The 72,089-nt window shown below is 37.4% G+C and overlaps 1 protein-coding gene across 1 annotated transcript; it reads right to left on the bottom strand.

The window, feature by feature from the left end:
* Positions 1-14,788: 14,788 nt before the first annotated feature.
* DCN (decorin) lies at positions 14,789-52,474 on the bottom strand. The gene is made up of 8 exons (XM_063154914.1): positions 52,281-52,474; positions 48,009-48,244; positions 32,933-33,045; positions 22,824-23,037; positions 22,523-22,636; positions 21,309-21,402; positions 17,403-17,541; positions 14,789-15,572 (listed from the first exon to the last, which is right to left on the bottom strand). The coding sequence occupies exons 2-8, from the start codon at positions 48,214-48,216 to the stop codon at positions 15,378-15,380; spliced, it is 1,077 nt and encodes a 358-aa protein (XP_063010984.1). The 5' UTR covers positions 48,217-48,244; positions 52,281-52,474; the 3' UTR covers positions 14,789-15,377.
* Positions 52,475-72,089: the final 19,615 nt, after the last annotated feature.

The following is a 72,089-nucleotide window of genomic DNA, read 5'->3' as shown; positions in this document are numbered from 1 at the left end:
ACAAATCTTATTGATCAAACTGATGGTATTTTGAAATTAACATATGGTAAAAGCTTGGGTCACATAAAGTTCAGCTGAGACTAGTTCATTCATATAGTTCCTGTCTTGCTGACTGCTTTAAATTAGCTATGGAAATTGCACAGTCAAGATGAAGAATCACATGCCTTCTGAGGTTAAGATAAAAAACCAATAGATTTTCCTCTCTTTTTAATAAGATTTTTACTGTCTCTCCAATCTGTTATTTAATACTGCCCTTTGGCATAATTTTGATGCTTTTCCTATCTTACGGTTGTAACTCATGAAGCTATCACCTCATAAACCTGTTTGGGGAAGCAGGTAGGTGCTACAACCCAGCAGATGAAGGTATGGCTTCTTCTGCAACAGAGGGTGGGATTGTGGCTGGGTGATTTCTTGGTTTCTGGTCCTATTTTGTGTTCTGTGCAGGGGTTATTTTAGTAGGTCTCAGAAGTCATCAAACAGCATTTAATTCCCTAATTTCTAAGGAATACACAAAGTAATATGTAAATTCACCTATGTCATCTAAGTTGTAAAGTGGTTATAAATATGCTTCACATTGATGATGTCAGGACATATTAGTATTTCATTTTTACAACTACTGTGCTCCAGTTTTTCTTCAAAATTTATTTTCTTTTGTACCTTAGTTATTCATCTTTCTTTGATGGGAAATATGATCAAAACCTATTATAATCTAACTTTCTTTGTCTTGTGATATATGAATAGAAATATTTTTTTAATGTGATACAAAGCTCCTTTTTAGGCTTTTTAAAATTCATATTTTCATAACTGGTAATGGCCAAGTCTAATGGGTTGTAATGAAAGAATCTGAAAGCAGAGCTCACTGCAAGTCAATTTGCACTGGCTGAGATCTAGCCACCAAATCTTGTTGAGTTACAGTGTCACATTCTGTTTCTACACTCATCAGTGGTATCCTCTCTGCTTTTAGTCTCTTGTAAAACTGCCCTCTTTATAGCTTCTGCATAAATGGAAGTGCCTCCCAATCTATTAGCATTTAATATCCTTTTCCCCAAAAGACTCAGGTGACCAAAACTTAATAGCTGCTATCTAAACCAACTGCTGCTTTGTTTTCATCTCAAACCTGTGCCTACACCTGGTGCACAGAACCAAGAGAATTGTGTGCCCAGTATCAGGAGTAGGGTGGTTTTGCCATGGGGACATATATAGCTCCAGAAAAATTCATCATGGAACTTTTCACACTGCCACATGAAGTGAACAATGAGGCTCCTCCTCTGGTCACTCAGAATTTAAACTAAATATTACTCTCAAGATGAAATGAAGGTTAGCTTATTTTATTTGGCTACCTGCAGCAGGGGTTAAGAAACCTCCATCAAAGGCAAAGGCTTCAATGGACACCATGCAGCAAGACAATTATAAAGAGGCAACATAGTGTCTCTACATGATGTTTTCTATGTCTCTAAACAGTGAATATACAGCCTGTTAGCCTATATATAGTGAATAAACAAAAATATGATATTGGCACAAATCTCCAGGAACAATTAGTTAAGTATTTCTGTAAAGTTCTGCAGCATTTTGACAATATTACTGAAGGCTGACTCATATTTAATGAGTTCCACTACAAACAATTCAGTTCCAGGTTCTGGAGGCTGTAGGTGCTTATTTTTTCATCTGAAAACTTCCATTCCTCCTAATTGAAATTTTATTTTTTCAATCTCTACACTGGACTTACATGTTAAATGGAAAGTGTTAGACCACATACTATAAGCATTACAAAATTTGTGGTGATCCAAATCCTTCTTTTCCTTTCTCCTAAAAAGGAAATGCCAGCTATGGAAACTTACAAAAATGGTAACAGTGTTACAACCTATTAGCAGACCGCAACAGATATTTTAGTTGAGCACAAATTTTTGTTTTTGTCCTTCTGAAAGTCTGCTCACTGTTTTTCTTCAAACTTGACAGTGTCTGTATTCTTGTACTGTTATCCTCCTCTCTGTTGCTTTTCAGACTGTTTTTGATTTGATTCAAATGGTCAACAGAAAAGTTTCTTTGAGTTGATCCAAAGTTTGATCAAAGCTTTTTTTTGGATGAGGACTAAACATGAAGGCCAGAGTCTGTTTTTAAACCAGACTCCTTAAATATCCTGTATATTTTGTCATAGCACTTAAAATCTGCTGATACATGTATAAAAGAAAATTAGGTGGCCTTGGAGCATGAGACAACTCAAATTCTTCCCAATGTCAAGAATCCAAGAGTATCTCAAGGAGCTGTTATATTTGTGAGTAAATTGTGGTTACAGGTAAAAATTATAGCAGAATCTCTGTATTTCTGTTTTGGGAACAGTACAGATAAGTTATGGAAAAGGAAGAGTTGGACTTGGCCAACTTGGTTAGTTCACCACCTATTATTTGTATATGCTAATGTTGTACCAACATAGACCTGCTTTGAAAATCATTCACCTCCCAGAATCTAAGCATTATCAATGTCTGTTTGCATTCAGATCACTACAGATTAAGGTCTGAAGGGATGTTAATTCATCTGGATTCTGCTGAACAATGAGAATATATCATTTGGCCTTCTGCTAGTTTATGTGACCCTGGACTTAAACAGATGCACTGTCATAAATCATCTTTGCCATGATGGTGGGACAGTTTTGGGAGGCACTTAACATGCAGCTTTTAAAAATACTGCCCATTGTCATTTCTAAAATGAAGCACCTTGGACAAATCTACTGCAACTACAGAAGCTGCTTTTACCAAAATTAAAACCTCATCAGCAAGTAAAGTTTGATAGATATCTATTATATCATTGGCTACCTATTAGTATCTGTTTTGACATTAGCTGTCACTTAGTTCATTATCCCCTGAATGCTGTATGAGATTTTTGCATTATTTTCCCTAGGACTGGTGGCAGATTAATAGCCTTGAGGTAGAGACACCTTATACCTATTTAAAATCCATGAACAGTAACACCCCATCAGTGTTCTGGTATTCCCAGGTTCATGAAAATGGAGTGTAAATGAAACAAATGAACCAAACAACTCTTACAACTCTTCCTGAGATGTTTAAGTACAAACTAACTTGTGACAACCAAATCTAAAAGTATTTCTCACTATCAAACATTTTTGTTGTTTTTCTTTCCTTTAGAAAGAAAATGATATAGTAAAAGTGCATCAGTCTGAAAAAGCAGATCTACTCCTTTCCAAATGCAGCAAACAATAATTATTTTTATTCATATTCCATTGTTAATCATTGGCTTGTGTCTCTTTAGTTGTAGTAAAGATAGATATGTATACTATATATATGTATAGTAGGAGTATAATATGTACTACTATAGATAACATTACTAGAATTTCTTTTCCTCATCAAAACCTCCATCTTCTTCCAACTATCTTCTGCCATGCTATCTGTGGATCTGTCACTGACATATTCAGTGCAACTGCTTTATTTTTTCCTTATTAATAATACGTACAGGGGCACATTTAATCTTAACCATTCTTTTTTTTCTTCACGTCTCATAATTTTTTCCCTTCTTCTAACATTTTACTTATCAAGTGAAATAAAGCAAGTTATGGTTAAAACTGGCCTTTTTGGGGTGTTATATCAAGAAACAAGAGATATATGAAGAAGTATTTTTAATTTTCTTACAATTTTTTCCTTCCAGAGTAATTTTTTCATCCTTTTCCTGTTTGGACATTGAGCTCCTCTGAAAGAGCTGGCTGGAAACATGGTCAGCTTTGGCAAACACAGATTCCAATCCAGTGATTTAATTGTCTTTATTTTTATCAGGAGATCCAGAGTGGATTAACCTCATGCTGTATGAAATGCCTTTTGTCTTAGGAATTGTGCAGTGTTGAGAAACTCTACAAAAGCTTTACTACACGGCCACATGACACTGCTAAAAGCATCTCGCAAAATCAAATTTCCCATTGAAAAAACTACTTTTTTTTTTTAAAGTTACTCCACGTTATATCTCACTAAGATTGCCTCCACTTCTCTGCAAGATGCAATCTATCTATTATTATAAACAGTGTCAGAAATGTGACGAATCTGACATTTTGGTCCTGAGAGACAGCAAACACAGGTGTCTGTCTGCATGTGTGATAAGAGTGCAGGCACTGCTCAGGATCAGTGGGGATGTAATAAACAGTTGTGGAGCCTGCAGGGTGAGTCAATTGTCAACACAGGCACTATAACATATTCACTTACCTAAAGGTAGGCATCCAGCATTATTTGAGAGGCTCTCGGGTGTCCAACTCACCTGTGTAGATGATGGAAGAGGACTTTAACACTTGTGCCCTTTTCAAATGGTTGCTGATGGCAAAGCAAAGAAATGGTGAAACAGCAGTGGTTAAATAGCAAGACATATGCATTTAGGCAGTTGCCTGTGGTTTCAGTCAAGCAGTGCAAGGACATGTAACTGCTCTCTGACACGGCCTGGGCTGCACACACAGCACAACTGAGGGATTTAGGAGATCTACACAGCTAAGGAATTCTGAGATCTCGCCTGTCCTGAGGTAGCAGCAGGATGCCAGGCACATATAAGCAATCCAGAATGATATTAGACCCTTATCTTTTGGAAGCTAAATTGTGCCCTTGGAGCTCCAGTCCAGGAAATAATCAGTCTCCTAAGTAATAGCTTCACTTTGTGTAAACTGTCTGAAGAGTACTCTCCAACAATTCTCCCCACAGTCTTCTCTTAGCTGTGTATTCAGCAGAATATCTGCAATGAAATGTCACAAAAATAGAGCCAAGCAAAATGGGATGTACAAGACTGCAAGAAGCCATGACCCACAGGTATTTTCCATTTTCTTACCACCTCTAAAAATCGCAATAGTAAAAAAAGCTAAAATAAGCAATTCTCTGAAAGGTCAAATAAAAACTTAGAAGACAGTTCTCTGATTCCATTAGACCATCCCCTGCAGCCTCACTGATCAGTTTTCTTTTTTACACTCAAGAAAAGCTTTTCATATATAACTGTATATGTTGTATACATTGGAAAGGAGAGAAACTATTAAAGACATTTTGTGTCACAGGTGTTCATGAACTTATTTTGACTGGACACAAATGTGCCATTCAAGTGTGTCTAAGCTGATCTCATCCAACTCAAGCATAGCCCAGCTGCACTTTTTCCCTCATCCTGCAATGTTTTAAGGAGAATACAGCATTTGCCAATTAAACTTGTTCACCTCCCATAGATTTCAGACGTCTACGTAGACTAACTTTTTTCTTCATCTTGTGTTTTGTCAGACTTCAGCAAGCACCTAGTTATGGTATTAGGATAATTCAATATCTGTATATTTTTTTAAGCGTGTGTCTGTTTGTTAAATGGTAAACTGAATTGGACCAAAACTGGAATCAACATCTGGCCCTTTAGCTTCCCAGTAGACCTTTTATTGCTTCCATAATATTTTAATTTTTATACATATATATATTATATATAAATACATAAATACATTATGCTACAAAACAGAACAGCATTTTGAAAGATACTGCATCTTTTGGAATAGTGATAGAAAGTTAACTCAGAGGGAATGCCTTCCTTTCTCTCTTCTCAATTGGTTTGGAATGGTTTCTGGATTGTGGGTATGGAAAGTAAAGTACTACAATCTGTAACTCTTCCCAAGTCTCAGTCAGATCACAATGCCATATTTTCAGTTGTTCAAAGACATAAGAACCCAGAGATAAAATTTACCATGAAGGATTGCAGAAAGCATTACAACTGACTAAGAAAAAGTAAGGAAAGCATTCAGATAACAGGCAGATTAAAAGCATTTTCAATATTTGAGTAGATAAATGAAAAATCTTAATGTTAGAAAAAAAATTATTGTATAAAAGGAAATTGTTGACTTCTCTCTTCTTTAGGCTTTACTTAGACTAGTAAATCACATAATGTCCCTGAAACTGCCAAGTTATTCTTTGCAATATTTGTATACCAGAATGGGGTTTTGCATGATTCTAGCCTGAACTAAACAATTCCTAGCCAGGATTTGGGAGCTATCACTCTCAGCAGAGAGCTTAAATTAAGCCACTGAGCTTCATGAGGCAAGAAAGCCTTACAAGAGAGATGGGACTAAGTCATGTTACAGGCTTTGAAAATGGCAGGATTTCACTTAATAACAGAAATGTAGCTTTAGACTCTAGAATATAACCTAAGCCATCAATAAGAAAGTAGACATTCAGGTCCTAAGATTTGTGGACATACCCTGAAATAATTTTATCAAATTATAATTTCATGATTTCCACCATTTTCTTAAAATTTATGAGTGTGTGTTTTGTGCATGTGTGTGCTGGTACTTATATACACTTTTGCCTTACACTGAGGTTTTGAAGAAGATACTATGGACTATTTTTAATTTTCAAAGGAGAAACAAATATGCTTGAGAAACAAGATCTGATTCCAAGATTTAGCAGAGGAATAATATTTAAGTGGAAAAGCTGCTTTCACATAGAAGTGCTGACACAAACTTAGCCACAGCAGTACTGGTGAGGAACGCTATAATTTAGATTTTCTTACCTCATAGGTAGCTTCTAGATAGATACAGATAATAGAACTACTCAGTTGTGGTATAGCAAACCCATTGCTCCTATTCAATTTCATGAAAATAGAGAGATCTAGGATCACATATTTGTAATAACTTCACTCATAAAGGGAAGGGTTTTACACTGTGTTTTAGCAGTTAAATCTTTGCCATTATTATGGACCTTTTTATACAACCATAATTGAATAACCCTGAGACCATCAGATATGTGTTGTCTCAGAATGGTTACTCTTCCAGGGAGCCCACATGAGGGCTGCTCTTTCAAGCAAGCAGGGAATAGATGTGCAGGTGATGGCCCACAATATTTTGATTCAAAGCTTGGTGAAGGGAAGAAGGTGTTTGCTTTACCAATTAGCAGGAAATCCTTCTTCTGAAAGTCACCACTAATGACTTGTCACATACATCAAAACATTTTTAGAAAAGGCTTTGGAGGCTTCAAGGCTTTGGAGAACAGGATTTGAGCTCCTAATTAACTCAGATGATGCAGATTTTATTCCAGTCTCATCACTCATCATTCTCCAACCACACTGCCGACACCTCTTGTCCAGCAGCTGCATTCCGGCTGAATCCCAGTCCTAGCTCTGCTCTGGGAATGCTGTTCCTAGTTTTGTACCTGGCATTATATCATTGACTGGCAACCTGAGCTCGACCTTGAGCCTGCCCTCTCAGGGGACATCTGTTACAGCCACCCAAACAACTTTGCTGTGCTTCGTGGGGTGCTGTGGCACTGCTACCTCAGTCCTGAGGCTGCTCTCTGCCTTGTGTGAGCGCTGGCTCCCAGCTTGCCTTCTCCTCCTGCTGAAACCCAGCTGTAAGCTCAGGGAAAAGACAAGGAATTGAGCTTAAATGCAGCTCTTGGACAATGAGTGGTGGAAGTCTAGGTGGACAGAGGCTGCAGAAGAGATGGTCATGGCAGCAAGAGCCCACTGGTGTACTCAGGGCCCTGATACTGCATTTGGAATCACAGAATGGTTTGGTTTAGAAGGGACCTTTAGAGATCATGTAGTCCAACCTCCCTGTAATAATCAACACCTTCCATGAGGCCAGCTTGCCCAAAATCCAATCCCACCTGGCCTTGAACGGTGCCAATGACGAGACAGCCACAGCTTCTCTGAGCAACCTGTTCCAGTGTCTCACCAGCCTTAATTTAAGGAAAATCTTCCCCATGTCCAACCTAATTCTACCATCTTTCAACTTAAAACCATTGCAACTTATATTCTCTCACTACAGGCTGTGGTAAAAAGCCTCTTTCTTATAAGCTTTCTTTATTTAGTGAAAGGCTGCAATAATGTCTCTCCTTAGTCTTTTCTTCCCCCAGAACAGTTCCAGCTCTCTCAGAGTTCCTTTGCAGGAGAGGTGCCCAACCCTCTGACCCTTCTTGTGGCTCTTCTCTAGTCCCACTGCATCAGCTCTTTCCTGTGCTGAGGACCCCAGCACTTTATGCATAACTGCAGGTGGGTTCCTCAGGAACGTGGAGAAGAGGAGCAGGATCAGCTCCCTGGATTCCCTGATGGCCATGCTGCTTTTGGTGCAGCCCAGGTTGTTTTGCTTTCTGGGCCACAAGTGCACACTGCTGGTTCATACCAAATTATTCATCCACCAGTACCCCAAAATCCTTCTCTGCAGGATGGTCTCAGACCATTCATCACCCAGTCTGTACCAATGCTGGGATTGCTTTGGTGCTCATGAGGTCCACGTGTGTTCAGGTACCACCTGCTCTCAGACCAGCCCAGAAGCTGTCCATGAGGTCACCAAGGGGTAGAAAGCTCTTTTTTCTCAACTGACTCACTTGAAAGGCGAGAGAGGGTGGACCTGGGCTGGAGGCATCCTCAGCTTCCTTCTCTGTAGGACAGAGCTTTGGTAAATGTCTTCTTCAATTCATATTAAGGCTATTTCTTTCCCAGTTCTGCAGAATAATCTAATATCCTTGTGCATTTTTTTTTCATAGTGTGAAGCCATTCTAACTGTCTGAGATGTAGGAAATGTGACAATCCTGTGTGTCAGAATTCTAACAAGGCAGTTCAAAGGGAATATTGCCACTTCATTGTAATTTAGTCCTTTGACAGCAGTAAAGAGCTAATATATTTAAGTTTTTCCATAACAATCCAATTATTTCTAACTGTTAAAGGGAAATTCACACAGTCTTCTCTATCTGTCTGTAATCTACACATGCAGAGGCTCCCCTGTATATAAAAGATTGGCATGTCTTTAAAGAATTTGGTGTTGAAAATTAGCAATAAAGGATAGAAATCTTAAATATAGCCAAAAGGCTAATCTTTTTGCTTCGTTTTCTTGATGGCATGATGGAATATGAAGTCACTCAAGGTTTGGGATCTCTCAATCTCTCTCTGTTAGCCAACACTTCAAAGTCAGTGCTTTGTTTCAAGAATTCATTGTAATGTATCCATGTTTTTCTTCCATGTTAGAATGATGTGTATGGGCAAACCTCTGAAGGTTTATTCTCAGAAGGGAATATGAAATGCTTTTGAAGCATTTCAATTGTCTAGAGTTTCTAGCATAGGCAAGAAGTAGTTAAAATTTTTCTTTCATGTTGAGATTATTTTATGCATCTTGAAATTTCTTTTTTTTCTGCACTCTGGAATTTAGTTTATTCTTTACAAGCTTTGATTCCTGCAAAGATTCAATACCTTGAAATTAAAAGATTAAAGGATCCAGCATCAGAATCCTACATGATTAGCTTTAATTGGTTCTGAGTTTTTCCTGCTAAAAGGACTTTCTAACATGTGCTTAGTAGCAGACACATGGTCCCTATTTTCCATGACTTTAGGGATTTGAACACTTTCAAAAATTACTCTGTAGAGCAGGACTAGCCTAATTAATCTCAATTAAAATCTTCATCTGGAAGCAATAATGTAACGTGCATAAACTTGTAATTTCAAAAATAGCAACAAAATTCTTAAAACTTTTTTATTCAAATATAATATATGCTTTAATACACTAGTTAAAAATGAATAAAAGGTGTAAGTTAGATTTACTACAAAATATATATTGTAATGCTGGTTAGACAATAACATAAAGAGTGTGAAAAATTTTGCTCGATTTCATGTTAAATATGAATATGGAAAGCTTTGTAAATTGTAATAATTTGTACAGAATCACAATTGGAAGGGACCTTGAGAGTTGCCAGGGCAACTTAGAACGGGTTGAACAGGAACTTGTCTAGGTAGGTTGTGAATGTGTCTAGAGAGGGAGACCCCACAACCTCACTGGGCACCAGTTCCAGTGCTTTGCCACCCTCAGTGTAAACAAGTTTTTCCTAATGTTGAGATGAAGCTTCTGGTCATTTAATTTATTGTCACTGTTCCTCTCCCTGTCACTGGGCACCACTGAAAATAGTCTAGCGCCATTCCCCTGGCACCCACCTTTGAGATATTTACAGGTGTTGGTGAGATCCCCTCCCAGTCTCTCCTCTCCAGACTAAACAGGCCCAGCACTCCCAGTTTCTCCTTATAAGAGGGATTCTCCAGTCCCTCAATCACCTTTGCAGACCCTCTCCAGTAGCTCCCTTTCTCTCTTGTCCTGAGGAGCCCAGAGCTGGACACAGCACCAGGAGTGGCCTCACCAGGGCTGAGCAGAGGGGCAGGATCATCCCCCTCGGCCTGCTGGCCACGCTCTTGCCAGCGCACCCCAGGGCATCCCTGACCCTCCTGGCTGCAAGGGCACTGCCGGCTCGTGGTCACCTTGTCACCCACCAGGAGGCCAGGCCCGTCCTTGCAGAGCTGTTCTCCAGCAGGTCAGCCCCAGCCTGTGCTGGCACTTGGAGCTGTTCCTCTCCATGTCCAGGACCCTCAATTTGCCCTTGTTGAGCCTCACTGGTTTCTCTCTGCCCATTCTCCAATCTATCAAGGTCCCACTGAGGCACAGCCTTCAGCAGATCAGCCAACAGCCCTCCCTTCCAGTTTTGTATCATCAGTGAAATTTCTGAGGGTAAATTCTATCTTTTCATCCAGGGAATATCCAGAATAAAGCAGTACATATTCCACTATCCATTCTGCAAAAAGCTAGGAACAACATCATCCCATCCATGAATTAATATTTGTGCATCTAAACAAAATATCATGCCATTTATGACTAGAAATCATAATAATTTTCAAGTATTCTCTCCTTCTGGGAGTGAGCCAAAGGAAGTACCTGGGACATTTCCTGGCATGCAAAATTTCTCATTTGAGGTGTTTTAGACAGTTCTGGATTTTTTTGTTTTTGTTTTAAAACAGCCTTTTATATTTAAAGAGATGACTTTTTTTTTCTGTTTACCTTCAAAATTGATGCCCATCTGTATTTTTTCACCTCCTCTGAGTGAAACTATTAGAGCTATTTGTGTGGCTAAGTGTTTGCAGATGCAAGGCCTACAATTAATGCTGCTTTTCAAAAGCTTCTTAACTGTGTTTCATGCTGCAGAAATACTTGTGGATATAGAAACACAACCATCCCTGCTTCTCATCACACTGTTATAATTTTGTTATTCGTTTTCTGCTGTAGTCTAAAAAGAGGTGTGAAATATGTAAATAAATATATAATTAGGACAATAAAATTTCTCATAGTTTTTTTTCCCCATTCTTTCTCCTGCAGATTTAAGTTCAATTCCAGCAGGCAGTAACAGAGCATTAACATTCTTCTGGTCTGCTGACTTAAGACACCCACATAGAGGTAATCTCCAAAGCTTTCAAGCAGCATAATGTACACACTGAGAAAGAGAACTGCCTGACAAAGCAGTTATGAAGAAACCACTTCTTTAAATCTCAGAAAGGAAAGAGTGGTGTTTAACAGGCAGGGTAAGCAGCCTTCAGTAGTGCCTGTGTGCAGACTGATCCTCTCATGGCACAGTAACAGCCCTGAACTTCCAGAGCAGGAAGCAGGGCAGGAGGCCAAAGGCTGGTTTGTGTCACTTAAAATGCAGCCATTGATGAGTCTAGCTGTTTGAGTGTTTGTGTTGAGTGTAATCCAAACAGCTCAACAGTTTTTGTGCCTCTTCAGGACATCCACAAAAACTTTGTTCTTTTGCAGATGGAGCTGCTGGAGCATTTTTAAGATAAAGTTTTATGCTAAAAATTATCAACTATTTTGAATTTCATAATTTCATTTTGAAGATGAGGCAATTAATATTGAACCTCTATCTCATTGCCCTTATTTCCCCTCAGTGCTCTGCAAATTGTCAGTAACATGACTCTTTAATTTATCTTCCTTTTTCTTGAATGAATTATTTTCAGCTAAATTAGGGCAACTCTTCAGAAAAAAAAAAAAAAAACAACAGAAAACACAGATGTAGGCGAGTCTCTGAAGCAAAACTGACTTCAGAGCAATGTGTGCATACAGAAAGAATGAGCAAAAACACATCGTTGTTCAAAGCAAGTGTATTTGTGGGTGTACAAAAAGACTATTGATTTCACAGCTCTGCATCTCTGACTTGATAAAAAGAGAAAACCAAAACAACAGAGTATGTGAATTTAAGTACCCTCTTCTCATAAAGCTTCATAAACCTTTTCCTTTTGGTTTTCTCTAGTTAACAGTACCTTTGTTACTGTCCCTCTGTGACACTAGATGGCACTTCAGAGTAGTGATGGAATCAGAAAGTTTGTAATATTTTTTAATTGTTTTGCATATGATATTAGAAATACATTAAGTTAATGCTTGCTTTGAACAAACACAATTTTTCAGCTTTTTCCTATTTTTTACACATGAGTGAGTGTGAGGTAGAAAATGTTCTCAGTTTTCAAAAACAGCTAACATAGGCAGAAATCGATTATAAGAGAGGTTCTCTAGCAGCTAAAAAAACCCCCAAAAAACAAAACAAAAAACCCCAGCCAATCTCCTCCCCACCCCCTGCCTCCTGCCTCAAAAAAAAGGCCCCCAAAACCAAATTATGGGCCAAAGATCTGTTACCAAACCTTGTGCTTAGATGATTTTAGAAACAGTTTGTGGAGGCAGTTGAAAAAATGTACAGTCTTGGAAATGAGAGCAACACACTGATGCCAAGGATTTAAGAGCTGGTCCTTTCCTGGAAACGAAATTAGATTTAATGCCATTTATACATCAGCAACTGAGTATATGACAACTGTCCATAACCTGGTGCACTGTAGGAGAAACAAGACTAAAAGATGGCCAGACCCTTGTTGGCAGTAAGGTTTGCTTTAGGCTGCACCAGGAAACAAAGTATTAGTTATTCTTTATGTGTTTGAGTCCAACAGTTGTGACCATTTACTGTATTCATATTTTACAAAGAAGTTGAGGATGCACTGCAAGGCCCAAAGTTTTTCTGCTTTAGTTCTCTTATTTCTTTCCACCCAATTGTTTATAGATTGTTTGTGTTTGTTCTTTTTCTTTTTTCTTTTTTTTTTTCTTTCCTTGTTTTGTTTTTAAGTGGAAGAACCATCTGTTCTTTATTTATATGAAGAGCGGTTTTGAAAGTATTGGGCTTCCCACTGCTTTGAAGTCTCTGCAGATGCTGTGCATGGATAGAATCCCATCAGTCAAATATTACTGGTGTGGCTGCACAACTTATGGAAAACCTACAGTGTGCTTACCTTTCAAATTTTTCATTATCTTGCTTAGGTCTCTTGTTACAGGATTTGCTTGTTTTGTTTTATTGAGAAAGACTGGAAATCAGGGAAGTCCTGCTATCTTTGCAGCCTTTGGTTGTTAGAAGGGAATGTATTTTATGGGAAATAACTTACGCTTTCACAGACAGCAGCAAGCTTGGTAGGGTATTACCGAGGAGGAGCAGACTCAGATATTTTCTTCTGGACTTGTTAAAGTTTGTTCTAATTTGAAAGAAAAGCCTTAGTATGTGAGATGTTAAAACTATGGATGGAGAAATGGAGAGTTTGTGCATATGTTGACATGATGCTTTATGTAATTGTTGTTATTTTTTGTGTGAATATCTTTCCGTAACCATGTACTTACAAACTCTGTGGAATTTTTCAGGCTAAGACAGTGCCTTTGTCCTCTCTTGAAATGCCAGTACTTAGTTTTCTTCATGAAGTCTCTGCACAATAGTCAACATCCAACCAAGAACCAAAAGGAAAAAAACCATAACTGATGATTTGCTGCAGTGTTTTCCCTCCTGTGACAGAAAGATATCATATACTGTTTGTTTTATTTAAAAATAACTCTCTAAAATGTGAAATCCAGAAGGAAAACAGATAGAAGCAGAGAAATCATTGGCTACTATATGAAGAAGATAGCTCAGATGAGTGCAAACATGCTTTTTGCTGTGTAGTGGTTATAGTGAGTCATATTGTTTCCAATCATTTACTACTGAATAAATGACAGCTATAAAAAGACTATATTTGTTTGCTCCTGAAAAAAATACCTATGAAAGTCAGGCATGAAAAAATTCCTTGAGGCAAAAGAATTTCACATAACTTATTCTTACTTTAGCTATCACTATGCCAAAGATGCTCAATTTTCAAGACTTATTTAAAGTTCTGACACACGTATGTTGTTCTATCGAAACAAAAGAAGAAAGACAAACACTTTGGAGTTTGCCTGTATTACATTATTCTTTAATATAAATGACATATAAGTTTTACAAATTAGAGAGATTGACTTTGGAGTATTAAGAGTCTGCAGAAGATTTTTTTCAGGTGATGTTTTTATTGAGTATATGTTTAGCTTTGAAGATTGACAGTAGATATGTACAGCCTACCTTTGATGTGCTTGTACAGCCTACCTTTGATGTGCTTGCTACCCGCTGGTATGGGTTGAAGAATCCCAATTTACAGAGGGCTCCAAATCACTCTAAATAGATGAATCTACAAATGATGTCTCAACAATGTCCACAATAGCAGTTATTTCACTTCATATATTCCTATACTTATGGTTTTGCTTCTATAGTTAAAATTCCACAAATTTGTTGGACAGAGAAGCCTGCATATCTCTACTTCACAATTAATTCCATTTTTTAAAAACCAAAACCAGTAAAGGATGTTGATAAATGTACAATGAAGAACAAGTGAAAAGTGAACTGCTATGGGGTTTTTTTAGATAAATACATGGACTGATAACAATTACTAAACCCTTATACCATACTCTGCAAGGCAGTACAGTCATAAAAACTGCTCTTGTGACTAAGGTAAGAAGGATTTGCTCTAGAGAAATTTAGTCATCGAGCTCCAGATATAGGTTACAAGTTTTTTACTGCAGACTACTCAATATTTTATTCATTAGGACGATGTTAGGCTAATTCTGAATAGCATTGCTCTAGAAGAATGGCAAACTTTAAAGAACTATGTGTAAAATACAAATTTATTTATTTTTTTCAAAAATAATGACATTAGCAACAACTTTATTTGCCTCTGCTAAATAGATACATTCAGAATTATCTTATAGTGGATATTTTTAAACCTCCAGGGCTTGAAATAAATTTAAAGGAGGTAACTCTTACCTTCTCAAGTCTCAAGATGATTTGAGAGTCTTTTTTCCCCTCTGCTATTTTTTCTCTGTGTGTGGCTATAAAAATAACCTCAATCACTGTCTTTTTTTTTTTTTTAATAAATCATAACTTGACAAATATTTACTCTGAATTTCATATACAGTGGAATCTGAAAACCTGCAGCATTCAGCAAACTGAAAAATGCCACAGAAAGCATGCTGGAAAAGAAGGCTGAAATAAGTCAGTTTAAAGCACAGTGGGCAATTCTGATTGGTGGTATGCTCGCTCTTGTACATCTGTTATGTCTCATTAATTCCACATCAATGGATTATCTCCACTTAAAAGTGAAGTTTCTGGCATTTGGCGTTAATTGTTAGCAACGGTTTTTTGAACAGGCCTATGAGGACAGACACTTTAGCTGGCACACAACCGACCCCCATCCCTAGAGATCTATTTGTAATTCCCAATCTGTACTGCGGAGCGCTCGTGGATACACCGGAAGGCAGAGGGCTGGATCTCCCAGTACTGCACGGGGTTGCTGAAGAGGCTCACGCCGGAGTAGCTGGCCTTCTTGGTGTTGTAGCCAAGGGGGCAGAAGTCGTTGATGCCAATGGAAGCAATTTTGTTGTTATGAAGGTAGACCACCTGAAAAGCATACAAGTGCTGAAGTGAGAAATTGAGCTATCACGGCAAATAAGAGAAAATATTTCATATTAAATGCTTCATATGCGTTTTGGCAACATTATGCAAATATGTCTTCTTTCCAAACAAATCCTTGACTCTGTTTACCTTTTGAAATACCTAGCATATACCAAATTGACATAATTTCTACAGAAAGTGCACAAACTGTGCAAGGAATCTAATAATGTGTCACAGACATGTTTTATGCAAAATCCTTTCTTTTGGATTTTTTCTCCTGAGAAGCTGCAAGGCCTCAGGAACAAAATGTAAACAATGATTATCTGCTGCTGTGGAATGCAACAGGTGGATCTTTGATTGGTCCATGTTGGTTGTTTCTAATTAATGGCCAATCAAAGTCTAGCTGTCCAGACAGTCTTGGTCAGTCACAAGCCTTTGTTATCATTCCTTTTCTATTCTTAGCTAGCCTTCTGTTTAAATTCTTTCTTCTCTTCTTTTAGTATAGTTTTAATATATTATATATCGTAAAATAATAAATCAAGCCTTCTGAAACATGGAGTCAACACTCTCGTCTCTTCCCTCATCCTGGGACCCCTGTGAGCACCATCACAATAATGTTGCTGTCAGCTGGTGGATCTGTAACCAAAAGAGGAGCCAAAGATGTGAAGTTACGAATACAGCACTGTGGCTCTGGAGCATGCGCTGTATACTGTAGGGAAGACATTCTGTGCTGTCCTTGTGAGCCAGCAAAGGCTTCCTGAAGATAAAGGAAAGCCCCATATCTCTCCTGAGAAAGACACCAAGGTTGTCACCATGGCGACGTGATGAAGGAGAGAAAGTTAAAAGACACGGACTCTATCTGGCTCACAGAATGACATGGCTCCTTGGTCACCCACTGAAAACTTTTTTTCTTTCCTATAACCAATGGGCAGTGAATGTGTATGTTAAGTGAATGTAAATATCTAGAAAATGTATAAAAGCAACATGTTGCTATAATAAATCTCTCTTGCACTCTTCTGTTGGAGTCGTGGTACTTTGTGTTGTGTCGTGCTCTATAACGACATCATACAGAGACCATATTTGATGCCAATTGGTTTCTCTCCAGCTCTAATATTTTCATTCTCATGAGTGCAACTATACAGGACTCAGAGCCAAAGTAACACTAATGACAATTTAAAGTAGCTGATGAATATTATTCAGCTCCAGATTCATCACTTCTGAAGCATTTTTCCAAGCAACAAGAAGGGGGTAATTTACATTTAGGAGTCTTCATTCTTTGAGAGCTTTCTTCCCTGTAAAATCTTAGTGTGGGTGAAGACAGATTTGAATTGCTTCCAAGAGGCAATATTTCTAGATATCTGGTCAAAACGACCTCAGAAATTCTGGTGATGTGAAATGCCTATTTTGTCTGTTTGTCCTCCTGATGGCACTGTTTTGTGAGATAACAAAGGAAAGGTTATTGGGAAAGGTTGCAAAACGTCACTCAGTAGAAATGAAAAAAAAAAAACAACAGAAGAAATTGTCTTAGAAATTATTTTTTGAGTAAAGAGGAAACCTAAGTTCAAAAATAATGCCATATTTTTTGTGGCCTTTCAGACATACAGACACAACGAATGTACACTTCCAGATCTATACACCTCCATAATCATTTTCACCAAAAAATTGCAATAAGAGTCTTTCTGTTGTATTCAACATTTCCTTCATAATTCAAGTGCCTATGAAACTAGCATCAAGTTAAAAATCCTGTGCACATTTCTGTTCAAGACTGAATAAACACACAAATACCATTAGGAATCTTTCATCTATTGCTCTCTGATACAGTATGATAAACTTTACCTGTATGTATTTGTGATCACCCAGTCCACTGGGTACTCTGACAAGTTCATTGTTGTTCAAGTGGAGCTCCCTCAGGTGAGGTACATTGTTAAGAGAGCCATTCTCAACTGAAGAAATACTGTTGAAACTGAGACCCAGTCTGAAAAAGTTTGAAAAAAAAATTTAATATTGAGAGGGAAAATGCTCTGAGACTTCTTAACAGCTTAATTGATAAGAGAATTTAATACAGGTAGTAAGAGACCTCATGTTAAAATAATTTGCTATGGGGGAGTACTTTTAAAGGAAGCCTTCTTCACAGTTATCTAATAGCCTGTAATTCTTGTAGCTAATAGCAGTTTCAGAAGTCAGGGCCTGAAACTAGAACAAAATCACAGGACTGAAAATTCTTGCTTGATCTTTATGGATGAGAAGTTTCCTAGTATTAATTAGTATTACATATAATGCAAATAGTCTTATCCCACTAATTTGGATATGGCAATGCTTTCAAACTATTAACTAACAATGGAGAGTTTAATGTGAGCTCCCACTTACATAACATGAATTTACTTCGCTCAGAAATCAATTCACAGTTCTCCTAGCTAGAATTTGATAATGAAGAATTTTCATTAAAAGTTATTAGAATGAACTTTCTTTTGAATAGGGTATACCAAGATTTAGCATAGCTTGGGGAATTGAATCCTACATAGCAATTCTCTCTGAAGTTCTACAGAATGCTTACAATGGACTTCACTGATGGGTACTCATAGTGAATGCCTTTGAAAAGATTGGAAAAAAATCCTCCATGTTTTTTTCAGAGGGCTATAAATTCTTGTTTGACACATATCTAAATATGTGCTCTCTACATACGCAGTTCGACAAGCAGATGTGTCAAACCTGGGAGACCAGTACCAAGAAAACCAGTTCTGACTTTCATATTAGTCTATTGAAGAAAAATAGTCCCTTTGCACAGTCTTTTAGGGAAAGAATGAAATTATGGGAGTCTGTAGTGAAGTGGACCTAAATCCCAGAAGGAATGAAATTATATGCAATTACATCTCCTCTAAATGTCTTACAAAAACTCTCAGTCACTTGGGGCTATGCTTGCAGATGAAGTAAGTCAATATTATTGTATAAAACAGAGGGTGATTTGGAAAGAATATGGTCTCCATTGCCCTTCCCATAGGAAAAGAAAGGAAGAATTTCACAAATCATTCTTGCTTCATACATTTGATATATTACTTCCTTTCTCATTAGTGAATAAGTAACATTTTCCCAGCGTTTCAGTAAATCTCATCCAAGTGTTCTAAATCATTGAAGAGCCTCATCATAAACATATCTCAAAATTGAAGAAACTCTCAAATAATTTTTCACCTTTTTTCTCCAACATCCCCGCTGAATCATTTCCGCTATGTTTTTGAAAGAAACTTCATGATGCTCAGCACTGTTATTATTGTTATGGGTTTAGAATCATAGAATCATTAGGGTTGGAAAAGACCTCTGAGACCAGCAAGTCCAAACGTTAATGCAGCCCACCACATTCACCACTAAGCCAGGTCCCCAGGAGCCACATCCGTGTGCCTTTTGAACACTTCCAGGGAAGCTGATTCTATCACTTCCCTGGGTAGCCTGTTGAAGTGCCTGACCTCCCTTTCAGTAAAGAAATTTTTCCTAATGTCTAATCAAAAACTCCCTTTGTTTGGTTCAATTTCCACTGTTTGAAGCTAGACCATTTCAGTAAGTTTCATTAGAATATAGATGTTGGTAATATCAACACATAATGTGTAAGGATGTGTAATGTGAATGTTTTCTTGGAACTCATTCCTGCATGTAATCAGCAAAGTCTTTTTTGCATTTACTTTCAGAAGATTATTGGTTTTTCACTGAATCGCTCAATGAAGGCTTTTGAAAGACTTAGGAATAATTTTACAAGTAAAAAAACCAAAAATGACAAATATTGTGCATCTACTAGAATGCAAGAAAACTCAAAAGAGAATGAACTGACATACACCAAGATCTTGTTTTACAGTTTAAAATTCCTTAACACAGCCAGAAAAATAACCTGTTTCTCAAAGTTTATTTGTGCTTTAGGGCAGCTATTAGACTGTCAAGCTTGAGTAGGCTTGAACAGGATTGTCTGACCTTGTTCTAATATCTCTGAAAACTTTGTCATATTAAAAAAAAGCTGGGGTTCTTTATGGTGGGCTAGAGCTCTTCCATAGCTCCCCCTTTTCCCCATCTGTCTTGTTCATGCTCTTCCTTACCTCTCACCTTTGCAAAAGAGCATCTCTGACTATGCTTAGGATGCCTGCTTAAGCACAGGGCAGAGAGTGCTTTAAAACCTGGAGCCTGCTCTGAGCAGCTCCACATTTCCACATCCTGGTCAGCAGAGTATCTTGTTGTGCCGTACAGTACAGCCGCAATAGGAGCAGCCCAAGCTTAGATATTTTTAGGACTCCACTGGCACCTGCTGTTTAAAACTTTATGCCTGAAGGCAGACTTCCAACAGTGTTGCCCATGTGATGCTGCCTGTGGTGTTTTCCAAGTGTGAATGAGAAAAACAGAAAAACTGTGTCATCTGCAGGACAGCTCACACGCCCCACAACCCCCACTTCCAGTAATGTAAATACTCTCTACCTGAGTAGTTATCATCTGGTTTTGGTTTTGGAAGTTTTCTTCATAATTTCTCTGAAGAATCTTATAATCTATTCTAAGCCTCTGTAACAAACTATAACTGTTCCATAGTCCTGTAGTCCATATTTATAATATTTTTATTTTTTCATTAAAATCTAGGACAGATTTCTTTTTGAGTCTGTGATGAAATATTAACATAAAAACATAAGATGAAATGTCTTAACTTATAAGATCTGGAAAGCAGTTCTAAACTTATATCTTGGAATTTTCAGATTCAAAATAAGTACTAGGCTACTATATACTTCATTGCATTGAACTACTGTTCAAGCAACTATAAATAGTTGTAAACTAAACACCCCTTACTCAGTAATCTCTCTCTGATTTCTATTTTTTACCCTCATTATGGCAAGCAGAATGATGAAAATCCACTAATGCAGTAATCTGGTTAGAAGTCTGATTATCAGTCTTTTTAAAAACCAGTTTCATAGTAATTTTTTTAATATTAAATTATAAAAATTACTTGTAGTAAAGGATCATTTTGCTCTGCTACATGTTTTTTGAATGAATTCACAAATCACTCTGTATAAGGGATTTTTGGGAATTTCCCTTTTTATTTTCCTACACTTAGAGAAACTTATTCATCAACATAACCACAGATTAGCAGAGTAAAGTCACTCTGACAGTAACAATTTTTCAATTAAATTTTATTATTTTTTTTCTTAATCATGTTCCTGGACTCATTGCAGACTTGCCCTTCTTGAGAAACAAAGGAACCACTGTTGAAAGAAGTTTTGGTTCCCATGTACTTTTTTCCTCATTTTCCAGGCAAACTGCATGAGCATTGCTGTGTTCCAAGAAAACTGCATAAACCAAAGATGGACATGAAATGAAAGAAGCGTGATATAATTTAAAAAGTCTAATTGTTCTTGTTTGTTTGGATTTTTTTGGGGTTTTTGTTTTGTTTTGTTCTGGGTTTTTGTTCAGCTTTTTTTTGTGTGTGTGCGTTTTGTTCTCTTTTCTTTTTGTTTTTTGTTTTTTTGTAAATCAAATAAACAGTTATCCTGGGCATATAGCACTCATAATTGAAAACAGATGAAAAGTTTTGTCAGGAAAATAAAAAAAAAGTGTTTCTTCTCTTCAATCACCACACAAATCCTTAGAAGCCTTTCCTGCTAAGTTATGATTATTTCAATGATTCTAGTATTCATGAAGGACAGATTTATGCTTTATAATTGTGTGTGTGGTCATTACAATTTCAACTAATATTTTAGGTGAAAAGAAGAAATTAATTCTTACTTTGCCAAGTTAGTGAGTCCAGAGAGACTTTCAGCATCAATTTTGCTGATTTTGTTGCCATCAAGGTGAAGCTCAGTAAGGGATGGAGGAAGGCCTGAAAGAGAGAACACCATCAAATTAATTTTGATTAAACTGGATTCTTATATTTAAAAAAAAAATGTACCATAACAAGGTTCTTTCACGGTTGACAAAATAATATTTCTAAACTTGGCAATGAACTGTTCACTAAATGAAATAAAGAGCTTTCACAACCCTAGTGTCATTAAACACTTAACTGTCATAAAACAGTTAACTCTTGCACAATTAAATTCTTCTCATTTATTAATTCTACCCTTCATGATTATGTAAATGGAACCTATAAAGATCTCTCATTTTAGCCAGACTATCCATATACATAAATGTGCAAACATGTGTCATCTAGATATTTAACAAGACACAGCAGTAGAAAATGCAGCTGTAAGTATGAGGTAAAATAATTTTAAGGTCATTTTAGTTAGGGTGCATACTAATTTACAAATTCTGCTTATCAGGGAAAACAAAAGAGGAAACACATTTTACCTAACTGAGGTCCCTCAAAAGAACATCCAGAATAGGAAATATGGGAAGAAAAAAAAAAATCTGTATTATCTCTCAAAAAGTTTTCAGCCATTTCCAAACAATCTGTTGACTGAAGTATGAATAAATTGAATATCATTTCATCTGTATTAGAATTATTCCTGTTTGTTTGTTTTGTTTTTAATAAATTACAATGAAATTGTTCTTATTTTCTAGGAATTTGCAATTAAGGACTTTGAAAAATAGCAAAGATTTCTGTTTTGTTATAGGGACATTATTTTTGGCTTCAAACCCACAGACTTGTGGAGGGCTGATTTTATGCTTGTACAAGTTCAGCTAATTCAACATGAGTTTACAGTTGTGTAATGTTAATCAGGCTCAATAACCAGGCTTGGAGGCTGAAAACATTCTTCCATTTTATATTTCAGCTATGAGACAACAAAAGCAAAATAACATAAAATGACGTTTCACAGTGCACCTCTCATGAAGCTTCTTGTAACCGAATGCCAAAATTTTCTAAACTAATAAAAGTAATCTGGTTTAAAACCACATACTTTAGGACAGACTTAAGAAGCTTTCATAATATTTTTTTCCCAACTGAGTAGAAGTTATCACGTTATACCTGTGCAATTTCCTGAAATACCAATGGAATTTCTTACCCTTTGGGATGCTTGTGATGTTGGTGTCTGCGATACGGATGTAGGAGAGCCTCTTCATGCCCTGGAAAGCTCCGTTCTCAATGCCTGAGCTCTTGATTGGATTGGTGCCGAGCTCTGCCAACAAAACATGGTTGTGAGCTGGGCTGCAGTGTAGGCACTTATATTCTTCAGGTAAAAGCTAATTTGGAGGCACAATTTATTGGGGCACTTGTTGCCTTTCTACTATAATCACTGATCAAACTACAAATAGCATCTTAAAAAACCACTCAGTTGTGTTTGTTAAAATTTCTCATGCTCATACCTAAGACAATCACTTGATTCAGTCCATTAAAGACGGCTTTCCTCAACTTGGAGATCTCATTCTCATGAGCCCGTATCTCCTGGAGAGACTTCGGCATGTTTTCTGGGAGTTCCTTCAGGTTGTTCTTGGACAGGTAAAGTCTTTCCAGTTTCTTCAGAGGAGCAAAAGCTAATGGGCTTATTTTGCTGATTTTGTTGTTGACAAGGATCAATGCCTGTGGAGTAATAATCAAGGAGATCTCAGATGACCACAAGGGAAGTTATTTTTGTAGTGAAACATTTTAAAATTATTATTATATTATTATTATTAGTATTACTATTATTATTATTCTCTATTGCCTTTTGAGGTCTTCTGATGGCAAATTTGGTGAGCTGAAGTAAATATAATGCAGTACTAAAAAAAAGATTATAAACTTCTGAAACAGTGAAACATAAGTCCTATAGAACAAATGCAAGTGTTACTTCATTGCTGGGACCGCAATGCAGCTTCTGTTAGCATCCATAATTTATGTTTAAGAATAAGTACAATCATTCCATTTGAAAGCTGGGAAGAATAGGACAGTCACAAAAAATACAATTTTTATTTGGGTATTTTTTTTCTGGTTTTGTTTATCCTAAGGATACCATTATACCTTATCCATCATCACACAACCCTTCTAACCTGTGTCTCCTGAACAGAAAATTCTATTACTCAATAGAGTGAAGGCACAGCCCAGCTTAATAAAAATACGCATAACTTCACCTCATTCCTCTTATTCTTATAAAACAGCACTTACTAGATTTTGGACAAATAACAACCTTTTTTTTTTTTTTTTCAGAGATATAAGCTATCTTTTTGGTATGAAGAATTTTGTATGGAAGGGGAGCAATCTGAAGCATCAAGCTCCAGGCCCTGCTGTTGGGAATCATGGACCATACTTTGTCTTACTTGTCAGTGCCTAATCCAGTTCTCACAACTGTGATATCTAGACTCAGGGTAACTCTAAGATTATCTCTCTATACAGTCAGCAGAGAAAGACCTTCATGAAAGCACTCTTATCTGTAACAGGTGTTCTCTGCATGCCTCTGAAATTTTACATTACTTCTAAATCTCATAGATTTAACCATGACACAAAAAGGGAGAGGGTCTCGTTACTGTCATGACATAACACAGTAATGGAGATTATTTCAGATATAATAGACACTTGAATGATTCTTATCATGCCATCTGTTTGCTATCTACTTATCAGATTTACAGCGCTGCATGTTTTTTGCAGTGGATTATGTAGAATGTGCCATTTAAGTATTGATATAATATCTACTTATATTCATTAATAGGGCATCTTTTTCACCACCTCCACTGTGCTAGTTTTAGAAACAGAAGACAAAAATTGTTGTAAATACTATAGTGAACTTCAGAGTGTTTTCATATTTTCAATATTTTCAGAATTACACTTTAGTCTGTTTCTTGGAGGAAAATGGAGTGTCTGACATTCCATGATCAGTTAAGTATTAAAACAGTGGCAAGACTATCAGCCTCTGTGAGAGCAGCTCTCCATCATGGAAACTGGAAAGAGGAGTGAAAGATGAAAATGGTGATGTGTTTTTCCCCTGATGGACTCCTCTTGCAGATCACCCTCGGCAAAGCCAGCAGTGTGTCCTGGACATGGTTTCACTGAGTGCACGTAAAGCTGAACAGAGCTGGTTTCAATTTGGTGTGCTAGCTAGAAATAACTCACATGCAAGAGGAGGGAGAAGAGGTTGCCCACAGTTCAGCAGAGCTTTTCCCTAACAGTAAGCCCATCCCAAAATAAATATGTTGGTCAGTGGAGGCCCTGGCACCAACTCCCTTTTATTTGGGCCTGTATGATAAAATCTGACATGAGAACACATGGATACACATTGGGAGTGGTTTTCTGATTCATGATTGCCAGAATTGTGATACAGATGTAGCTTCTGCCCATAGTGAAATTCAGCTACCTGTAGAGTATTAGGACATGGCAATCCAGTTATTTAAAGGTGGTACAGTTGGAATTATGCAGATTAGTGTATTTCATTGCTTTTATTTCAATAATCAAATGTGCTACGGATAATTACATTAGTCTTTTTTTTATTAATTTCACCATGTATTTTTTTCATAGATTTCTAAGTCAACACTCAATGAGTTTGGGCTCATGTTATGAATATTTGAAATTTTTATCCTGTATCTTGTTTTTTACTGATTAAACATTTGTTTCAGCTAAAAGACTGTCTTTTTTGCATTTCTTTTAACTATGTTATCTTTTAAATTAAAAAAAAAATAAATTGGGCAACAGGTATCACAGCTGATGACTTGGTGTCAAATATTTCTTGATGGACACCAAGTTGAATACATTCAGCTAGGCACTGTAAATATTCTCTGAGTAGCGGATTGTTATATCTCTTCAGAGTGGAACTGATACCCCTGACCAAACCCAGAAGTTATCTAGGTACCTAGAATTATGCTTTTCCAATGCTTTCTCATGAATATGTTAATGTTATCTTGGGGAAACAGATTTTTTTATTATTCAAACACTCAAGGAGTCTCTCACTTAGAAATGATGGTATTCTATCAAAGATATGTATAAAGCCACTAATTTCACAGTGGGAACATGTGTTTGGTGGCATAAGGTGGGAAAGTAACACAAGCCAGAATTTAGAACTTTTTCTGTACCAGAATAATATTTCCCACTTAGAGCCCTCTCTGCAAGTCCCTGCTGCCAGTATTTTAAACCTGCATTATTTTTCCATTGTTGTGCAGCTGTAAAGAAGGAAAAATAAACCCACACACCACAGTTTGTAAGAGACATTTTGCTGTCTCCCAGAGCAACAACAAATGATGAGGATAACACACCAGTATAGCACCTGGCAAGCCATAGCCCTGGATTCCTTTCCCACTTCACAATGCCTCTATTATATCCCTTACTTAAAGAACTAAGTTATTAGCCTTGCAGCAAGGCTGTTTACTTTCCTCAGAATGTGTCCCGTATGGTTTGCATGTAACAAAAGCTAAACCAAACCAAAATAAAATAAAATTAAAAACTCAGGGGATTTAGAGGTCAATGAAAACAGGAACTAGGGGACAAAAACCTAGGGAAAACATCTGCAGGCAGTGTTACAGAGGAATGGATCTGAGGCAAAAACAGGTCACAGGACCAGCTATCCAGAATAAAGCCCAGATGGCACGATGGGACATTACATTCAGTGTGTTAAAGGACATGAAAATTTTGTACAGGGCAAGAAGCACTTGGAGAGAAAAATAGGGGTCATCCTGAAAGTGCTCAAGAATGCTGGAGCCCTTGGTTACAGATACCACTTGCAATGCTGCTGGTGTGAGATAATTTGGCAGAAAAGACATCCTAGAACAAAAGTCACATAAACTGATGCCCTTATTTGAAAATCTACCCTCTTCTACACTTTCACTTCTAATGGAGAGAAAAGGATATTTCATTTAGAATAAATATATTCCCTTAATCCTAACTTCCCCTGTCCAAAAAAATTGAAGCACATCATGAATTGACAATAAAAGTGACTGAGAAAACAAATGCACAGCTTTCAGCATGACCTGGTATGGATAGAAAAATATATGGAAGAAGAAAGAAAGAAAGAAAGAAAGAAAGAAAGAAAGAAAGAAAGAAAGAAAGAAAGAAAGAAAGAAAGAAAGAAAGAAAGAAAGAAAGAAAGAAAGAAAGAAAGAAAGAAAGAAAGAAAGAAAGAAAGAAAGAAAGAAAGAAAGAAAGAAAGAAAGAAAGAAAGAAAGAAAGAAAGAAAGAAAGAAAGAAAGAAAGAAAGAAAGAAAGAAAGAAAGAAAGAAAGAAAGAAAGAAAGAAAGAAAGAAAGAAAGAAAGAAAGAAAGAAAGAAAGAAAGAAAGAAAGAAAGAAAGAAAGAAAGAAAGAAAGAAAGAAAGAAAAAAAAGAAAGGCAAAAATACATCAAGTACTAATACATCAGTTTGTTAGGCTTAGATGTTTCATAGCAATTTCCCATGGATAAGAGAAAACTCAACTTCCATCCTCATTTACCTGAGATAAAGCTTTTTTCCTTTGTCATAATATAGCATGTAAAATGCACAGTAAACCTTGACTCAGTTGTAATATTGCACCACCTTATCATGACCAGCAGTTCAAGCGGCATTCAGAGAGGAAAAAAAAAATTAAGCTTTGCTCCAAAGATGAGTTTCCCTTTTAGTGAAACACCTCTGGTATTTCTGTAGTCAGGAGAAAAGTAAAAACCACTGTACGACAGGAATAGACCCTGGCTACGTTGAAGTCAGTGGGAGCCTGGCCATTTAGCTCCCTCTGACCTGGTTTCTACATCAAATATTTATTCCCAACACAAAAAGGAGGATTCACAATTCAGGAAAATTTTGGAATCCTTGTTGGCAGGCTTTTGTCAAAATACAGCCTGACAAACTGCAGAGGCAGTGTGTGGCAGGCAGGCTGGAATTAGCATAGGGTTCTTCTTGTTGTGGTTACTAAAACTTCCAATTTTTGCCCTGTCTAGGGGTGAGGAATTAAATTTTCTGGTGTAATTTCATTATATGAGAAACTCAGGAGATTGTTCTGAGGCGTTTCAATCCCCATTCATCTTAATTTAGTATAGTTAGAAGTGAGACCCTTGCCAAAAGCAGAATTAAAATGGAAAATTACCAGCAAACTTTCATCAGCCATATTACATAGTGATACACCTGTTTTGCCAGCTGGGGATGGAACTCTTATCTAACATCAATTCTTTACTGATGCATGCATCCTTCAGGGTTTAAACTGAAAAGTCAATTCCTGACCCAATGGAATTTCTTTAATTTCCTGGGTTATGTATTACATTATTACCTGTTTTTTATTACAGTTCTGCTAGGAACAGTTATATCTTAAGAACTTTAACCTCAGGAGCCAGGCATCCCAATAAAAAATAATAATAAAATTCATCCCTTTTGTTTACCTTACATTTTAAGTTAAGTCATACTTATAACCTGAACATAGAGGGAAGACTTTCTTCAAAATTATTAAGGACGTATGTACATTTATGGAAAAACCAAAAAACCAAACAACCCAAGAACAAAACAAGCAAACAAACAAACAAAACCCCCAAAAACCAGAACTTCACAGAAATGCAGTTGTTATTTTTCTCTAATCATCCAAAACTAGGATCAAGAGGACATAGCTAAGGAAAGCAAGGAAAAAAGGATGAGATGGAAGCAATAGAGATGAATGAATTGTGAAGGAAGGAGATGTCAAGGCACTGGAGAAGCAGCCTGTCAGTACAAACAACAGAAGCCTGTGGAAAACACTTTAATCATGTGCACAGGACATTGTTGAATAATCCCACCAAACAAAGGAGCCTGCTGCAGACCTAGTTTGCCTGGCCTTTGAGCTCTCACTGGTACCTCTCACGCAACATGACTTGCACAGATGATGAGGAAACAGGTGGTTCTGCATTTTCCTTTCTCATTCAACCCTGTCCTTGTCTACTGTGGCAAGAAATTTTAATCATTCATTTAATTTATTACAATTGATCTGATTTTTTAATTGTTATATTCCATAAACATTTCCTTTTTTTATTAGCCTAGAATGCTGGCTCTCTCCAGAATTTTAAGGACCTCAAATATTTGGTCCTGGTTTTTTTCGTCACATGAAGAAATCTTTACCCATTGTACAAGAAAAATGTTTTCTGTTCATGTGGTCTGTTTTATACTTGTTTCTGTGGAAAATCTCACTGTTTCTTAAGCATAATGCAAAGGTGAATATGAGGAAGTGAAAATTCTCTAAGGGAGTGCCGTATTTCAGAAAGATTAACTTTTTGTTCCCCTCTCTGAATAGTTTTTAGGAACCTAAAGCTGCACCTCAGTCATGCCACTCATGACAATAGGAACTGGGTTCAGAGGTAGAAGCTGGGCAGAGATATCTGTCTTTGTTTTTCCAGAGTAGGATGGTGATGACTGATTCTTCTTCCTGTGATTTACAGAGACAAGGTGTTAACTTCTTTTAATGCCTGGGAAAAGGGAACTGAAAATGTAATGAGTCATCAGAAGAATGGATTATTTAATTGACTCTTTTGATCTCAGGGGTTTTCTGTATCTCTGAAAGATCTTAGACTTTTCTTTAGGTTTGGTTTGTTTTGTTTGGGTATTTTGGGATTTTTATTTTGTTTGTTTGTTTGCTTGTTTTTTTGTTTTAAAAAAAGGATGGCATTAAATTTTCTAGTGCCATACATTAATTTTCCACTTGCTGTTACTACTAAAAGAGTTTCAGTTTCTCTGCCTGCACATTTAGTGTGGTCATAACTTTAAGTTCCAAGTTTAAATCTTTTATCTCTTAGATCTTTTCCTTCAGTTTAAACAAAGTTTAGTTTAGCATTTTGTATGCACAGCCATGGCTTTAAACAGTTCTGCTAACTTCAATTAGGTAATGTTCCATTTGATTTCAGGCCAATAGTGCACTCATCTTCTTTCACTACACTAGCACTCTGCCAATTGAAAAATTCTTGTTGGAGAAGCATGCAGTCACTACTCTGCTGTTTGTGCTGTTCTTATAGTGATCTAACACAGAGCAGTTTCTTTCACCTCTTTTTCCAGGTGCAGGCATTCTTCTGGTTTGCTTTGGCTTTGCCACACAGCCTGCAACCCCATGTGCTGTTTGTGCAGGCTCCTCCTTTACTCTGCATGAGAGCTTGCTCATGCAGTATTTTGGATTCTTTATTGTGTCCATGGGGTCAAAGTACTGAACTCCCTCCAGAAATGTCAGTCTGCCTGGAAAATTCTTACTGTTTCATAGAAATAGAGACTTTTTTTCCTGGCTTTTCCAATGGATTTCCTGTCTGACTTTTTTGCCACAGGTCTAAGTCATAAGCAGCTTTTTTTATATAATAATATCAGACAGTTTTCTGAAAATGTGAAACTCAGTCCTCAGCCCGTTAAAAAGTCTCCACATTTTCCTCTGTTTTCTCAATCCCTGTGCTAAAAAAACAAAACCAAAACCACACAAACAAACAATCTTTCATTTTCAAATAGAGCGAAGTCTCACTGAGTTTTAATAGTACAACATTAATAGTTTAGCCCCTTTTTCCTGGATAATTTAAAGCTATGAAAATATCAAGTGCACTGTAACTGTTGACTGTGATGTTTCTTGGCAGAAATCTATTATTTGCAGGTAAATATTCCTTTAGCTGTGCCCTCTTCTAATTGCTTGACATATTTCCGCAGCTGCAAATTTTAGCTGTACTTGGGAAATCTACTCAGGAAAATTTTCAATACTAAAAATATTTTGGTAGGTTCTAAGTTCTCTTTCACCTCCATGCTGTGTCACTACACAGTTGTGTGTCGCATAAGCAGTTACATTTGTACTGAAAGAGAAGCCATGAACAAGTTAGGAGTAAAACCTTTATTTTCTTGCTACTTATTCTGGATTTTAGAACCAGCCAAACCTTAGGTTCAATCCAACTTGTTCATGAAAATCACTTCTAAACTGATTCACTTGTGGTTGGTGACATCTGTCAGTATTAGGAAGGTATTTTAATGGATTATTTAAAAGTAAAAAACTCTATAAGCTGCTCATTTTTTTCAAGAGCTATTTGTGAAAATTGGGGTTTAAGGAATTTTTCCTTTAAATGATCATTCATGCAAGCAGTTAAGTCCAATTTCCAATTTTAGATTTTGTCACAGAAATTTTAGTAAATCTTCTTGTTTTAGTAGAGTACAAGAAAGTTTAGTAAAGTCTAAGAAATTTTTGAACATCACACTGTCAACTGTGGCATTAACCCAAGCCATGATTCTCTGGAAATAAGATTAAAAAGCACATGCATTTTTTATATGTGCCTCACACACTCATATATCTTTAAAATAAATGAGATAATAGAGCTCTGTCGGCAACAATGCTTTTGAGTTTTACTTTCTGAAAACAATACTCCCTCTGAAAAATATTTAATTGAAAGTTGGGGAATGGGAATCGTTCCCAGATATTACACAGAAATATTCCTGCTGAGAGCAAAGATGGTGCCTAGTTACATAAATATACTGCATGACTTAATTATTTTTTGGGGAGGAGATCATAGAATCATAGAATGGTTTGGGTTGGAAGGGGACCTTGAGAGAATCATTATTTGTTCTTGAGTAAATCCAGGAAAATTGCAGTTTTGAAGGTTACATGTTAAAATTTTTGCTAATGCATGATTTCCAGTGGTCCTTAAGCATCTCCTGGGTACTTTTGTGAGTAAGTCAAACAAATAATTTCTTCCCTAGGAGTTACATATTTAATTCACTATTAAATTGTATTTGTTGTAAAAAAAAAGAAAAAGAAAACAGGAAAACTGAAAAAAAAACCAAATAAAGAAAACCCCTTAGAGTTAACTTCAATGACATAAAATAAGTTCACAACAGCATAGCTCACAGCAGGATGTGCAATTGAAACCTGGACCAAATGCCAAGTGGGTAGAAGTCACTGGGAGCAGTGATTTTCATCTGCAATGCCATGCTCTGACTCATTTAATACAGTGTCATGAAGAAGGACTGCCAAAAGATTAATTTCACTGATAAGAATTTTGTCTCTTTTAGCACCTCACAGATAAACTTCACTGAAAACACAGGACTTCTTTCCAAGGTGGAAGAAAACCAAAGCAAACGGGCAGGAATTACAGTGTCAAATCTGTCCTGTAGCCAAAGAAGGGAACTGAAAAAAAAAATCTGGGGAACAAATTATCTCATTCTTAAAGCTAGACTGCTGAAATGTGATGTGGAAAAATATGTTTTGTTGTCTTTAGAGGTTATCTGTGGAACTAGATCAACTATAGACACCTATGCTAAAATTAGATTACATGAACCTCATCATGATTCACTCATGCAGATCCCTTCACTATGGACGGCCTGGCATTCATAATTTTTACAATTATCTTCTGGATGTTGCATTTGAACAAATATTTAAGATGAACTTTGGAAGACATTAAAAGAGGTAAAATTTTATAGGTTTTTTTTTCCAAATATGAGTGGCTGAATGTAGATTCTTGTTTTAAACAGTGATTCTTTGAGTGATGATAATGGCACCAGTTAGGGATAAAAAATTGGGAGTTGGCTTCTTGTTTGTGAAAGAAATGGAATAGAATAGAATAGAATAGAATAGAATAGAATAGAATAGAATAGAATAGAATAGAATAGAATTAAAATAGGCTGTAAAGAGCCAGGCAAGAAAAACCAAATAAGATATTGTTTATAATAATAAAGGATCAAATGGAGGAATACACAGAATAAAATGAGTTTTTGAAAGCCTAGAAAGTAATGTTTTTGGGTGTATGCCTGAATTAGGATATTACTTTCAAAGAGAGAAAATAGCCCTTTTCTGCTCTGTAAGGAAAAATATTTCAACAAAATTCAGGCAGAAGTATGAGGTGTGTATTTAAAAATGTTGATAAAAACTATAGACAGGGAGGAGGACCTTAGACAGAGAAAAAAAAAAAATAGAAACAGAGAGGAAGGTAGCTATCTTATGGAAACTTGGAAAAGAAGAGGTGAACCAGAAAAAAAAAAAAAAACAGTCACAGAAAGCAGGAAGGAAAATATTTCAGCAAAGAGGAAACCAGACAGAAATGTTAGAAGAGACTGGCAGGTAAAGGATGAGGATGGATCTTTGCAGGGAGAAGGTTATTGCAAAAACATAATTTCATCATAGTCCAGGGGGCAGAAGAGTAATTTGGAAAGATTCTTGAATTAATATTAGTGCAGAATGTCTGCTGACAAACGTGGCACACAGAAATCTCTGTGAGCTCAGAGGTAGGAGGGGAAAGAGTACAGTAAGAAGGGAGTGAGGTGGCAGGGCTGAGATGGAAATTACCAAGTAATTGTGCCAAAGAGACCGAGAACATAAATAAATATGTGAGAGGAGCTATGATGGGAGATCAGGGGACTGAATGGACAGGAGACAGGCATGAAGAGCTGAAAAGAGCTGAGAAACTTCTGTCGTTTGGCAAGAAAGCTTGCAGGAGAGAAATGGGGATAGAAATAAATAGGCTGGGTTGGTGGAGGAAGATCACAAATTATTTAATTGGTTTTCAATAAAAAATGCATTGCCAGGCCAAAGTCACATTTTCTCCCCATTTTGTTGGTAAATACCAGTTCATTTTTAGACTTACATGAAGATTCTTCAGGTTCTTGAAATCTCCTTCTTTAATTTCAGTGATTTTGTTGTTCTGTAAGTCCAACAGGGTTGTGTCTGGGGGAAGGTCTTTTGGCACCTTTTCCAGACCTAGTGACAGTGAAAAGAACAATTAACTTTGGAAGAAACTTTAAACAAGGGACAGTGCCTTTCTTAGTAGCATTTTTCTTTCAGTAAACACCATTTCTAGAACTAATTTCCTGAAGCAGCTTGTGAAGACTTATTTGAAAGTGTTTCTGTCTCCAGCCAGTCAAAGAGAGTTTTATTATGCTAAGTTGAACCAACATTTATTTATTCACATTTCCATTATGCCTTTTCTGAGAAAATATCTGAGATATGGCTTGAAGCAAAGGATTTACTTTTGGGAAATAATTTCTAACATGTTTTATTCCACTGAATTGTGTGAATAAAAAATCCTTTTGGACAGAGACATAGTATTTATTATTTTCACTGGGTGTTAGCTTTTGTAAACAGAGAACCTTTCCTGCTTTTAAAATGTACTAGGCTTTTTGAAGGAAGTATGATAGTTAATTATAATAATTTCCAGAAAAAATACAGTTTGTTTGACAGTAACTGAGTAAATTGCAGTAAAGTCCACCTTAAAAAAACCCCAAACTACCAATCCACCTCCCCCCTTTTCTCTGAACTGAAACTATGTCCAAGTTTTCTGGAGAACAAATCTCTTGGTTTCACTACAACTGCCAAAAGAATATCAGACAGTTTAAATTAAAGACTCTCTTTGGGACTATTTTCTGAATAGCTGATATGTAAGTCTGATGAAGTCATGGAAATGAAATTATTTAGTGTTAAATAACACTTGCTTTACCCAGCTTTCCTTTCATACTGTGACTTGGAATAAAACAAATCTTTTACAGTCATTCTGATTTACCACAAAATTAAAATGTTCTTTCCTAACTAGCTTTTTTTTTTTTTTTTTTTTTTTTTTTTTTTTTTTTTTTAACAGAATGTGAAATGGTAAATGAATAGTTGTTAGGAAAAATTTTTTAGACACTATTAAAGTCTCTATATGGGCATGTATCAGAAATGAACTTCTCTGGGTAAAATTGTCTTTTTACCAGTAAAGGTTTTAACTAGTATTCCTGAAGCTCTATTTGAACTCTTCTGGGAAAGATCTCCTGCAAGTATTTCCAGTGTCTCCCCAGAATGATGGTGAACTGCAAAATATTCTTCTCAGACGAAAGATATATACTTATATATGTTATTTTTTAAACCTGTACACTAATCCCTGTATACTAAAGCATGGCATTGCAAACACAGTGGGAAATGCTTCCCAGGGAAAAGCTGCTTTGTCCACCATGGCTGTTGGGATTCCATGCCTGGAGATGCTCCAAAGTTGTCTGGACACAGCCTCAAGCACCCCCCTAAGCAGGGGAGTGGCCTAGAGGGTCTCAAGAGCTGATGCCCAAATTCAACAATTCTGTGATTCTGTGATACTTATTGCTCATCGAACATGTGTTCTCACACACAGAATGTTGGTTTCTCTGTCAAAATCTTGCTGTGTGTAGCAAAGCTCATTCTCTTTCAATCCTTTCTTAGAATATATGTGTGTATATGTAAAGAGAAAAGTGTGGTAAGATAAAAAATATTAAAATATTCTGACCACATTTTTATTAAAACTGAGTGCAATAAAAATTTATCTGAGTTTTAATTACACCAGATTTCAAAGGCTGTAAAAAGCAGAATCATGTGGCCTGGGATGAACTAATAAAAGATTCATAAACTGACACCAGCCAAAACTCACATCCCATCCTGTTTACCTTACTGATGTTCAGCGCACAAATATTTGATACAGATTAAGATTGTTCATATTACTAAAATAACTTTTCCTCATTTAGGCATGGACTTGGTTCTTACTTCAACAGTTGCAAAACCCTCATTACTTCCAGAAGTGTAGTACTAGAGTTCCAAATATATAAGAATATGATACTGTATAATTTGCATGTTGGTTGTCTTTGGACAGTTTCTGTCTTTAGTGAACAGGACTGATGTCAGCAACTATAAAATTCTTTCCCAAAAACTCTGCTTTTTCCAGACCATAATTTTGTTATAACTTCCTACAGTCGAGCAACTTTTCTAGCATTCTTCACATATTAAAAAACAAAACAGCCTAACCTGAAGGGTTTAATGGCTTATACTCAAAGTAGCATTAGTGTGCTCTGGTTGTCAGCACGTCAGCATTAGTGGGCTGGTACCTCCAGTAAGGGTTATGGCAGACAAAAGGGTGCAAGAGCTATGCAGCCATGCTTTATGGGATGCCCTTGGAACACACCTTGTAAGAGCACTTGGGGAACACTTGGCTTGCCACAGAAGGGATAATTTGCCAGAGACTAAACTTCCCCCACAACTTCTAGCTGTAATTTTCAGTTAAAGCTTAAGTGTTATTCATTAACATAATAGAACGGATAATTTCTCAGAGCAATAAAGTTAGACTTTTTAATGTCTCTTATTATAAAGATAAGACAAATTTGATAATCAGAAATCCAGTTCTGAAAATTATTTATAACATAATTTTCCTGTCTTGTACTAGAAACTAAGATGGATGTACAATGCAATAATAGCTCTGCATGCAGAGTATAATTGCCATCCCTTGAAGAGTTGAGCTTTTTTTATTACCTAACCCACCTATATTGTAATGCATTTCCTTAAGCTGATTTTTAAAATGTTTTCAAAACCAGCTATAGACAGTATATTTCTTTTTATTTTTTTTTTAATTGATTTGTGTGGGCTTTGAAGAGCAAAGTGTAGACAAGTACAGGCTCCCAGCCTGGAGAGGAAAGCTCCAAACCCTTCTGGTCAACAGCAGCCAGTTCAGATGAGTGGGGAGCCTGAACTGACGTGACAGTGAGGCAGAGTTTAAATCAAATGGACAAAATTGTAATCCTACTGGAAGCTCAGATGGCTCCTGGGATAGAATTATCATGTCCCAGAGAGATTTTTTTTGGTTCTTCTGTCCGGGAGACAGAAGTTTAGAGGGGAATTGTGCGCTGTCCTTACTACTCATTTCTGAGAGACTCAGGTGATGCCCGTGTACTTCTGAAGCCATGCTGCACAGTGTGATCACACACCCACCTACTGATAGCTTCTGGGGAAATTTATGTAATGCCAACCAAAAGGAAAACTGGTGTCAGAAAATATCAATTGAGTTTCCTCTCCATCATTTTAAGAACAGTATACTCAGATATTCCAGCTCTTAGCTGTGATGTTTCCGTACATTAAAACTTGCTTCTTGAAAAGCCATATGAAAATCTCTCATAGCAGTCTGAGCTTTTATGTCAATAATCAGTGCTACACAGTTGGGTATTTAACTCCCCAGAAGAATTTCAGGTTTCTAGTTCCTAAAATTAACTTATGACTTATTAAAAATTTAGATCAATCTGCCTTTCTAACGTTAAATTGAAAATACACATATATCTATGTATTTTATACATATTTTATATGTATAAAATACATATATTTTCTTTTAAATTTTGGCTGAATAAAATTAAAGTTGATAAATAATTTTTTTTAAAAGTAAATTTATTCACAAACAAGAGGAAATGGTATAGCTCCACCCTTCCAAAATTCTTGTTTACACTGAGATTAAGAGTTTAAAGCTCCTGGAAAGAAAAGATGTTTAATTAAGCAGTTCATGTATTTTAGTCAAAATGCCTTTTTGATTTGCACTAAAATATTTCTTTGGGAGAAATCCTTACTTCCTTATAGAAACTTAACAGCCTTCAGTTCCTGCAGCCCAGCTCAGATCTCTTATTCATATCCCTAATGAATTTTTATAAGAAGAAACTTCCTACTGTTCTGCATTGTCAACCTGGAGCAAACAATTACTCCCACCAGTATATTTTTACTTGTGTAAAAATGTATATGCACATTAAAATGAAGAACAGAATAAGCCACAGAGCTACAAAATGGCAAAAAAAAAATGCGTAAGGAAGTTTGAGTATTTCCTTTTCTTAGGATAAGATGAGCTTTTATTATTCATGACAGAAGTTTTCCTAACTTTTTTGAACGCTTCCTTGCTACCGAACAGATTTTTGAGAAAACATGTACCATCAAAATTTATTCAATAAAATCCAGAATAATGGGATTGTTAACCAATTTCTTTCTCACACAAGAAAGATTCATCCACAGCCACCTTTGGTGGGGAGATGTTACATGGACCAGGAATCCCTGCTTAGTGGGAGGTTGGAGAAGGTAACTTTGCAGAAATCAAGCTTGTCTCTGTGGGACCTCATCCTTGTGAGGTGTAGCCTTCTGTCATCATTTCTTAAGCAAATGGCAGTGTCTGGCTGCTCTGCTGTGATAGCCTCCCCTCCTGGAGAGGACAGAAGGCTGGTGGGCCTGGAGATGTTATGAGATGGGAAATTAGGCAGAGAAGGGCCAAGACTGGCATAATTCACCCCTTGTTTGGCCCCTGAGGGAGAATCGATCAGTGGGTAGCCCTCTCCTGGGTAGCACAGCGCCAGCCCAGCTAGCACATGCTGTTCTTCAGCTGGCCAAACAGGTGTGGGAGATGCAGCAGGAATTTGGGAATAGTGTCAGGATGTCATGGGTTTTGGTGTACACAGCAGGCTTTATTATTTCTGCAGCTGAGGGAATAACCTGCTCAGCTAGAGGAGCTGAGATCAAGTGGCCATGGAATCTTTCAAACCACAAAGGAGAAGGGAGAATTGTGAGCCCTCCTGGCTGTGCAGAGGTTTCAGCCCGCTGCTCCAGCTTCTCGGCAGCGAGAGCCACAAGTTAGTCTGTGTTTTGGCATGGAGCCACACTTCTGCTGAAGCCATACGACTGTGCAAAAAAGGAATGCAAGATTTATGGGGCCAGTGAGGGAAACCAAGCAAGCAGAAGTCTGAGTCTGCAGCCCAGAGATGAGGACGCTTTCCTGACAATTGCATCTTTCCCACACTGAGACCACAAAGTCTAAGTCACAAATATGTGAACAGTGACAGTGATAAACAGCTTTTACAATTTTGTGGTTTGATTTTTTTGCTGTCTTGAGGGTATTTTGGTAGAGTTTTCCTTCACCTATCCATTTTACAAGCAGCAGGGATGGGGCTCATTCCTCTGAATAAACCTTTGCTTTCCCAGCTGGAGAGCACGGGCCAAAAGGCAGAGAGACATCAGAAGGCTCTAGCTCGGATACATGTGTTACTACATTGCAACACTTACGATTATTATCACAGGGGCCATAAAATGGGGCTCGTTTCAAGGCTCTCTCAGTTTCCGCAGGCAGCTGCTGCCAGCTGAGGAATTTGGGCTGAGCCGTGTGTAATTCCCAGCCGTGCTCATCAGTGGCGGCTCTCCCAGCGCAGGCAGCCTCTCCAGCTGCTGTCTCTGCTCCCCTGCCCCGAGCCCAGCTCTGCTGCATCCCACTGACGGGCAGCAATCCTCCCAGGGTGAACGACCTCAGCCATGCCCTGAGTGGACTCTGGGGCACATGAGGAAACAGGCAAGGTTACAGGGTCAGGACACTTAGTCACGGAAAAATAGCTGGATCCAAGCACTGCTTGCTGGAAGGGTGGCAAGGAACTGCCTTGAATGCTTTGACTTAGAAAAGTTTGCTGATACTTTCTCAGGCAATGTGCTACAGTATTTACTGGAAATTTGTTCTCTATTGTGTGGGACTTGCAAATAGGAGTAATTTCATTATTTGCATCCATGAAATAAGAAACCATTGTCTTTTTCTACAGACAAGTATCCATGGACTCCTTCTCTCTCCCACTTTCAAACTAAAAGTTTCTTCTCTACTTTCTCCACTCTTGCTAATAAATTAGATATAAAAACCACTATGGAATGAATAAGGTTCTTAAAATATATCTTCTTGAGGATGATTCACAACCATTTTTCAGATACTTTTCCTGTTCGGCAGTCTGAAAGTCTCATAAAATCCATTTTAGGGTTATTTTTATCACAGATTATTGGTTTTGTATATGTCTGACCCTTCCCATGGGAAAGAACAAGAAAACAAACTCCATTCCCTGCTGAGATGGCCCCTCACAAGGGTAGACCTGCTGACCTATTACTACATGGAGTATTTTCCTCCCCCAAATACTTATAACTTTGCTTCCCAGAACAGGGTGAGAAACACAGAAAAATGGACATGAATTCACACACACTGAGATCAAATGCATAGTTCTCCACTATGATAGTGCTAATAATGATAAAAGCCCTAGCAAAGGTATAAAAGTGAATGCGTGGCTTTCTCTGCTCTTTTCTACCTCCACCCACTCTGAGTAGTGAACACATATTTCATAGCATAACAAATATTGCAAGGCATAACTGTTATGAATTATTTTTCAGTGCTAGTCACATTTTTGGTACAGATAGAGTTATTCTCCTGGCTCCAAAAGTTAATACCTAAGAGTAATGATACATTTTTGAAGCTAAAATTCATGTAACTTCTACTTCTGTCTTTTAATTACAATGGTCTCAAATGTATATGCCTTCTGAAGAATCCTATCATTTTAGATAGGCAGAAAAATATTCTGAAATAATCTTTAGACTTCAGGGATTAAGACATTAAATGAAACAAAAATCAAGTATTATGAGTTTTCTAGTTAACTCCTAGAATCATCAGTGTTACATTTCCCACTGCTGTGGTTGCAGACATAAAACATCCCATCAGAGAGCAGCAAGTGACCCGTGTGATTCATGCAATCTGCCAGCACCATGTGTGTAATGGCTTTACTCAAAGGGGATGCAAGGCAGATGTGCTATCTACGAGTGCTCACGCACTAAGGTGAAACATTTATTCCTTCAGCAGACATAAGAGAGCATTTCAGTGACTCAGAAAAGTGAGTATTATATAGCAAATTATGTTTTGAATGACCCTTTGGAGTAATGCAATCTGATGTTTACCTCTGCTGCAGTTTAAGTTAGCAACAGGCAACACATTGCAATTTGAGGATAGTTCCCTCAATTTTTACCTTGAGATTTACCAGAATTGGCTCTACCATAATGTCATAAAGAATCATTTGGGGGAGGTCTTCTCTGGTTTCAAGTAAACTTACCCCTTCCTGTTCTGACCACATGGTCATTACACAGCCCTAGTTTATAACCTGAGGGCAGAGATATGTTCCTGGTTATTTCAGGTACTTCTAAACATAACACAGCCATTTTTCATAAATGTTTTAGAATTGTTGTCATGCAATCACAAAATGGAAGAAGCTGCTGTGGTCATGACTGGGCACAGTGAATAACAAATTTTGGAAGAGAATTCCATGACTGAATCAGGAAATCTACAGACCTGCTAGTTCCTTCTTTCTACTAGAGGGTGTTTTATATACCCTTGTAACTCTTAGGCACATATGCTTTGTCACTCCTTTTATTTTGTGAGACATTTAGTGATAGAGCTTCCCCAGGTCTTCTGCAACTCTACCAGTCATCTCCAGCCCAAAAGATGTAAACTCTGCCACAGAGTGAAAGAATAAAGAAGAGAAAGTAAATTTTATCCCCTAATCCTGAAAATGTTAAGATTTTAATTCAATTATTTGCCTTTGCTCCTATATCTCTTAGGTAGAGATATTCAGCAATGAGTTTGATTATTGCACCACTACAGACACTTTTCTTCCATGTCACCCTAAAATATTAATTAATTTACAAACTCTTTAATTTCTGAGGGTCCACTCTGGAAGAATAGAAGGGAAAATATGTACTCTAGCATAGAAACCGAAATCATTCTAGGCTTTCACATTTTAAGTGGTAGAGGAGGTGCAGAAACTGGTTCTGAGATGATTTATTGCACATTTTTGTTGTGCTAATGTTGTATTACAAGACCAGACTGTAGCCCCATTTACACTTGCAAATGTTTTAAAAGCTGTGACATTTCTATAATAATTTATCCATTTGGGTTTTTTGCCATTAAGTCCTTAAAGTTGCCATTAGGTGGGCAGAAGTGGTCTCTCACTTTCACTGCTATTTGTAAAATATAATTATTACATTCTGTTTCTTATTAAAATTAAAACTGCAAGCAGTCACTCCCTAACAGGTTTTTGTAGAAACTAAAAACACTCCAAGTATGTCACAGGTAACAAACACAGAGATGGTATGGGGTTCCCTCTTGGATGCTCTCTCACGTGAGTATGCATGCAGAGAGTACATAAATTCTTTAAATACTGCTTTTCCCCTTTTTCAATTCCTATTGACTGCATGTGAGGTTTGCAGTAGAGTTGCCTACATAGCAAATGAAATCTCACTAAAATCAGGGTCATTTGTAGAGAGCTGTTTGAATCTCTTAACTGGCTCCACAAGTTGAAAACTGCAACACAAATATATTTTTTTTTCCTCTCAAAAATCCCATGCAGACATGGTCCTTGGTTTTGAGATCCCTGTGTTTCAGTGTTTATTTTTTCCACTTCTGTCTTTGCAGAGAAGCCCTATAGCAAGTTCTACTCTTTTTTTCAGCCTGGAGAAGAGGAGACTGAGGGGAGACCTCACTGCAATTTACAACTTCCTCATGATGGGAAGAGGAGGGGCAGGCACTGATCTCTTGTCTGTGGTGATCAGTGCCAGGACCCGAGGGAACGGCCTGAAGTTGTGTCAGGGGAAGTTTAGACTGGATGTTTAAAAAGGTTCTTCACACAGAAGGTGTTTGGGCACTGGCACAGGCTCCACAGGGAAGGGGTCACAGCACCGGCCTGGCAGAGCTCAGGAATAACTTGGCAACACTCTCAGGCACATGGTGTGAATCCTGGGGCTGTTCTCTGCAGGGCCAGGAGCTGGACTTTGATGGTCCTGATGAGTCCCTTCCAACTCAGAATATTCTGTGATTATGTGGTTATCTATCTACTTTGCTTTCATAATGTAAAGGACAACAGTGCTCTGTGTAAGCATATTAAATACAATACAGCCAAAGAGACATATAATTCCAGCATTTATCAATATTTTTTTGTCAGGGCAGACATGGAAAACAGGATGAATAGATTTTAAAAAATGACAATATAGTTTTTCATTTGAACTTTAGGAAAAGAATAAAATATATTCAGAAAAATATTTTATTTTCCTGTAACCTGATTACCTTCTTTTGGACCACTTCCTTTTAATCAAAGATTCAGGGCATTTGTAAAGCAAATTATAGACCACCAAATCCAAATTTGATAAGGCTAGGACAATCCAATTTGGGTTTGAAACTGGTGTTTTGAAAATCTGCTTAAAATTTGATTTACAAAATACCATGGTAACTAGATTGTGTGAACAGGGTTTTTCTGGAGAGCTGGGTGCTGATACCAGAAGTTTCTGGCTGTTATCATTGGTTATCTTTCACACAGGATCTGTTTTCCTAGATCTCCTCCCTGTTGCTATGGGTTCTCAGTGAACACTGGGAAGGAGCTTTTGGATTCTTTATCTCTTCTATGGCTGAGAACCCTACACAATTAAATACCTGAGGCTTTTTGTTGTGAAAACACAGGTATTTTTAAAATAGCTATATCCCTTACCAAGTAACACTCCCTACAAATGTGTTAAGAACGTAACACACATACCAGTCACACCTGTTAGTCCATAACACTAGGTCATGTAAGGAATGCTTATTTAGCATGGTTTAAACATTATAATCACCTATAATCACTTTGAATTTACTCACATTTTACTAGCTATCTATTAGCTATTTATTATGGCATGGGGAGATTTTAGAAATGAACAATTGTGACAGAGCAAGCCAGAAAACAGTCACTTCTTGTATCACTTAGACTTGGCACTCTGCATTTCCATTCCTGCCACCAGGATTTCATAAATGGCATCTCCAAGTCTGAAGCAATCAAACAAATCTAAAAACACTTGGACCAAAAAAGAAAACATACAAAACTGGTCGCTGTTACCTTGGAGTAAGCAGTAAATAAGGAAGGGATGTACTTAGAGAGGCTCAATTTTCATCTAGGATCATGTTTATCAGCTGAAACTGGAACATCAGTAATTCAAGTGGTGGTGCAAGAAGGCCTGTCTTTTACAGCCATGCTGGCAAAGATAATGGCTTATTCTTAATATAAAGTAGTCTACATCCAGGCCAATATTTTTTTTCTTGACAATTTTTCAAGAGTGTTTTCTAATTATTGGGTTCTTCATTTAATACATTTTCAGAATGTACTGAGCACAGGGCTTTAATTAATGTTTTTTAACTTCCAGGGAGTCCCCAAAATTGTATTGAACCAGAGCATATACAAAAAAATTAATAATCCATGCCAAATTTATACCTAAACAAAGACGGCAATGTGGGTTTATTTTTCCTTGCCTTAATTTTTTAAAAAAACATAACTTCATTAATCTGAAAGAAGTTTTATAACCTGCAGTGATGATTGCCCTGTCTTGGCAGTTTGGTTCTCCAAGAGGAATGTTTCTGTCACTGACATCTACCTTAGGCAGGATGAACCCCTGCATGGGCAGCCTAACTCACCCAATGACTATGAAAGGGAAGCAGACCACTCTCATATCCTTAATATCCCATGATAATTCTTATAGATCCTCCAGTCTGAAGTCCAACACTTTAAGAGTTCACCCAGTCAGCATGTGGAATGCCCAATGGCCTGTGCTTGCTGACAGCCTAAGTTATGTTGGGCTGAAGAATGTCAGTTTTAATGCCAGGGTCTTGTGGTGTAGATGCTATTCCCAGTATAAGTTACAGAATACTTTCCCAGATTTCATGGCTCCTTTTTAAATAACAATAGTTTGGTAAATGATCCAGTTCTATGAAGCCAGGGGATTTCATGAGAGTATCAGCTTCTATTAAACATAAAAGGAGTAAGACTTTAATCTTTATTGTAAGAAAAAAAAAAAAAAAAAAAAGAAAAATTAAAAAAAAACCATAAAAATGGAATAACTTGTCCTAAAGGCCCATCAGTGATGACGTAAATTCACAAAAACTTTTTTCTTTAAAAATTGTATTTGTTAATGCCTGGTCACTTAAGAATCCGTGCTTTCTTTTGCGTGTTTATTTACCTATAGGATTTTGAGCTGAGCATTTAGCCTTAAAGATTATGTTTCAAAACATGGTATATTGTAAAGGAGATAATTTCCTTTATAGTGAAAAATGAGGTTCTCACATGAAGTCAAAATCAGAAAATGGTTGTTCAGATATTTCTGGAAGATTTCTTACAATGAGATAAATTATCTTTTGCCAACGAATAAATTGCCATGTTACGATGGTTCAAATGTAGAAGAGCCATCAGTTGATATGTTGAGACACTCTGTGTGTTCAGATAAACTGCTTAATGTTACCAGATAATAATTACTGATAATACTTTACATATCTGTGAACCTTTCATCTCCTGATCTCAAAGTGCTTTTCAAAGACACCCTCCAGCATCCATGCTGAGCTCTAATGTACTCTTCTTTATATAAGCTGGAGAAACCCTGCATTTCTGAGCTGTGGGCAAGATTTGAATTTTAGAAGTAATACCACTTGATCTTTGTTTGCTGGCATGTCTCTCTCACACACCTTTAGGAAACCACAAAACCTCCATGGATACTCCAAGTGACACAGATGGAGAGCCCCCCAGTATGTCCTGTAACTCTCCAAGGAGGGCAATCTCATTGCATCCTGTATAGAGACACTGCTCCTTTAGAATGGGCTGCCAGACTTATCTGAAGGTGAAAGAAAGCTCTGACCACCACCTCTGAGTGTGCTTATGAAGCATCCTGCATCTGCTGCAGGGATGAGTAATCACACATGCATCCTCCTGCTGACCAGGACGCTCTGGGATGAACTTTGCTTGAGACTCCCTTTGGGAGGATGAGACTTTAAACAGAACTGTTAATCCTTGCTGGGGTTTCTGAGGCGTGTATGCCTGCCCAGCTGACTGCACATCTTCCCTGTATATATTACTTTAGAGCAGGAAAAGTGGCCTCTGAGCAGCTACATCAGTTACTCCCCACCTGTACTGTGCTCTAATAAGGAGGATGCCTGTGATTCCTATGGAAAGCCTGGGTATAGCATAGCAATGCCTCATAGTGAAGCATGATCAAAAAGTGAACCTGAGGCTCCCTTTTAACAACAGGAGGTAGATTAATAAAAGGCAGCACTCTTATAAAGATAGCACAGTGGCCTTCCTTGATAAGATCCTTGAGCCTGTTTGCAAAGGTAATACATCTCATGAAATCTAGGCAATGGGGTTCTGCTTTTGATCAGTCAGTAACCAAAACTTAGACAGAATTCTTTTTGAGGATGTGAGAAGGAAGGCAGCATTATCCTTCTTGTCAACTCAGCTCTTGGCTGGGAAACAAAAATAAATTAATTTGTAGGTATGTGTTTAGGAGGATGTGACTGAAGTTTAAGACTATAGGAATGCAAAAATTCAGCTGACAAGAGTGTAATTGGACTACTGGGAATTTTTGTTCACTGTTTTTATTGAACTTGGATTTTATATTTTTTTGCTATTTCTATCCAATGCTCATGATAAAAGGGGCAAACCTGATCTCTGGACTCTGGATTCAGTAGTTCTCCTGTGGTTTATTCACATAATCCTGTGTCAGATGGTTGGTTTTTTCCTTATGAAGTAAAAATCTACTAATAGCAAATGCCCATTTAGGCACAAAAGAAACAGGCTGAGGAAGAGGAAATGTCTCCATATGTTGCCCATGTTAGGGTCCTCCATTTGCCTTGCTTGGCATGTCCCCTGCACCCATGGGCTCATGGCTGTAAACACTCCTTCCACGCCAGAGAGTGAGTAGGGGAAAGGATCCTGATTCAGGTTTCAACTTTCCTTTGTGCGAATTTATTTAGGAAGTCTTAATATATCCTTGTGAGGACCCTTGTTACTGTGCCTGAAATTTTTCTTCAACTAGTACCCATGGGACTAGATAACTAAATTTGACAGTTTTGGAGGACAGATGTAGCTAATTTGGGTTGGAAAAGCCCAGAGCTGAAGGGAGAAGCAGGCCAGGAGCACAGGTTAACAGAGAGGCAGAAGTGTCACTGCTATTTTCATGCCTCTGTGTGCAAATTGTGCTCCTGATCCCTGAAACATGAGCGTCCTTCATCCCACAGCTCAGGAGTGCGCGAGGTCACCTCCACGGTTTGCGGCAAAAGGCCAATAACTGCCTTGTCTCAAGTCAGTACAAATATGGCTTTGCCTGGGTGTGTCACACAGAAGTGAATTCAGAAGAGTAGAGGGCAGGTTTGCCTGTGAGCAGGTGGCACACAGCTCTCCTGTCCCTGCTTGCAGGGCAGCCAGCACAACTGTGTCTCCATGAGCCTGCCATCAGGGGCTGGGAAAAAGATGGCTGAAACTTAATGCCAAGGCTGGCACTGCTTGATAAATACTTCCTTGAGCTCTGCCAGGGAAATATTATTTATTATTTTTCAGGGATGCATACTTTGAGCCCAGGGAGATCTCTTTTCCTTTGTACCCGATGGCTGGATGTTATCAGCCTAGCTGATCCAAAAGCACAATCTTTTCATTGCATGATATGCAGCATGTGGGTATAAAGAAAGCTCAAAATATATCTCTTTCTTTTCACCCCACTTGAAATTATCTGGGAAACACAGACCTGGGGCATTAACTGCTGTATTTCTGAGTCTCCTTGTCAGTATGGGACTCTAATAATCCAGAAGTATCTTATGCAATGTGTGTGTGAAGAAGTGCATGACCACAGGAACAAGTACAGGAGCAAAGGGTCCCTGTGTGAATGTCTCTACTTTTCCACCAAGTGAAAGCTCATTATATTCTGCAGAACTGAAGCAGACTGAGAACAAGTTCTCTAAATAACTTAAATTCCATCAGCATTACTAAGTGTAACAACAATAAAACCTAAGGCTTTCATGGCATGTGGGGCAACCTCCTCCCCACTCCCCATTCCATGTTTGCTCTCTCTGGCACCTAAATGGCAAAAAAAACCCCATCTTTCAAGGGGGACAGTACTGTGGAAGCTTTCTGAAGTTATGGCTAGGTTAGCCCACTCTGTTTCGTGAAGCTTGGCTTGCATTGTTCACTGGGTCTTTGCCAAACATATCCGTTGCATAATTACGTGGCTCAGTTTAATAAATTCACAGAAGTTTCTAGGGGTGTAGCTAAAGTTTCCCCTCCTTTCTGTAATTATACAACCCCTAACACAATGAGACACAGGTCCTAATTGGTGGATTTGTGCCATGATTTACAGTAATTATCAAAGCCAACGTCATAACAAGAAAAAATAAACACCTAGATATGCATTTAAAGAGCTAGGATGACTAAAACAAAACAAAATAAAAGCTCTATAAAATCATGAGAAGCTATTTGTCTGTTTTCTTGTGAGCAAAACCAACTCTAAATGATTTTCTGCACTGTACACTAAAACTGAATTATACTGGTTTAAACTAAGAACAGTCTCAGTGAAGTCAACTTCATTACTTGAGACTTTTCTGCATGGAAAAGCCAAATGACGGCAGACATGGCTTCATATCCTGCTACTCTGAATGTGCACACAAGCCCCTCCCTTACATAAGGGAGTAAGGAGAGTTTGTGAGAAACGTTCTCATGGCTTCAGCTCATATAGTGGCTCAGGAAGATATTTAATAAGGAATTCCATGCTGTGTTCATTATTTTGGTGAGTTTCCAAGCTCTTTACTCCAAAAAGCTGGTTCCAGGATATATGATTCAGTTGCTTATTTCATGCTTATATATTCCTATGGAAATTGGATGACTTCTATGTTGAGGTACTAGACAGTATGATTAAAGGTGTTGGACCTTAGACCACACAATTTAGAACCTTCTAAAATATTTCCATCCCCACATCTGACCTCACTGCATTTATTTAATATTAATCTGAAGGAATACTTTGAAAAGTTGTTTCCTCCGCAAGAGAAATCTGTGGCACTTCAAAGAACAAATGAAATGTACACATTCAAAATATACGTTTAAAAAAATCAAACATCCTCCATGGTCACAACAACGCCCATCTTGCCAGGGCTTTGTGGCCTACTTTGTAAATTCTGGTTAAGAATAGTTGCAGCGCATTTCTTTGCAAAAAGCCAGTGAGGGAGTGACAGTCCATGGCAGCCTCACCATCCCAGCTGCTGGCCCGTGACTGGAGTGTGAGCACAGAGCCCCTGCAGGTGCCCTTGGGCTTACCTAGGTCCGAGCACTGCACCACGCGAAGGTGGCACTGGCAGCGGAAGGGGCACACGGGCCCGAAGCCGGAGATGACGGGATCGTCCGTCGGAGCCATGTCGGCCGAGCCCTCGTCCTCCAGCATAAAGTCAAAGAGGCCCTGCTGGTGGAATGGCTTGGCCAAGCATGCTGGCAGCAGGAGCACAAGGAGCAGAGCCAGCCTCCTCATGGCTCAGTTCATGGACGCCCGGCAGGACCTAGGATTCAAAGCAGCGCATTAACAACAAAAGTAGCGGTTTCCCAAAGCTTCCCGAAGTTCCTCCTGAAGGAGGTCCAGCACATCCACCAATTGCATAACCATTCCTCTCAACAAAAGAAAACTGAGTTGTAAAAATAGGACAGTTATGTGATAGGAGTCTGGTAGCTGCTTGTCAATAGGTCTTTTTTTTTTTTTCTTATTATTGCAGAGCAGTTTGAAGGCAACTGTAAACACATCTGTTAGCATATTTAGAGTAATATTTTTTAGGAATAGGCAGTGCTGTTAACTTTGTTATGCAAAAGAGTCAAAGCAATAAGCCACATTTTCCATGCGTCTCTCTTCTGCCAACGTAACAGTCTATTTGATTTCATTAGCATTTATTTCATAGCAATGGGTTTGACCCTGGGGACAAACCTGAGGTTCCCAAACTCACTGTAGTTCAGTATTTCATGCCTTGAGAAATATTTTTAAGTGTCAACTTGCTGTGTGTTTTAAATTATAGCCTAGTAAAACTGACTGAGAAAGATTAGGATTTAGTGACAGGGTGGAAAGAGAGGGGAAGGTCTTTAGTTGTTTAAATGCACTATACTTATTTCCTAGTTCAAACAGCACAATAAAATGGAATACAATGTTGTGTTATATTGAATATTCTTGGCTTTCTTTCTAAATTTTGACATACACCCTGCGATGCCTCTGCTTTGTACTGCATAAGCATTTGAATTGATGCTTGAAGTGTTGTGTGCACAATTTCTAATGGGACTTCAGGGCTTCATTGTGCAGACTTTCATGGTCAGGAGCAACTTTTACAAGTAAGTATTGCCATAGATATTAACAAGAAAAGCTGCTTAAATACATGTTCTCAGGACTTAGGCCTAGATGCATTTCAACACACTCTGTCTTGCTGTCCATTAAGGAGAAATTGCACAACTGTTTGCAGGTTTTGTACCAAAGCTGTAAAGAATAGCTAATTTTCTGAATATTATTTTTTTACTGTGTATTTATAAAATGAAGTTCATACTTTATTGATTTTAATGGATTTTAAAAACCGACCAAAAAAACCAAAAACAAACAAACAAAAAAAAAAAGCTACCAAAAACCAAATCTGCCTTCAAATTGCCAAGTGACACAAAGGGAAACTTGTCATTTATATATAAGCTTTTTCTTAAAATGGAGGGTGTAGTCCTAAATACAGATGCTGCTTTTTGTAATGAAAGCAAAAATGCCCACTTGCATCTTCAGGTCAATATCTTAGAAACACCTTGCCCAGGTGCTAGCTGGGATTATTTCCTTTTCTAGAAGTTATCCAACAGCTTGGGGTGTGGTAGAGCAATTTTCAGCTCCATATTCATTGTTGGATAAAAAACTGCGAGAGGCAGAAGGGGAGAACTGTCTCCCTCTCTACTTTGACATATGGAACCTACCAGGTAGATGACAAGAATGGACAGATGATATTAGGTGAGAGTTTACTGAAGCCTGCCTTTCTAACATGCTACCACCAGGTACGCTAAAAGGAATGGTTAGTGTTAAGAAAAAAGCTAAATATATAAAAAAGCTATGAGACTGGATTTAGATAAAATATATGTTGTGTCTGAGTTAATTTCCTTTATGAATTTCTACCTACAGGTGCCAAGAGTACATTTCTCCTGAAACCTTTAGGTCTGCTTCTTGAGAAGATGATTAGGTTGCCTAATAAAATATGCTGGTGTCTTAAAATCATAGCCTATATTGCTGTGATCTACCTGACAGGAAGACATGTATCTACTATCTTCAGACATCCCAAAGACTTCAAAGTGAAACCACATGGAGTAAAACACTGTTTATGTTGTCTCTTTCAGGGACATATTTGTTTTCTTAGTTGGACAGGAAAGTACTTCTGTTCCTGGAACAGACACCTTACTGACAGCCTGTGCTGAGGGGGATCACAAACCCCAACATCAGCTGGAGAGTTTTAGTGGGTCCTGTCAGCCAGAGCTGTGCAAATTCATGACACGTAGCAGGGGCAGGCTGTGTCCCCATGTGGATCATCCTCCTGCGCTTCCTCCTGCCCTGGCTCCCCACTGGCACTGGGGCTGTGTCCCTTTCCCTCCAGCACCCCTGCCAGGCAGCCAGAGTGCACAGGGACGTGTCAGGGTGCCACAGCAAAGTGCTGTTGATGCATGGCAGTGAGCTGTTGCCAGGGTTTCCTCTAAAACATGAGTTTTGAAAGAGTAATCATCATGTGCAAATTATTGTAAAATAACAATGCAATTTATTAATAATCTCAGATGAGAAGAAAAATTTGCTAAACCATCACCATTCATCACAAAAACTACTTTGTGAAAATGACCAATAAAACATTTCCCCAGTGCAAATTAATTTTCAGAATATATATTAACAACAATAAAAATGGGAATGCTGCACGCTAGTCCTTGAATGGCAGTGGCAGTCAGGACCTTTAAAGATCATCCTCAGTCTTTTTTTTATGTATTAATACGTTTTTAAAACATTTAAAAATATTTAAAACTTCTTTATTCCCTCTCAGTGTCACTGCTGAAGTACCACCCATCCCAAGAATGCACAATCAGGATCTTATCCTGGAGTTTAATTGCTACCATTCAGAAAAGCCAAAAAAGAAAAACAAATGCAAAGGCACTTTGGAAGTGTATTCACACTTTGCTTCTTATTCACATTAATATTGATGACTTCATTTATCTCAGTTAAACCCTGTAGCAGGCCTTTCCTTTGGTCCCTGTTTAGTAAAAACTTTAATGAAATCAGAAAGAGTTGGCTATAAAGGAAAACTGCAGGACAGCAAAGGATATCATTTATATAATCTGAGGGTACAACAGAGAAAACAGCAGACACATATTAATCAGGATATAGGAGCAGATATCTTCAGGCATACACGCATCCATTCTGCAGACACATGTATCTATTCCTATTGTTTGCATGTGTAATTGAACATAAACAAAAGGAAAGATATACACAAAGCTGTACGACCAAGAAACGTTTACACTTCACTTACAAAAAAAAGAGTAGGGAGAACAAAAAAAATCTGAATTCTGTGACACAATATTTATGTCTGCAGGATATAACTGTTTAAAATTCCTTTAATTATGTGTTTACAATGAAGAAGAGCTTTCCACAAGCATAGAAGTCTCTACCATAGATTGAAATGTAGCTTGGCCACATTTCATTTTAAAATACCCCTGAAAATGCTCCATCAGTTCACGTCACCACTCTACTGGTGGTCTTCTTGTCAGTTTACCTTAATATTAAGGGTAAATTATTAGTTCACCTACTGTCAGAAATCTCTCAAAATTCCACAAAGACAAGCTAAACAATACGTTCCAGATTCAAAAAATTCCCCTCCATTTTATGTTTTGCCCATTTTGTGCAATAAAGTCTATATATGCAAACACAGGAGTTAGAAGTTTTAGAGAATAAAACTCTGTTAACAGGAGTTTCAACTGCATGAATTTTCCACTATTTCATTCATAAGAACTTTCTTTAATCATGATTCCCTTGTTTGTAGCCTGTAACACAGCACTTTCTAACATTACAAAGGCATACACAGAGCCAGTTTAACTTACTACTACGCTTTTTTTTCCTCTGAAATTGAAATTATATTCATCAGTGTCTGAAAAGTATATGAAGAAACACAGGAGAAAGAAGTCACAGAGCGCAGTTTAAAGCAGAAATGTAAGCATACACGGATTTTTTACACTCTTTATCACCGATTCTAAACACTGGACTGCAGAGAATATACTGCTGTAAAAGTTTACAGCAAAGAAAAAGAAAGGACTACAGCAGTGCTTATACAAATCAAAACAAGAGACAGAACAGTCAAATAAACAGTAGGAAATCTGCACAGTCTTTGAGAATGTATTCTCATGTTTCCAAGAAACAAAAGTGCTGCATAGAAAACTTAACATTACTAAACATTTAGGAGGATTTCTAACTTGCTTCTTTTAAAATTCAAATAGTTCTTGCCATAGACTTGCCCGAAGTTCTATTAGTGCAGCATAGTTCAACAGAATTACTAAAAACCGTACCTTTTAATCCAGGGATTTGCAACAGGAGCTCTCAAAGCTGAGATGTAATTAAACTAAATATTCAACCCAGGCAGAAGGCTTTGCAGGTGTGGAAAGGAGGAGGGGGTAAATTCAGCTCAGTGACTGTCACTTGGTGGAAAACCCTCCTGCTTCTATTCCATAGCACAGTTAAAAAATGTTTCTCTCAATGAACACAATCCAGGCTGACACCCACATTAGATCATATGGTAATGATATGTCTCCTGTATTGCAGCCAGAAACTTTATCAGCTCTTTTGCTTTCTTTTCCTCCTTTTTCCTTTTCATTTGCTTTATTTCTCTTTCATCTGTTTACAATCCCAAACTATTTGCACATTATAAGACAGATTCTTAGCTGTAATTCATCCTACTTACTTTATTTATGTCCCCACAACATATATTTAGGAAAGTTTTCTTGGTTTTAACTACAGGGGGGTTTACGATTCATTAATGAAAAAAATGTTTAGCTCTCTCTCTTGTTTATAGATTTTGGAAATCAAGGAAATTTTATAAAATTAATCTTTGAGTTAGGCAAACTAGAGATTAGTATCAAAAGAAAAGGGTTAGCTTTGACTAAAACTATTTAAACAGATATCAACCTGCCTTTGCTTATGCTATAATCATTGTCAAACTAAGTAGTATATAGTTTAATACATTATTCTCTTGTCTAATAATAGAGTTTGCATGTATTTTTTCAAATGACAGCATGATTTTGATATATAGGAAAATCATGTTTTCATTAGTAAAATGATTCTAACATTTGTGGTTAGAGCTGCTTTATATAAACTTTGCTTTTTTTTTTTTTTCTTCGCTGCCTTCTCACCAGGACAGCAAAACAGAGGGGAAATTAGCTTTAACTGTTTGGGTTTTGTGTTGGTGGTTTTTTGTATATTTTATTTTTTTAGTGGGTTTTTTTTTTGGTTAGTTAGGGTTTTTTAAGAGACAGAAGAGATTTTTTTAAAAATATGGGATGAAAGAGGCATCTGACTTATTGTTTAGATTTATATTTTATTTTAGTAATTTCTGGTTTTATGCAAATGTCACTGGAAGACAAAATGCAAAATCTTTATTCCTACATACTTTTGAAAGTCTGAACTGAAATGAGAGAAAATACAATAATTGCTATTTATTTAGTAAACTGAACACATTGTGAACATGTGTAACTTCACTGTGCTGTTAGCTGTCCTCTCTAAATGCTGAAGGCTTGTGTCTCTGTGTTTTGACTTGCATCCTTTTTATTTCTGCCCCTAGGCAAAGACCAGGTGCAAATCTGAAATTAAAGCCTGTAAAATGATGCTTAAAAGAAGTCAGGATTTTTTAGAAACATAATAGACTCTTGAAAGTTTAGCTGTCCTTCTCATTTAAATTCAAGAAGAGCCCTTATAACAGATCTTAAAATTGTTCTCCTTTGGTGGAAGAAAGCATGGTAGAGTAATTGTCTGTTAGTTTTGGTCTCTGTAGAACAAAGGTGTAATCAGACATCTTACATTACAGATTCCTTATATAGCTCACTCTAAAACTTAAGGATCAGTTATTCACCCCTAGTTCTGAAGCTAACTTCTTTTCCCTGCCTCTACACTGGATTCAAGACTGCTAATGGTTTTTGTTGTGACATTTTCCTACATATGATTAGTGGTGTTCCAAGCTTTCATGCTTACAACAAAGCCTTATCTTTGTCCAGAAGTGTCACCACGAGGCTTGCTGAAATCTTGGCTGCATCTTAGTAATGTCAGTTATTTGAACCTTGGTCACCAGCTGCATCTGGTGTTTAAAAACATTTCAAAGCAAGATTTTGATGAGGAACAGGTCAGGGTAAACTTGTTGTCAGTTTGCTTCACAAAACCCATTCATATCCTTTCACAGCAAAGCCTTAATACATTTGTTCTGATATCTGTCATGGGGTTGAAGGGTGTTGTAATTGAATGCCTCAGTAATTTCTTTGGAGGCAGGGTGGGGATGAACAGCCATGTCTCCTTCTCCTTGTCTTAGGCATTATTAGGATTCAAACCAAAATATGAAGATATAGGTGGGAACAGGTGGAGCACAGGGTGTCTGCTGGATGGACTGGGGGTTCTGTTTTCTTTCACGAAGTCCATTCGAAGAAGTTCAGAGGGGAAAAGATGCTATGAGCTTTAGAAACAATGAAAACATTTATTCTACCTGTTGATACCCAGAAGCAGAAGAGTTAGTGTGTTAGGTGGCCAGCCCTTACTGAAATGCAAAGTGGAGTTAGGTGGAACAGAGCAACTGAATGGGAGAGGATTTATGACATAGATTATTGATGTAATATCCTAATAATTGTTTTGAATCAAGAAATCACAGAATTGTTTAAGCTGGAGAAGACCTCCAAGGTCATTGAGACTAAACTTTGATCACTGCCTTGCCAACTAGACCATTGCCCTCAGTGACAAGTCGAGTATTTTCTTGAACATCTCCAGGGATAGCTGCTTGCTGGGCAGCCCATTCCCGTGCCAAATCACCCTTTCCATGAATAAATTCTTCCTGATGTCAAACCTGAGCATGCCCTGATGCAGCTTGAGGCTATTTCCTCTTATCCCACTGCAGGTTGCCTGGGAGAAGGGACCAACCCCCACCTGGCTAGGTCGTCCCATCAGTTTGCTGTGGAGAGTGATAAGGTCACCCCTGAGCCTCCTTTTCCCCAGGTTAAACAATCCCAGCTCCCTCAGCTGCTCCTCTTAGCATTTACACTCTAGACTCCTCACCAACTTCGTTGCCCTTCTCTGCACAATATTTTCGTGCTTCCATGGGAATGTGGATCCTTTCTGATACAAGCATTCCTTGAATCCCACTCTTTGCCCCCTTCTGTGTCACACAGAAAATAAACAACCATAGAAAAAACTGCCAACCAAAGAACGATATTAAGTGATTATGTAATTTTACGGCCCTTGGTCATACACAGGGCCCAGTGTCAATCAGCTATCCTTCCCAGTCTGACCTACTTTGACTACTGCTTAGTCAATATAAAAAATCATCATTAGAACAGTTTTGGTTTCTATGTGATTTTATTACTCCAATTTAACAAACTTTTAGAGCTACATGCTGCTCCAAATACCGATTCCCAGAAAGTTACAGGCAACTGCATGTTAATGTTATTTATATAACAATATTTTTATTAAATTTTGATGGATAGCATCTGCTTCACTTGCTCTTAACTTATTTTGTGGACCTTTCAAAGGGCAGTGGTGGGAAAGAAAGCAGGAGGCCTGCCTGCTGGTGAGTACTTTACCTGGGTCCAGTGGAAATCTCTGCAGGAAAGAGGTGAACACTGCCCTGTAAGGAGAAAGCATTTCCTGGGGAAATTGCTCCTGGAGCATGTGGCTGAGCTGGAAGAGAGGCATGTCCAGCAGCCACTCAGTGCTGCCAGAACAGGTTGAAGACTCCTCAGAGGAGCTGACATAATCTGTCCCTGGGTGTGGAAAGAAAGGCTTTCTTAAGGGAGTCTGGGAAAAAATGGGTAACATTTATTGCAATCCAGAAAGCTCCTGGAATGAAACCAAAGCAGGAGGACAGGATCTATTCTGCAGGAACATGGTGTCCTGTGTCCCAGAGATACAGATTCTTACTAATTCTAAGTTTTCACTAGCGAAGAAGGCATTTTCTTGGGCTGCCTTCTAATAAATCCCGGCTTTGATGATCAAAGTCAGGTTAGCATTGTTGTGGTTGTTGTGGTAAAGACGGGCAGGCAAGTCTGCCTCAAAGCTCTCATAAAACAGAGAGTTAAGTGCCAATCCCCATCAGGTAAGTGCCAATCCCCATCAGGAAGGGATGAAAACAGATCTCCTGCTTGGCTGCCTCATGGGAACTCTTTCCACCTCCTTGGTATCCCACACCTGGCCTTTTATGAACAGCTTCCTAGCATTTCACCTTCCACATTCACTAGGTACTACAGACTGTCTCTTCTTCCTACACTAGGCATAATAATTTCTTCCCATTAAGTGTAATAAACTGTTCTTCACAGTTAGCAGTGAAGTCCCTTTACTAAAAATGTGAGTAAATATGCACCCCAGCTTAGTAAACACTGATCCAGGTAAATATTGACCCAGGCACAGCCTAACAAGCTAGTTAAAGAGAAGAAATGTAATTTCTGGATATTCTGAGTATGAAAGTTTCCTTCAGTGCTCTGTGACCTCAGAAATTATCAGCCTGGACTCCTTCACATTTCTACAGATCAAAAGGGCTAATGTATCAGACTTTGGATGTGTGCTACCAGTAGCATTTTATTTATGCTTCCATGAAAAGCAATACTTGTACAACTGTTGGAACAAAATGCAGTCAAACTTCAAAAGACAGAGCTCTCTCTTTGGAGGACTAGTGTGATCATATCCTTCACTTTGGTCTCTTTTCTTTGGAAAGGCCTATCTGTTCCTAAACTGGACACTGGCTTTCATTTTCACTGGCTTTTCTATTCTCTCCTGAATCAAATAATGTTGTCCAGTTTTTTCTAGCAGCTGTCGAAGTTAACCACATATTGATGCAGCCTTACTGTTTACTAGGATTTCAAACATTCTGAACCTAACTTCTACCCTTGAGGAGAAAACATTCCTGCCTAATCCTCATGTTTTTGTGGTGTAGATGTAAATTTTCAGATTGATCTTACCTCTCTCCCTCAAAAATGCAGGAAATAGGTAAAACTAGACTTTGTATGAGTCCTACCAGCTCCTAGCCATGCTACAAGCAAAATATGAGGGGAAAAATAAAAGTGATTGATGACCAAAGATCTCAGAACTTCACTTTGACTTTGCTTCTTCACCTTTAATTAAAGAAATTGAAAATGCAGGCAAAAACATTTGCTCTCACACTGATAGACACAGTATCAGTACTCAGGTTCTCCATTTGCTGTACTTCAGTGACAGGCAGCATTAAATTTTGTTCCTGCCTGATTTCTAGGAGAGCATCAGCAACCTTCTGTTCTCCATAAAATTTCTTGTATGAAAGAAAGGGTGTGCTGACATAAGCAAAGGTTCCAGGAGTCTACAAGTTCCTGAGAAAGATGCTTTCCCAGAAAAGAGTATAATTTTGAGAGTGTGGGCTGTGAAAAAGGAAGTGATGACTGAAGAGGAGAGAGGATTAGTTTAGGTAAGAGGAGATTAATTTTCTTTCCAGTGAGAAGTTTTAGAAGTTTTTTCATCCGATTTTGGCCTTTCTCTATATTTTGCAGTATCTTGAGTTGCAGTCCAACTTTTTCCAAGGTTCAGATGAAAAATACAAACCTTAATTCTCATTTTGACGGCCCTTAGATCATGCTCTGGATAAGCTTCGTCATCCCAGCTGAATTACACAATGCCCTAGAAAAGGATGACAGTAATTCATGCAAATGTGGTAACTGTATTCCTTGCATGTACTCCTTTAGTCATGGGTTATGAACCAGCATTCGAAATGAGGCACATCCTGTGCAGCTCTGAACAGCCTATTCCCAGATTATGAAAAACATGTGAGTACAAGGGTCAGCCTGGATTTCCAATTTAGTCATCACAGAGTAAACTTGTTCAGGGGGAGCTGGTGATTGCTTTACTGAGGAAAGTCCAGAAAAAGCAGTGGTACAGGAAGAAAACCAATATTTACATAAGGCATTGTGTCTTCTTCTCTGTGTTAAAATGCTCATTTTTGGCAATCTCTTGAGGAAGAAAATTCTAACTTCAGCCAAACATAAAAAATGGCGACTTTGAAAATATAAGAAATGTCATCACAAAACTTACCAGTATGGACTGTGATTTCTCATTAAAGAGGAAAGAAAAGTGAAATGGAGGTTTAAAAATAATGCAGTAGAAGTTTTCAAATTTATATTCACAACATAAAGACTTAAAAATAAAAGTCTTGGGTATTTTGGGAAGAGTCTTTAAAATATCCATTGTGTTGCCTTAAGCAACTAAAGAGTCTTTAACTTGTCTTAACCACATATGAGCTTTTCTTTGACTACTATTTAAAGTGTAAATATATATTTCACTTTTATTCTTGTAAATGAGCTCTTCAAAGGATTGTGCTGACTAAGAAATTGCACTGATGTTCCTCAACAGAAATTTTCCATAGCCAACCTGGATAAAACAAAGTGAGATTTACTAAATGAAACAGAGTTTCATTGTACAAGAAAAAACTTTAAATGTGATGGCAATTCCTCCAGTTACTGAATTACAGCTGAATGTTAATTGGTAAACAGAAAAATAAAGAAGGCTATCCTTTTTTCTAGACCTTTTTCTACATTACTCATTGTTTTATTTCCTTCTTTACAATTAGTTTCTCAGCTACCTTTGGGAATATTATGTTCCAAAAATTTTAATTTAGAGGATAGCACACATCCGCTATGTTCCAGCTGAATAAAAGTTAAACTACTCTTATTATGAATATTCTTGTTTTGCATTTATTTGTCTCACTTTTGGTCTTTTGGTTGGTTTGTTTTTTAGATCTGCATATGTAATAGATGAATTTATGAGCATGCTGGGACACATCTTCAGAAGACACAAATCATACTATTCTTATTGAAATTGCAACATCCTGTGTTTTATGCCATTTCAGAACCTAGCCACTGATTTTCTTGACTCATCCTCATCTATCAAAATATATGAGGAACACAAACCCTTAAAGGCTGAAGTAAAAGTGACTAACAGTTTTTTGAAATACCTCTGATAAATTTTGATTTTCAAAGTGCAGTTTCTGAAAATCAGGGGTGCATAATGCACTGGAGGATGGACACAGAAAACAGCAAAGCATCCATGCTATCTAACAGCTTTTGAAAAGATCAGTGTATTATACCAAATACTAAATTTAAGGATCAACATATTGTGCTTTAATTGTAAAAATTACATAGGATGTTTCAAAATGAGTTTATCAACTTTTTATTGGAAGATGGAAAGCTTGCCTCTGAAGAAGCTACGTGTGCCTGCAAGGAAAAATCTATTCAGAGACTGTTCACTTATAAAACAAAACCCACTCCAAACTGTATTTTGAGACTTGGATAGGTTAGAACAGCTTTTTCTGAAAATGTTGCTCAGTGTGCTCCTGCACACTGCACCTCCTTCAAAAAATTTGAATCAGCTTCTCAAGAGGAAATGCCTATCTTTCAGTCATAATTAGAAAATTCATCTCTCTGAGGAGTTCTGGCTGTATCTAACCTACTTTTAGTCTGCAATGCCATTCATTCTTGTGTCAATTTAAAATGAGAAAGAGTTGACAAAAGAAACAATGGAATTAAGACAGAGAAAATAAACAATTATTGTACAAATTATTAGGTGTGAGAAAAGCAGATTTTAAAAATACATCCAAGAAAATGCTAGTAGCTAGTAGCTAAACTCTGTTGAACATTTTTTGCCTCACAAATGCTTATTTTTGTGGCTTTATTTTGTTTGTTTGTTTGTTTGTTTGTTTGTTTGTTTTTCCCCAGAAGTCTCACTATGGCTATAGGTTAGGTCAATTTTAGCCTGAAGGACACCTGATATTTAGTGTGAGATGCCTAACTAAGAACCATCATCTATTTGTTAAGGGAATATCCAGGATGGAAGCAAATATAGTTTAGAATGCCTCCATTTTGCAAACCTCTCTTCCTTCCCGCGTCCCAGAGATGTTGCATTCCCCCAGCTTTAACAGAATCAACATCTGTATTTTGGACTACAGCAGGCTGGCAGGGACAAGCCAGGGTTACTCAGGTTTAGGATTACTTTAATACATCTTTATTTTGTTTTGTGGATTTGAAGTGCTAAACCTGAGGTGACTGGGATCTCTTCTCCACTTTGTTATTACTGTTCCCAGGACACACAGGAGGCAGCATTGCCAGCCCAAGAGGCTCAAAGACCTGATTTTTCTGTGGAGCCCAGGTATCCACCTACAACGACAACAAAACATTGCTCTGTGTGTAGATCTCAATGTCACCCCTTGTCCCCCTGGCCCACAGCCTCATCTCTGAATATGTTGACCCCCATCCACAAATGTTGCTGGTCAGCCATTTTATACGAATGAATACAGAGTTATGGAGCTGGCACCATCTACTGAAATTTTCCCTTTTTTCCTGCAAGTTTCCCCACGGCCTCTCCATTCTTGTGTTCATTGAAAACAGTTTGGTGCTACTTTCCAAATCAAGCATTCTTTGTATGGTTTCTTTTTCAAATAGTGAACTCGTAATTTATTACAGTATGTTTCAGATTAAAGGAGAACAATATTAGTGATGCCAAAAAAGTATGAAATGTAATTGTCAAATAAACTGGAGATAGCAAAATGACTTTTGTAGTTCTTAAAAGTATTTGAATCTTGAAAGAAGTTTCAGCCTGTTTTAGATTACAATTTTTTTATAGCTTTTCTTAAAAGGTATATCTCAGTATATTTTATTTCTAAAAACCAAAGCTATAATATGACCTTCTCTTTGTAATAAAAGATCAGCAGATGTAGATGATGAAAATTCACATTGTTGTATTTCAGGTCATAACTTTTAAAAATAATACTAGATATCTTTCATCAATGAAAAAGAGAGGCAAATTACAGCTTTGTGACAGAAGTTTGTACAATATTTACCAGTCTGAGAATTCCTGGGCCTATTCTGAAAAATGTGAATTTTACCTTTTACATACTCTAGCTTTTAACCAAGACACAAGGCTATATTTTCATCTTGTCTGGTTAAGATGTGATGTGCATTTAGGAATTTGCCAGTTTGTAGACTAAATGAGAAGGAATTGTGTTTTGGTGTTGAGGATAGATAAGTCTTGTGTTGGATGATAAGTGGGACCATGAAAAATATTGTGCTGACCCTATGACTCCTTTGACTATGAACTCTTGACTTAGGGCAGCTGGCAATTTAATAGTAAATTAGTACAAAATGTGACTTAATTAAATACGGAATTTCTAGGCATTCAGAGTACCTAACCCTCTTTTTTTCCATGGTTTCATTTTGTTTGTATAAAGCTGGTGAACAGAAATGACTGATGTGACATGTGCAACAGCTTTACCAATCTCTGACCTGCAGTGTGCCCTTTTCCCAGACTTTCCAGGCTTATCTTATGTGTAAAAGCTTGATTTTTAGTTTAGATCTACTGCTTACTGAATTTTGGATTTTTGTGTTAGTTTTCCAGAAGTCCAAGAATCCTTTTGTGCATCCTTTTCTTCTTCTTATCTCTCAGCTCTTAGAGAACAACATATACCATATAGGCAGCAACTGGGCAAAAGGATGTTTTCTATCACCATGAAAATGGTTTTACATCAATGAATATTTTGCTTTAGAAACCATAGAATTAACCTTTTTTATCTGCATATAATTTTCTTTATAATCATCTATCACTTTGAAGGCAAAAAGACACAAAATCATCAGAGAGGAAATCTGATTTTCCAAATTGTGTGTTGAAAAAGTACAATAATATTTAATAGAATCAAAATTAATGTTGTATAGTATTTTTAAAACAACCAACACAATCAAATGTAAAGTCAATGAAAAATTCCATTCTTACTACAGACCACTTTTCTACATCCTGTTCCATGTAAAAATTCTGTGGGAAGAATTTCATTCAATACTTGGTTCTCCTGGATTCTAAGTAACTCCTATACAAGCACATTTATTTTATTCCCGTCTAACTCAGTTACTCAGCTCTACTGATGGTTAGCAAAGGTTTCCCAATATTTCCCAAACATGAGTGTCTGCTGCAAATTAAGCCAATTACACTTTGTTCTACTTTGTGTGAGACATCTCATGACAGTCTTCTTCACAGCAACATTTTTTGTGCTTGAAGTGCCATCACTTCCTTCTTGTTCTCCAAACTGTTAATTCTCTATTTTGCTTACTACACTTTTCATCCAAATGTTCTGATTTTTCATTTATTCTTTTATTTATGATTTTTAAGGTATTATCCAATTTAAACCATTTATGATTCTCCCATGCATTCTCTTATTTAAATCTTAAAGCGGGGTACTGGAAGACTGCTCCAAAGACTCCACAGGCACTTCTCTTCAGTAAACACTAGCAGAACCCAGCAAATCAGTTCTGATCAGATTTGAGCCAAGCTCCATTGTGTGTGTCTTGGAGGCAGCAGCAAAAATATACATATGGTGGGGAGGTTATTTCTGAACACTTTTGCATTTAACAGCAAATGGATGACACTGGACATCCACTTCAAATGGAGTGAGAGAGTTTTCTGAGACTTCACAACAAATTAGACGTGCACAAAGACTGCTGTTCTCCTTGAGGGATTGCAGGCTTGGATTTCTTCAGTTTCTCTGGTGTAAATATTGCAGAATAAAATTTAATATAAGGCTATGTCCAACCTATTATAACTGGGTTTACAGCAGTAATTTAAATTGGACTGATTCAGTTCTTTTTAGCTTTGCATAGATTATTTGTAAATGTTTAATGGGAAGCACATATTATTTCAGATAAATCTTGTGGTTTGTTTAATTTGATAAAGAAAATATATTCCTATTTGTTAATGCATGTGAAGTTAAAAATTCTGGAGTAAATTTGCCAGTTTTCCTTTTCATTGGTACAATGAAAACGTGGATGAGGATTTTATAGCAATCCATTTCACATGAACCAGTTACTGGGGGAACATATTAATGCTGAGACACACAATTATGTGACTTTTAGGCACGAAAGGATAGGCAGGCAACTTAAAAGTTTCAACTCAACAGGACTGTTGAATTATATAAAGACACCACAGATTTTTTTCTGGCATTGGGGAGACTGTTTGCAATCCAGATATTTACTTGTGAAAGCCCTTCTTGGAGGGTGGATATGGAAAAGGCAAAGTAGTTGTGCTTATTATATTTTGTAGTAAATGTCATCACTAAATGTAAGGCAGTCCAGTAAGGAAAAATATGTATGCCTTGAAAAGTTTATGCTTTAGCACATAGTGCTATAAAAAATGAGTGGTACCTAGGAATACGCATATCTTTTGGAAAAAATACATCCTGCAGATAATTGAATGGGAATAAATTAAAATATTAACTAAATTAAAGGAGGAAATCAGAAGATAAGACAGAAAAGGGGGAAGGAGAGTACTAGATGGAGACAGATTAAAAACCTATTGCTTACCAGACTGAATCACTAAAGTTTTCCTCCCCTGAAACATATATTTTTCTGATATCTTCTCCCATTATTCACCAATGAGACTTTAATAATATGTACACTTAAACATTCCCACAGGGTAATACTTCTTTCTACTTTCTCTCACACCAACAAATTTCTCGGGTAACTCCCAGAAAAAGTAACCCATATTGTTACAAGGCAAATTCTGTGTTCCAAGTTTCTAAATTAAAAAGTGGACTTCCTAAAAATCTCTAAATGGCAGATAACTGACAGAGTGGAATGAACACTGGAATAACATCATTAAGTGCTAGACTCCTTTCAAGCCTGCATGTGGTACAGAGGGCACTAAAAGCAGCCTCTCTGCTCTCTGACCTTGACTGGACATTTCAGTGGGCTGCCTTGTTGTAGTTTTTGGGTTTCTCAGAGTAAGATAAGAACAGAAGAGTAAGAAGCTGTCAGAGGCATGTTGGAAAGCTTCTGTAGCTTATGTAGGATGGGCCCCAATGGAAGCAGAAGTCTCAGAGATATTAATAAATTAGCAGGCAAATCTGTTTATTAGATAGGCATTGCATGGTTTTTTGAAATTTTTTAATAAGAATTTTTCCTCAAATATTTATTTCACATATTTAACAACTTTAATTTGGTTTATTTAACAAATAATTCTGCTCTTCGGAGTAAGTTAGTCACTAAGCGTTTTTTTTTCTTCCGAACTCATCCAGCTTTGCACATAATATAAAAGAAAACATTTTTTTCCACAAGCCACAGGAAGTTCAAAATGCTTATTTAAAAGAGGGCAATGAACGCTTCCCAGTATGATGTAAAAGTAAAATAAATACCATTCTCAGTCACATACTGTTCAGACAGACACAGAACAGATACAGGCAGGGCTGGAAGAAAACACACTGCATTAATAGGCTGAGAAATTAAAATAGTTTGAATAGCATTATAATAGGCCATTTATTCATATTATTATAGTGCATTTGCTCAAGGCTATTTTCATTACTCTCCAGATACATGTCTTTTGCCCCATGGCAGAACACTGAAACACATTTTTTCTCACAAATAGTTTGGAAGGAAAATTTTTGTGTGAATGTGATATTCTGAGTAAGAAATACAGTAATATAGAGGGGTTTTTGCAACTTCTTTTTATTAAAGATAAATTACAATAGGAAAGACTTAGAAACACATTTCCCAAAATAGGTGACAATGATCAGAAATAATTATTTTCCTCCAAACCCAAACTCCTTAACCACATTGTTATTCTTGTATTTTAAAGATTCTTTTGAAGAACTTTTGTGTGAGTGCTTAAATTTAAAGGATGTAGCAAATTCCTTCATCTTATTGCACACAAGATAATTTCTTCCTTTATTTCAGTTAGTTTTGAATAAGACCATAAATAAATAGGTCAATTTTGCACATCAGCTCAGTTGTGATTGTTTAGTGGGACATGTGGGAAAATTCTGTCCTTCTGAAATGAGACCACACATCTGGGTATAAGCATATATTTTGGGAATTGTATTAGAAAATTTAAGCTACTATGAAATTACGCATGAATAAAACATTAGCGGAAGAGTGAGCAAATATTTCATGTACTGAAAAAGTGTTGGCTTGAATACACTTTCATAAAGATTTGTATTTTTATTTCTGCAGGACATGTTTAGAGGGACCATTAATTTCACTAGTATGGATTTAGCCCAGATTGCATTTTTCTCCACTAATAATTAAGCCACCATTTCACATCTCCCAGCTCCAGTATCTAACAGATTAGTCTTCCTGGGCCTGACATTCTTCATGTAGGTAATATCTTTGAAACAGCATGGGATATACTGCTGTGTGTTCATGATGCTGAGTTTTATCTTGTTACCATGGGCAGAGTACCAGGCACTTATGGTGGAAACACATTTAGTAAATTATCCAGAGAGAATGCACAGGCTTCTTGGCAGCATCACTCTTTTGCTTGTTGCTTTTCAGTGTACTAGGACTACTTCTAAATATCAAGTAGGAAAAGTTTTTATGCCAGACAACATATTTCTGCCACTTAAAAATTGAAACAATAGAAAATTTAGGGCTGTAGACTTTGTTGGGTTTTGACAAGAAGTGTTTCTTTTCAGATATTTATCTAGTTACATGAAATCAAAGCTTATCAGTACTCTAGGAGCTATGGTACAAATAATAATATTAGAATTATATATATTTAAATGAGGCTTAAGAAAGTCTGGTTTTTGTGTTCCATCCTTGCGATCTTTTAGGAATATGTACTTTGCATTTAGCAGCACTCATAAAAATACAGAGATATTGACTAAGGCAGCAACCAGAAAACAGCAAAAGTCACTAAACTTGAGTAACATTCTTGGCATATGACTTGCCTTTCAAAGATGGATAATTTCTGCCTTTGAACTGTTCTCTCTCAGTGATTTTAAAATATATTGACAGTTGTTGCAATTTCTGCAGAAGGTAGCCTTCAGATGTTGATTTGAACCAACTTCCATATGTATATATGTTCAGTAAAAACAAACACAGAAAAAAAAGGAAAATAATTTACAACATATTTGAATATTTGAAAATATTTTGCCCCTATATGCACCTAAATGTAGTGATAACTCAGAATTCAGTCTTGGTTAAATACCTTTTAATTCCCATAGGTGTGTGCAATTTCCAGCTCATGTTTTTTCAGATAGAGATTTCTATAGACAGGTGCTGAATCTTAGGAACAACTTCACATTTTATAAATATGCTTACAGCTGTTTGAGATTTTGGATATGATTCATGGAGACAGGCAACCCCTAGGAACCCACAGATAAATTATTGCTTGCATTATTCTGAGTTAAAATTATACTTTATAAGATGGTCATAAATATTAGTCAATCCATGCACTGTAAATATTAGGTAACACACTGGTTTTGACATGCACATTCATATTTCTTGATTCACCTTGTAGATATGCCCAAGTGTGGACACAAAATGAAATTGAAATTATTAGCAGGGACTAATTTTCTTCCTCTAAACACTAAAACATAACCCACATATTGTTACATATATTGTCTGAAATCTTAGCCCAGTACTGGTTTGCTCATTACTGAACAAGATTGCTGAACCATATCTGGCCATATCTGAAAATTAGGGCATTTTTCTGGAGCTTGCTAATGATTTCCTAGCAGCTGAGCATCCAGTTGAATGGATGGTTTCTCTTTATTTTACTTAAAAGCCATTGAATCATTCTTCATTGATTGCTGTGACCACATCAGTGTAGGTTTAAAAAAATAGATGCCTGCAAACTATTAATGATTTCATGTAATATATGGTTTTTCTGCTGATAAATGTTAGAGACAGAAAGATGCCTGTTTTAACACCTTTAGCACTGCAAATATGCTACCTTTATAAACATCCTTTGGAAGTGTTTTGCTACTAATTCTACTGGACCTCAATGAATATCATTTGTAAACAGACAAAAAAGCAAAGTGTTTGAGTTACTAAAAAGTGTTAGGGCTTGATAAATAAAATCATATTAGCATTCTATATTCTTCCTTAAAATTAATTAATGAACAGATAGCTGACAAGCAAAGAGTAAAGATAAAAAATTAGGAATGATTAACAGAAAGCAAATGAAATGCAGTTTTATGCATCTTGGCTACAGAGAGTCATAAAATACTACTTGTGCTATGACAGTTGCTTAAATATTTAGTAGAATAAAGCAAATTATGCATAAGAGAATATGACTATAAATATAACTGCAATCAGGAAGCTGTATAACTAGAAAAAATGAATTTAAATTGAAGCCAGAAGCATGGAGATGTCCTATTGTCCTTTTTTTCCAGTGGGGGACTGTTTTTTCATATGTGAATGTCAGCAGGGAATCTTGGCCTCTCCATGGGTGTGGGAGTCTGCCCCAACTTGACAGTTTTAGGCCAATTGCCAAAGAAAGCAATTTTCATCATTAATAACAATCAATTTTGCTACTGATTAGTGATTTTGAGCTCTGTCACTAATCAAAAATTTTCTGATTCCGCCTTTTCCAATGTGTACACAGACAGCTTTCCATTGTTTTGTGTTGCTATGGGAAATCGGACAACTTGAATTGTCAACTACAATTGACAAAAGGAAAAGAGAAATTAAACATGAAAAAATTCAAATCAAAATAGGAAGAGGACTGAAAGTTACTTCAGTTTCATATAATCACAGTGGTTTGTGTTGGAAGAGACCCTTAACAGGATCTCACTTCAAGGTCCTTGCCATGGGCAGGGACACCTTCCACTAGACTGTGTTGCTCAAAGTCTTATCTAACCTGGCCTTGAAGACTTCCAGGAATGGGGCACCCACAGCTCCTCTGGTCAACCTGTTCCATTGTCTCATCATCCTCACAGAAAAGAATTTCTTCCTAGTATCTGGGAAGCTAGTCTTTTCCAGTTTGAAGCCATTCCTTCTTGTTGTGTCACTACATGCTCTTGTAAATAGTCCCTCTCCACCTCTCTTGTACTTGTACACCCTTCAAGTAGTGAGTGGGATGCCACAACTAGGTCACCCTAAGCCTTCTCTTGTCCAGGCTGAAAAATGACAATTCTCTCAGCTTCTCCTCATAGGAGAGGTGCTCCATCCCTCTCATCATCTTGGTGGCCTCCTCTGGACTTGTTCCCACACGTCAGTGTCCCTGTGCTGGGAGCCCAGAGCTGATGCAGCCCTGCAGGTGGGGTCCCACAGGAGCAGAGCAGAGGGGCAGAATCCCCTCCCTCCCTGCTGCCCACGCTGCTTTGGATGCAGCCCAGGACACCTTTGGCTCTCTGGGCTGGGAGTGCCATGGCTGGGTCATGTCCAGCCTCTCATCCACCTGCACCTCCAAGTCCTTCTCAGCAGGGCTGCTGTCCATCTGTCCGTCCCTCAGCCTGGATTGATACCAGGGGCTGCCCCAGGTGCAGCACCTTGCACTCAGTCTTATTAAACCTTATGAGATTCCATAGACCCATTTCTTGAGTCTGTCCAGGTCCCTTTGGATGGCATCCCATCCTTCAGGTGTGTCAGTCACACCACTCAGCTTGGTGTCAGCAGCAAATCTGCTGAGGGTGCACTCGACCTCTTCATCTATGTCAATAATGAAGATATTAAATGACACTGGTCCCAGTACAGATCTCTGAGGGACAGCACTTGTCACTGATGTCCATCTCTCTGAGCCACTGATCACCACCCTCTGGATACCACTATCCATCTGCTTTCTTATCCATCTAAGAGGCTGCTTACAAAATCCATTGCACTCCAGTTTAGAGGGAGGGATGTTGGGGGGGATGATGTCAAAGGCTTTAAAGAAATCCAGATAAAGGGCATCCTCATCCTCTCATTTGTCCACTGTTGGAGTCACTCAATCACAGAATATCACTGGGTTGGTCAGACAGGACCTGCCCTTGGTGAAGCTGTGCTGGCTGTCTTGAATCACTTTCTGGAAGCTGAGAAGACTACAAATGAATACTGCCTCTTTAAGAACAACATTTTTCATTGTTTCAGGTAAGGTGAAGCATTCACGGTAGTTAATGTGGTGAAACAATTCTTGGTGTTGTGCTGAGTTCCAAATGAGTATTGTGATCAGAGGTTCAAATTCTTCCTCCCAGAAAGGAGTTAAGATAATAAAGGAGTTAAGATAATAGTACTATCCAAACACAAGAGGCTAAGTTTGGGCCTCAAAAGGAAACTGAAGCTGCATTCCTGTGGGAAAAAACCAACCAATCAACCTTATTAAAAATACTTCTGTCACAGCCAAAGTGCCTCTTTCAGAGTAAGGCCAAGGGCATTTTGAGCCTGTAGGAGAAAGGGAATGCCAGCAGCAATGAGAGCCGCTCTACAAGCCCCCTATGCGTCATTTTCAAGAGAAGCTTTGGTTTCCTTCCCCGATATTTCAGATTTCACATCTAATTTCACAACTCTTCCTTTTTTATTTCCAGAAAAAAACCCAGTATTTTTTAACAAAACTAACTGAACTGAGGACAAAATGGAAGCTTTAATTATGAATGTTCTGTCTGTTTTTTGGTTTGAAATACTTCTTGATGAAATATAAAGACATTTTGTACCTCAAAACCATGAGTAATATATACATTGTTTTGAATGACTTAGATATCAGAGGAGTGTCTGAGCATCTTTAATTTGAAGAGTATATGTGAAAACCTTCTCTAAGGAGTAATATCATATCTTTAGGCAAAAAGGTTATTTAAAATGAAACTTTCAGTTAATTCCTGCATATTAGTAGTAGTCACATCTCAAGAGATTCAGTAGATATGACAGCAGAAAGTCAAATAAAAAAAGCAGAATAGACAAAAGTTTTTTGTAAATCCAGTTTTATCCAAAGCCAAAAGAAAAGTATACTGCTCTCACTACTTATGCATCATTTCAACTCTTAAAAAAGCAAAATAGTACTGTGGTTTAAATGCTGCACTATCATCAAACAGCTGGGTTTGCAGGGTTTTTTACACAGGAGATAAAGAGGGAAGTATCTACTTCTTGTTTTTAGGAACTCCCTCTTTTCTGCTGTTTGCCTGTTGCTAAACTTCAAGTTCTCCAAAGGAATAAGATTTTTGATAGAAAGCCATTGAAAGTCATGGTTATTACATCAAGTGAAAATCCAAAAATAAATAAAAAAAAAACAACCTAAACTTAGTACAAAGGCAAAAAATAAAAAAAGATAAATTAAGAATTTCTGTTCAGTTGGTCTCAAGGTAGTAAAATTTATTCTCCTCAATCCTGAATTTGAGCTCACTATACTGTAGAGCTTGTTCTGAGAAGGGACAATTGTGGTAGAAGGGATCAAATCACTGACACAGGAACAGATTGTTTACCCTCCAACCAATCCAGGAACCTGTTACTGTGACATGAAGAGGAGGAGGAAGAAGAGTAGAAGCGGTAAGATGAAGCAGCTGCCATGAGGCAGAGTGTCACCCTCCAGGAGTGTAAAGAAATAATGGGAGGTGTTAGTGGAGAAGTGGTCCTCTAAAGGCACCAGAAGCCCTCTGCTGAATTATGCTAATCCTCACAGACCCATACTCAAAAATTGTATTAAATGTGGATAGTCAGATGGTAAAAGACAAGAATTTCCAAGGTGCTAAGTTCTTACTGCTACCAGTTGACTTCACAAGGCTTGTGGATGGTTAAGTGAGAAGTTGCACCACATTAAGAAAAAATCAGTTGTGTTTAAAAAAAAAAAAAAATTAAAATTCCCTCTAAAAATGCTGTCTACTTTCACACATACCAGTATGGAAATGGTTACAAGAGATGTGCTGGAAGAACATTTGCCACATAAATAATTTTGCGTTTCAGTGCCAGAGATCTTTACTCTGTCTTTAAAACCCCATGAAAATATTTCCAAACAATGGTGCAGAGGATTGTAGAGGAATAACAGAGGAGGGAAAATGAGGAAAATATTCCCAAACGGAGACACCAGCACACATTATTTGATTTCTTGAATTTTTGATAAATCAAAAATTTTTATACTACTAAATACCATTTTCCTGTCCTGTCAGCTAGAAGTGCCATTCTTGCTAAGTGGATTGCAGGAGAGGGGTATCAGTTTGCTCTACAGTATTCAGCCTTCTTGCATTTACTAACCAATTTGATTACTTTCTTAACATGTTCCACCAAAAATAGTTCTCTAAAATCACCAATTTTAGCTTCTAATATTACTTTAAAATGCAAATGTTTGAAAAAACTTCCCAGTCTACTTGTACTGTCTTTCGACCAGATGGGGAATTTTGAAATGTATTTCCAAGTATCCAAAAATGAACTTTTACATAAGAATTGAGTAAAGAATATGTGAGGACACACATTGTTGTTGCTGTAACTAATAAAATACCAGAATTTCTCTCTCTCTCTCTCTCTCTCTTTTTTCTTTTTTCTTTTTCTTTTTTCTTTTTTTGTCTCTTCTAAGCATTTTGCCACTCATAAGGACAGTAGCCACACATATCTGAAGAGATTTGGGCAAAGCTGCATGATATAAACTGCATAATTTCAACCATGCACTTGCATCCTAAACTAATTATTCCCATTAGTATTATTTCTGAGTACATTTTTACCATGGTATCATTTTTTCCACTTGTGTAGCTGTGTGACTACAGAGACACAAGTAACAGGCACACTGCTTACCCCATTAAATCACATTATAACAACCACATTTTAAAATGTACTGCAAACTATCTTTGCAAGCAGTACAGTAGAGGAAAAAATGCCATTTGAATTCCTACTTCTAATCTGAATACTAATGTATTAAATCAATGTGATAGCACCACTGATCTTGGGGTGTTCCTGCACAGGACCAGGAGCTGGAAGACCCTGGTGGGCCCAACTCAGATATCTATGACTGCATGATTCTCTCAAATATAGCAGGCACCCCAACTGTATGGCATTACAGTAGTGGGGCACTGCACTGCTTTTCCCATGTAACTTGGCAACACAGGCACTGTGTGACAGATGTGCCAGCCAATGAGCCTTATAAATCCCAACTGCATTTCCTGGATCTTTTGGTGAATATAACCCTCCCTTGAAAACTGAGAAGATCACTAGAGTGTTCTGTAGGAGTGAAGTCATCATTAAACCTAGGTTTCCATGGTTAAAAAATATTTGCAGTTCATTTGCCTATATTCAAATACATATGTAAACTTCTTCCCAACCAGTAAGAGATTCTGAAGTAATTTATAACTCTTTGTACTAACTCCCAGAAACTGCAAAACCACATCTATTAAGAGAAGAGAAATGGTGGAAAGTGAACTTCCACATTAAGAAATATACTTGGAAAATAGTATTTTCTATTAT

This window comes from Melospiza melodia, chromosome 4 (assembly GCF_035770615.1).
Source record: "Melospiza melodia melodia isolate bMelMel2 chromosome 4, bMelMel2.pri, whole genome shotgun sequence".
NCBI lineage: Eukaryota > Metazoa > Chordata > Aves > Passeriformes > Passerellidae > Melospiza > Melospiza melodia.
This window is presented reverse-complemented; position numbering and strand designations above follow the sequence as displayed.

Bases quoted from the DNA above. Each gene is read 5' to 3' on its own strand.
- DCN (XM_063154914.1), bottom strand. From the start codon at position 48,216: ATGAGGAGGCTGGCTCTGCTCCTTGTGCTCCTGCTGCCAGCATGCTTG. The intron at 33,046-48,008 runs GTAAGCCCAAGG...CACTGTCACTAG, and splicing joins GGTGCAGTGCTCGGACCTAG to GTCTGGAAAAGGTGCCAAAA. The intron at 23,038-32,932 runs GTAAGTCTAAAA...ATTACTCCACAG, and splicing joins AGAACCTGAAGAATCTTCAT to GCATTGATCCTTGTCAACAA.